At 39.5% G+C, this 72,089-nt stretch overlaps 6 protein-coding genes and 1 long non-coding RNA gene across 7 annotated transcripts; all 7 read right to left on the bottom strand.

Annotated features, from left to right (window-relative positions):
* Positions 1–6,938: 6,938 nt before the first annotated feature.
* LOC115816423 (GTPase IMAP family member 7-like) lies at positions 6,939–7,781 on the bottom strand. Its single transcript, XM_030779377.1, has one exon. It carries the CDS (start codon positions 7,779–7,781, stop codon positions 6,939–6,941), a length of 843 nt encoding a protein of 280 aa, XP_030635237.1.
* A 6,970-nt stretch (positions 7,782–14,751) lies between these two features.
* LOC115816422 (GTPase IMAP family member 7-like) lies at positions 14,752–27,388 on the bottom strand. Its single transcript, XM_030779376.1, has 4 exons — positions 27,303–27,388; positions 26,767–26,894; positions 21,522–22,298; positions 14,752–15,002 (listed from the first exon to the last, which is right to left on the bottom strand). The coding sequence occupies exons 1-4, from the start codon at positions 27,386–27,388 to the stop codon at positions 14,752–14,754; spliced, it is 1,242 nt and encodes a 413-aa protein (XP_030635236.1).
* A 5,003-nt stretch (positions 27,389–32,391) lies between these two features.
* LOC115816421 (myeloid-associated differentiation marker homolog) lies at positions 32,392–33,303 on the bottom strand. The gene has a single exon (XM_030779375.1). The coding sequence runs from the start codon at positions 33,301–33,303 to the stop codon at positions 32,392–32,394; it is 912 nt and encodes a 303-aa protein (XP_030635235.1).
* A 12,643-nt stretch (positions 33,304–45,946) lies between these two features.
* On the bottom strand, positions 45,947–47,501 carry LOC115816420 (GTPase IMAP family member 4-like). Its single transcript, XM_030779374.1, has 2 exons — positions 47,450–47,501; positions 45,947–46,620 (listed from the first exon to the last, which is right to left on the bottom strand). Exons 1-2 carry the CDS (start codon positions 47,499–47,501, stop codon positions 45,947–45,949), a joined length of 726 nt encoding a protein of 241 aa, XP_030635234.1.
* A 533-nt stretch (positions 47,502–48,034) lies between these two features.
* On the bottom strand, positions 48,035–49,918 carry LOC115816419 (GTPase IMAP family member 9). Its single transcript, XM_030779373.1, has 4 exons — positions 49,853–49,918; positions 48,934–49,756; positions 48,264–48,399; positions 48,035–48,043 (listed from the first exon to the last, which is right to left on the bottom strand). Exons 1-4 carry the CDS (start codon positions 49,902–49,904, stop codon positions 48,035–48,037), a joined length of 1,020 nt encoding a protein of 339 aa, XP_030635233.1. The 5' UTR covers positions 49,905–49,918.
* A 436-nt stretch (positions 49,919–50,354) lies between these two features.
* LOC115816849 (uncharacterized) lies at positions 50,355–58,346 on the bottom strand. The gene is made up of 3 exons (XR_004025414.1): positions 58,324–58,346; positions 57,126–57,191; positions 50,355–50,506 (listed from the first exon to the last, which is right to left on the bottom strand). It is a non-coding gene; the product is annotated as an uncharacterized LOC115816849 (long non-coding RNA).
* A 5,700-nt stretch (positions 58,347–64,046) lies between these two features.
* On the bottom strand, positions 64,047–65,666 carry LOC115816418 (GTPase IMAP family member 7-like). The gene is made up of 2 exons (XM_030779371.1): positions 65,642–65,666; positions 64,047–65,107 (listed from the first exon to the last, which is right to left on the bottom strand). The coding sequence occupies exons 1-2, from the start codon at positions 65,664–65,666 to the stop codon at positions 64,047–64,049; spliced, it is 1,086 nt and encodes a 361-aa protein (XP_030635231.1).
* Positions 65,667–72,089: the final 6,423 nt, after the last annotated feature.

The raw sequence follows: 72,089 nt of genomic DNA, 5'->3' as shown, positions 1-72,089 counted from the left end.
AATAAACAAAACAATCTAGCTGTTAGGAGTGGACTCTAACTTACCTACTGTTGAAAAGAAAGCAAAATTAACACACAAACTAACCTCGCTCCCTAACTAACCAAAAAAAAAGACAGGAGAAAACAGTTTCAAACAAAAAGGCACCCAACCTCCCTACAGGGCTTCCCACACTATATACAAAGCTATATACAATACAAAAAAAAGAAACACATAGCGAACAAGACGCAAATGAAGCACCAACAACCAACACAGGCTCAGTAAGGAGAAGGAACAAAAGGTTCTCTATATCCTTGTTTATATCCCCCTTGTTTATATCCCCTGGCCTCTTTCCTCTCAGCCAATGGGAGTGCGGTTTGACAAATAGGCCCTTCCTCGTTTCCATGGTGCTTGACGACCTGTTAAATGGAAAGAGGGAGGAGCAGAGAGAGAGAGAGGACGCAACAGTACAACAGCAATAAATATACAACAGTAAACAAAACACGAAATAAATACATAAATATGTCTTAGGACGCAACAGTATTGAGTGTTTTGGTAATAAACCACTGTTTGCTGAGTAAACTGTCTGGACCGGCATTTCAGTCCTTGCCTGTGCCCTGACAATTCGTTCTTAAATATTCCCTGGGAGTAAGGCCAAAAATGAATTATGTATTTATGGTTTGACTTTTGGTTATAAAACAATAGCTACTAAGAGAATTTTAGACTGGCAGAGCTCTGTCTGTTCTTTTCCAACAGAATCATCTTCCTCTAAAATATGACAATGATTTGGTAGGTTACTTCACCTCAAATACATCAAATAGGATTAAGTGTTAAATGCTGATTCTTGTGGATAAGAGAGGGTCAGTTGAATTCAAAGCAGTATCAGACACTCGGGAGAAAGCTTGTTCTTCTTTTTGTTTGGAATTGACAATGTTTATTTTTACATTTTTTTTGTCTGACGTGAAAAAATACAACCCATTCAGACAAAACTCCAGACAAAAGAGCAAATAAATATGTTTAAAATATCACTTGTTTGTTTCTCTTTCTAATCTGCTTTTTGGGAACTAACTTTGGGAGGGAGGGAGGGGAAGTGAAGGCAAGCTTACACAGCAAATTGAAACGATGTGCTCTTTTTCACTTCATGTTATGACTCATATTGCACTGTTCTCCACCCAAGCTGATACTGTGTACATCACAACTGTCTATGCTGCTGCACATACTGTTGCTGCTGCACATGCACTTTAAGACTGTCCCACTCAGGACTGTTCACCCACTACACACTCCATCACCTACTCCATGTCTCTTATATTTATATTCTCGACTCTGTACATTCTATTTATGCTCATGTATATATATATCCCCTTATAGTACCCATATATTTACCTTACCTTATTGTTCATATTGTTATTTAACTGTTACACTTTGCAAGTTGAGCTGGCCCCAAGCCCAAGAATTTCATTGCTGATAATGATGTCTACATTGCTATCTAGTAAATGACAATACAACTTGAAACTAAGCAAATATATAAACCTGATTATGCAGAAAGGGGAAGTTCACCAGACAGTTTTGTAACCCATTAGATAAATGTCCCATGAGTTCTTTTATTTAAAACAGTGCGTAGTGAAATAGCGTGTCAACATTTCATATTACGCATTTCTTGTAGTGTGTTCTGTTGAACGGTGTCACTTGTAATGTATTGCTGCAGTACTATTGGGCAGCCGTGGTCTAAAGGGTAGAGAACCGGGCTTGTGACTGGAGGGTTGCCGGCTGTGTGCCCTTGAGCAAGGCACTTAGCCCCAATGCTCCCCGGGCGCTCACCAAGGAGGCTGCCCACTGCTCCTGCGTCTGGTGTGTGTTCACTACTGGTGTGTTGGATGGGTTAAATGCAGAGGACAAATTCACTGCTCACTGTTCACAGTGTGTGTGTGCAATCACTGAAACTTAACTTAATTTAACTTATTGGCTAACGTCTGCTGTGACTGTTGAGTCCCACCTTGACCAACAACATAGGTCAGTTATTAAGTTCATTTTCCAGTGGAAAAAGTGAGTAGAAAAAAAGTGGAAAACACAACTTATTACAGATTGATCCACAAAAAAGAATTATTTTGCCTTTGAAATATCCTGGAACAAGGTTTGAAATGATGCAGTGGTGTTGTTAGTGATATTTTCTTGGTGAATTATGTTAATGTAACCCATTAGATAACTGCCATGAATATTTTGTTCACGATATTACTTAGGAACACAACTCCTCATTGCCAAGCTGAATGGTAAGCAGTTTGAGGATATTTTTAAAGAGGAGCTAGCAAGGATTAAAGATTGTCTTGGCGTGTAGGAGCTCCTGCCATGCCACCTTCTGATGACACTGATGAAGTCACATCCAATCATTCTGAACCTGACCCTCATGATTTACACATCTTCATGCTTAGCCTGCAATCATACCTCTACCCCAAACTCTTCAAAGTCGACTACCACGGAATTAACCTGAGAGCACTACTCCAGCACGTGGATGTCCACAAGCTGACACATTCCAGTTCTAAGTTTTAGAGGGAAGGGAAGGGAAGTCAAGCTTCCAAAGCCAACGGAAAGTACATGCTCTTTTTCACTTCTTATTTTCAGCAGATACATAAACCTGATTATCTGGAAAGGGGAGGTTCTCCAGACAGTTTTATAACCCATTAGATAAATGTCTCATGAGTTCTTTTATTTACAACATTATTTAGTGATACATTGTACTGACATTTCATATCACTCATTTAGTTTTTTCTGTTGAACAGTGTCACTTGTAATTAACTGCTGTCGAACTATCGGCTTATCTGTGTGGTGCCTGTTGAGTCTCGCCTTGACTAACAACATCGGTCAGTCATTCAGTTCATGATACAAAGAGTGGAAAATATGGCAACTTACGGATCAATTTATTTTGCCATTGAAATATCCTGGAACAAGGTTTGAAATTATGTGGTAGCAGTGTTGATACTGATATTGTCTTGGTAAATTATCTGCTCTTGACTACAGCTGTTAAATATTGCTTTGATTGACAGAGAAGGTGAGAAGGTGCAACTCAGTTCTGTGGATAGGTAAAAGGGTAGGTAAAAGGGTACTCCATTGTGCCACCCCATTTATAATTTCATCTTCTCTGAATTATGGGAGATTTAAAAGAAGATGTGTGTTTGTCTAGAGGATTTTAAATTCCCTTTATTTTCCCTCAGATTAATGTTATAACATCTGTAGAATGCAATCTAAAATAGGTTTTGGAGCATCTTGGATGTAATCCATTAGAATTGCATTAAAAAACAACAAAAGATGCATTTTTAGCATTCATTGTTAAATATTCCCTGAGGGTAAGGCTAAAGAATGAAATATGAATTCATGCTCTGACTTTTGATTAAAGAAAAAAACAGCTGCCACAGGGGGACACTGTGAGACAAGAATCTCAACAGGGCCTTAAGGCTGGTAGAGCCCTATACATACTTTTCGATTATAATATGAACAGAAAATGATCTTCTTCTAAAATACCACAATGATGATTTGTTCCATTACCTCATTTCAAACACTTTTTTAATAAGATTAAATGTTAAAAGCTTTTTGGAGGACAAAAGAATTGAACATCTGAATCAGAAGTGTTTTTAAACACTTATACTTCTCATACCTTAAATCACCTTTATAAGATACATCTTTATCTCATCTATTTTACATTTCTTTCAATGTCCATTAAAGGAAAAACTCTTAGCTTCCTATGAATTAACAGTCCTCTCTGACTGAGGAGTATATGCTGATATATATCTAGAGTAAGTAGCTTCATAACATTTGGACCTTCCAGCCAAGAAAAGTGGAACCATATCTAAGTTATTACCAATAATACATTTAAATAATGGATTTATCAGACAATTAAGTTCATTTTAGTTAAACTGCTTCAGTTTAACTTTAACTTCAGACATCACAGTATTACAGGACTGCAACTACCATCATAAATGCTTTATTAGACCTACCGCACACTCATTTCCAAAATAACTCAGTATTTATACAGAGATATTCATTCAAAAGGCAAACATTGTTTTAAAAAATGTCCCGTTATGTCAAAGGATTCAGTGGGTTTAGTGAGTTTAGTATGTTCCTTGATGTGAGAGTGTGTGTTTCACTACAATAAATTTGAATGTGATGAAGGGTAAATCTGGCTTATGAAATACACAATACTTCTCACTCATTATCTATGCCACTTATCCTAATCAGGGTCGCGGGGGGTGCTGGAGCCTATGGGAGGTGCTCTACCGGTTGCGACACACACACAAACACACAGAGAGAGAGAGAAAGCCACAATATAGGGGCACTGATTATTTCTAACTTCACTGATGACTTAACTAATGATTTCTAACTTCACTTTTAAGACTTGGGATTCAGTGTTTTCATGCTGATTTTTGGAAGCAAAGGCAAAAAAGCCAGATTGACGTGAAAATATTATTAAATACATAGAATATAAAATTGTTGTCTTGTATCATTCCCTAGTTCAGGTTGTGGCTGCTGCCCTGCTGACTAAGGGAAAAAGAAACAAAGAAAAAGAAAAAGGAAAAAGAAAAGCCACCACAGGGGGACGCTGTGAGACAAATGTAACAGAAGAGCAGGGTGGAGACCTGTCTGCACTTTTCCATTACACCTCGAATGGTAAATCGTTATCTTCTTAAATGCCAAAATAGTGATTTTTTAGCTTATTTCATTTCAAAAAGTTTGGATTTAATGTTTATTACACAGTATAAACTGTCTGTCATTTCATCTTTTATGACTTATGGCAAATGGTTAAACACATTTAAGGAAAGAGGCTACATACATTTGGGCCTTCCAACTAAGAAAAACAGAACAACATCTCAGTTACAACAAGTAACGAACTGAGACACTGATCTCAAGAGAGAAAATATTTTTTTTAAAATCAGACAAAAGTGCTATTATTGAACTCTAAGTTGATGTATCACTGACTTTTGATTTTAAAAATATATATTTTCTATCTTTGTCCACACATATAAAAATGCAGTTAAGTCTTTTCCTGATCATGTACAGTCTAAAATGTTCTATGTGCAGTACAGGGAAATTCTCACAATCAATGGTCTGTAACATGTAATGATGTTTTGACACGAATGTCAAAGCCTCAGACAAAAGAATGAGAGAATGAAATGTTGAACGTGTTACTGTTCGCTCACTCTTTCCTCTCTGCTCTGTGGGCAGTAACATTCAGAGGGGAGGAAGGTGAAAGTCAAGCTTACAAGAGCATTGCTTCGTACACAATGAAAACAAGTTCATTTAAAATACAACCATGATGTGTTTTTTTCAGTTCCGTAGTAAAACAAGACAAATACTTAACTGAACCTAAAACAATCTTTCAGTCCATGAAGAAAAACAGATAGTTTTATTTGTAGCCCTAAACAATATAGCCTGAGAGACAAATAGACAGAGGTGGAAATAACAATATTTGCTTAAGCAACTGTGTAAAAATGTTTTTATTAAAAATGTATTTTAATACTCTGTCACCTGTCTAGTTGAAATGACCTCAATATTGACTACTACTTCCCCATTATCCTCAGTAATCTTCAAAGAACCCAGGGTATACAGACAGGAACAGGTCCAAACTGTTCTCATTCAGCAGAGAAATGCTTCCTTTACACACACAAACACACACTAAGTGAGTACATTAGTATTTGTATTGTAAGGACACAGTTCTTGTATAATTGTGTATGTGTTATGATGTGATGTACTGGTATAATGTCTTAACTATTGTCAGTCAGTGGGGGAAAAATGCTTCCTTTACTTTTGCAAGCACATGACCACACACACACGCACACACAAACACACAGAGAAACACGTACACATGACCACACACACACACACGTTCTCACACACACAGAAACGCATACTGGTATAATGTCTTAGCTGTTGTCAGTCAGTGAGGAAAAAATGCTTCCTTTCCATTTGCAAGCATGCACATCTGCACGTACACATGACCACACACAGAAACACGTACACATGACCACACACATGTACTCACACACACAGCAACACGTACACACAAGGAAGTGCGTGACAGGAGCTCACTTTACTGACTTTGGTGAGCAGTCCACTTGTCTGCCTTGCAATTCACATCTCACTGCTTCAAGTGCTTCCACCAATAGCTCAAGTGTCAATCATAAAATCCTAACACACACATGCACATGCTGTCTGAGGCAATAACATGTTAATGATATGTTAACATGTTTTAATGATATTAGAATATTACTATTAACGTACCTGAGATCAAACTGCAGTGAGAAACTATCTGACTGAATACATCTGCTTCAGCTTGAAGTTTCCTAGCCGGAATTTCAATGTTTATTCAAGGTTGAGTCAACATCAAAACCTATAGAAATCAGGACATAACATCTTTGTTTTATAACATAAATCTACTACATTGGCTGTTACACTATGTTTCTAAAACAATGAGAAACAACTTTTGTACTGCATTGAATAACTGATAGAGAATGGATGAATGAGAGAGTCATGAAGTCATGGAACTCTGAAAGGCAAGTTTATTTGGCACACCAGGAATAGAAAAGCCTGCATACATTAACAACACTAATCTCTGGTCAAATTTCTCAGAAAAGAAAGGTCATCCTTAGCCCACTCCAACAGAATGATAGAGTAAATATACGATTACTGGACATCAGAAAAAAATATATATATATTATATATCATATCATATCATATCATATCATATCATGTAATATCATTTTCTACCATGGAAGCAATCGCTCATTTTAGCTTTTTTTCCTCCCAAATAATACTGCAAAATTAAACATCCAATTCAACCCCACCACTCCCCCTCCTACTGCTCCACCTAAAGCAGCTACCTCAACAATCACACCTGCAGCTATACCTGCCCCTGCTGCAAGTCCAATACCAGTTCCAGCCTCTGCTGCTCCTGCTGCTCCTTGGTTTGTCATTTTTTAAAATTCTGTTGCTACTCCACCAATCAAACTTACAGGTGCACCTATTAAAACTCCAACTGCAAAAAAAGCACCCAGCAATGCCCCAGCTGTTACCTCAGAAATTTTTTTCAAATATTTCTTGGACACTCTCTTTCTGGCCTTTTCTCTGATTTCCTCATCACACAGATATGTTGTGTCTTCTTCTCTTATTCTCATTTCCTCTGCTTGTATGTCTTCCTCAATCTTCTGCAGCAATTCATTGGTGTAGTAATTACCACCATTCTCTCTTACCATTTTTTCTATAGTGTCCAGTAGTTTCTGTATCTGAACACTGTTGTTTCTGTACTCATCTTCCTGCTGATTCCAATACTTATTGTCAATCACATGACAGCGTCCCCCACACTTATCAACAAGCTCCTGTAAAGCTTCAGTTTCCTTAACAAAGTCCTCAATGGTTTGACCATCATCGAGTTCATCACCATGAGTGAAAAGAACCACTGAATGTTTGAATGCATCTTCCCCAAAAGATTCTGTTATTTTTTTTACCACTGTCTCTTGTTCTATGTATGTTCCAAGTCTAAGCCCAATGAGAAAGGCATGAACTCCTGGAGCACAGTGAGTCATACATCTTACAAGTTCATGTTTCAGTATTCCATCTGGACGATCAGTGTCAAAAAGTCCAGGTGTGTCAGTCACGCTTACAGGCCTGCCATGTGTGATCCCTGACACTGTTACACACTGGTGGGTCACAGAATTGAGTGATGATCTGGTATGGAACATTCTGTCATTTAGGATGGTATTCCCAGCACTGCTCTTTCCATCTCCTGTTTTCCCGAGCAACACCATCCTCAGCTCTTCCATCCTAGGCCCTGTAAAGAGAGTTATCTTATAGTGGGGTTATAGTGGTTTTTTTTTATAGTGGGTTTATAGTCTTATAGTGGGGTTTTTTCCCACTTTCTGCTCAGCAATACCACGTCAGACCATAGGTACATAGTATAAACTGTTTATCATTTTGTCTTTTATGACTTATAGCAAATGGTTAAACAAATTTAGGGACAGAGGCTACATTAGTTAGTTAATTACCATTTGGGCATTCTAACCAAGAAAAGCAGAACAATATTTTGTCTACAGCAATTAACACACTAAGACATGGAACTTAGGAGTTAGGAAATACTTTTGAAAAATCTGAAAAACATGGTATTATTTAACTCTGAATTAATGTCTCTCTCTCTCTCTCTCAATATATATATATTTTTTTTATCTTCTTTATCTAAGCATATAAAAATGCAGTGAAGTCTTTCTTCCTGATCATACACACTCTTAAATGTTCTGTGTGCAATACAATGAAATTCAAATTATGAAAAAGACACTGACCATTCATGTCCTGGAACAGGAACTCTTTTGACATGGATTTCAAATGCTTCATGGACAGACAAAGGAATGAGAGAAAAAAAAAATATTTAGAGTATCACTGTTCACTCACTCTTTCCTCTCTGCTCTGTTGGCAATAACATACAGAGGGAAGGAAAGTGAAAGTCAAGCTTATATAGCAGGCCAGCAGGATGTGGTCTTCTTCATTTCCTGTTATGCTCAGCAAATATAGAAACCTCATTATCTCTAAAATGGAAATTTAACTGACAGTCTTGTCTACTCTGTCTTACATGCATAGAACAGGGCTTACTGAAACAGGCCTACTCAATTCCTTTTCCCAGGCCTAGGCCCTGCAATGATTAGGGAGGAGGGGGGAAGGGAGGAGGGGTGGTGTGGGGAGACACCATACATTTGAAGCTTACAGTTGCTTATACCTGGTCTAAAGCTTTTTTTGAAGGGGATGTGTATGGGACTATTGAGGTTAGCCAATCAGCCACTTTCAGTGACTCGCGCAGTACTGCATGGATAGGGCATTGATAAGAACAAATCAAAACATCAAAATGTTAATTCAGAGACTCTTTTAAATAAAAGAAATGCACTTTGGCTTCCAAGAGCATTGCTTCGTACACAATGGAAACAACTTCATTTAAAATACAACCATAAACTTGTACCAGCCATTCTCCATTTGTTCATATATCCAGAGGATCACCATATCTTACTGATCCCCCAGGTCAGAGGCCAAAGCCCCATCCCTGGATGCCACTTACATGCATCAGCCTTCACAAAATGACTTCAGACACCCCTCTCACGAAGACTGAGGGGACATGTTCTGATGTGTTTTTTCTCAGTTCAGTAGTAAATAAAGACAATTACTTAACTCCAGCTAAAACAGTTTTTTCATTTAGTCCATGAACAAAAACAGACAAGAACAGGTCCAAACAGTTCTCATACAGCAGAGAAATGATTCCTTCACACACTCAAACACACATTGAGTGAGTACATCACAATGTGTTTTTAGTTTGTAAGGACACAGTTCTCGTATAATTGTGTATGTGTTATGATGTGATGTACTGGTATAATGTCTTAGCTGTTGTCAGTCAGAGGGGGAAAATGCTTCCTTTACATTTGCAAGCATGCACATCTGTACTTACACATGACCACACACACACACACTCAGCAACACGTACACATGACCACACACACGTACACACAAGGAAGTGCATGACAGGAGCTCACTTTACTGACTTTGGTGAGCAGTCCACTTGTCTGCCTTGCAATTGACATCTTACTGCTTCAAGTTCTTCTACCAATAGCTCAAGTGTGAAAAAAAAATCTTAAAACATACATGCACATGCTGTCTGAGGCAATAACATGTTAATGTTATGTTAACATGTTTTAATGATATTAGAATATTACTATTAACGTACCTGAGATCAAACTGCAGTGAGAAACTATCTGACTGAATACATCTGCTTCAGCTTGAAGTTTGTCAGAATGTCACCATGAATGTCACCAGTGTAGCACAAGGCTTCTGAAGAAAATGTACCTGTGCTCCTTGTTTCACATTCATGTTGCATTTATTACAGACACACAAACACAAACTGTGGAAATGAAAATATAACATCTATGCACTGTTGTAGCAGATGACTGCTATATTGACGGTTACACTATTTTATACTGAATTATTATATTGAAATATTTATATTGGATTATTAATCACAAATGAATGAATGATAGAGTCATGCATTACAACTCTGAAAGACAAGCTTATCTGGCACACTAGAACTGCTTTCACATATGCACTACGGAATATGTCCGCAGAATTAGGTTCACATTTTGTCCAAAGGTGCCCTTTCACACATGTAGCACACAACAAGCGTTCTCACCTATTCAGAATACTCTGTAGTTTAGGTGAGTGGTGGCACCTGGTTAGAGCAGGAGACAGGACATGACGCAAAAAAAAATATGCTGACAACACATTGAATGTTTACAACACATCGAAAATGGGCAAATATTCGAGTCTCAGCATTGTTGTAAACATTCTCATTTTAAGCTAACAGCATTGTCCCTGTGCGACTCTGCAGCTGCCCTACGCGTGAACTGCCTAATTTAAATACCAACGCCTAATTTAAAACCAAATTAAATCTGGGATTAAGGTACGTGAAACTTTCACTATGGCAAATGCTCAGCCTGTTCAGTGTGTCGAGTGCAGGATGTTTAGCCATTCTTCCTCCGTCATTAATAATAGCTCTGTTTGTGCTAAATGTGCATTAGTTAGCTCCCTGACGGAGAAGATTGTAGCATTAGAGATGCGCATCCAGATGCTAGAGAGGCTTAGTGAGAGTGAGAATAGCCTAGTTCCTGTAAAAGAAAATCTGGATGGCTCAGGAAGAGTTAGCAGCTCTCCGACTCCGGCACTAGAGCCCTCACAGCGGGGCGAATGGGTGACGACTCGGCGGCATAAGTGCAAAGCCAAAGCTAACGCTAAGGCTAGCCCACGAGAGACGCACCACTCCCCACTTCACGTGTCAAACAGGTTTGCCCTCCTCAGTGAAACACCCGCTGAGAAACCTGAAAGAGCTCTGGTTATAGGAGATTCCATTCTACGGCACGTGAAATTAGCTAGACCTTTAGGGGCACCAGCAGCCTTAGTTAGCTGTATACCGGGAGCCAGGGCGCCGGACATAGCAAGTAATCTTAAAATGTTAAGTAAGCACAGGTTTTCTAAGATAGTTTTTCACGTGGGAGCTAACGATATACGCCTTCGTCAATCAGAGGTTACTAAAAGTAATATCGTAGAGGTGTGTAAATTAGCGAAGGCAATGTCTGATGCAGTAATATGCTCTGGCCCCATCCCAATCCGGCGAGGCGATGTAGTTTACAGCAGGTTATGGTCGCTGAACTGCTGGATGTCCAGGTGGTGCTCTGACAACAATGTGGGCTTTATAGACAATTGGAATAGTTTTGAGGGCAAGGCTGGCCTCTTAGGGCGAGACGGTGTCCATCCCACTCGGGAAGGTGCTGCTCTCATTTCTTGTAACATAGCGCATGGTCTCAGAACAGTTAATCCGTGACAATCCAGAGCCAAGGCCAGGGAGCAGGCAAAAAGGCTAAACCGACCGTCTGCTAGCTGCACAGAGTCGTCACCCAGGTTAAACTATATTGAGACTGTGTCTGTTCCCCGACCTATACGAAAATGTAGAAATACTCAGAGAATTTGTTCTAGTAATCTAATTAACATAGATTTAAATCATACTGAATGTACCGCCAGCACCTTCGATCTAAAACTAGGACTGTTAAATATTAGATCTCTTACTCCTAAAGCGCTCATTGTCAATGAAATTATTACTGATCAGGAGTTTAATGTACTGTGTTTAACAGAAACGTGGATCAAACCAAATGAGTACGTCGCATTAAATGAAGCTAGTCCTCCCGGATACAGTTATATACACCAGCCTCGTGTAACTAGCAGAGTGGGAGGCGTTGCAGTTATTTATAATGATAACCTAGGCATCATACAAAAACCTCTACATAAATTCAATGCGTTTGAAGTTCTTTATACAAACATAACATATGTAGCCACAAAAAATACCCAGTCTATCACACTAATAATTATCTATAGACCGCCTGGGCCGTACTCTGAATTCCTCTGTGAATTTGCAGATTTTATCTCAAACCTTGTTATTTCTTTAGACAAAGCTCTAATTGTCGGAGACTTTAACATTCATTTTGATAACCCACAGGACCCTCTGAGAACAGCATTCGTGTCCATTCTAGATTCAGTAGGGATTAATCAGACGGTCATAGGGCCCACTCATAATGGTGGCCACACCCTCGATCTTATACTAACACTCGGACTAAATGTAGGAAGTATAGTCACATTTCCACAATCTGAAGCTATCTCAGATCATTATCTTATCTCATTCAAAATGTTTCTTAGTAATAATATATGCAGCTCGCCACGCTATCGTAATAAACGTACGTTTACGCCAGCTACTACGCAGAACTTTATCAATAATCTCCCAGAGTTATCAACTTTGACTGGAACAATGTCACACCCCACAGAACTTGATCATGCAACTGAATCTTTAGAGTTAACATTCCGCAACACCTTAGATAATGTGGCCCCACTTAAAAGGAAAATAATCAGAGAGAAAAAACTAGCTCCCTGGTATAATGAGCACACACGCGCCTTAAAACTTACCACTCGAAAATTAGAACGTAAATGGCGCCAAACTAAATTGGTAGTATTCCAGTTAGCATGGAAGGAGAGCCTCCTGAGCTATGGAAAAGCTCTTAGTGCCGCTAGATCAATGTATCTCTCCACCCTAATAGAAGACAACAAAAATAATCCTAGATTTTTATTTGATATCGTATCAAAACTAACTGGGAATAAAAGCACCTCGGAAACAGGCACACCATCAATGTTCAGTGGCGACGCATTTATGAATTTTTTCAATAGCAAAATTGAAAATATCAGGCAAACAATCCAGGCTATAAATTTTAAACCAGAAAATTTGATCACTAACACTGTAGACAACAATATAACTATATCAGATCAGCGATTAGAATGTTTTACTCCCCTTCAGGTGACCGAATTGACCTCACTAATTTCTTCATCAAAATCACCAACTTGTATACTAGATCCCTTACCTACACGTTTCCTTAAGCAGATACTGCCAGTAGTCATCGAACCGCTTTTAAAAATAATCAATTCCTCCCTTAGTACTGGCTATGTACCTAAATCTTTTAAACTAGCAGTTATCAAACCCCTAATTAAAAAACCTGACCTTGACCCCTGTTCATTGTCCAACTACAGGCCAATATCTAACCTCCCCTTTATTTCCAAGATCCTAGAAAGGGCTGTAGCACAGCAGTTATGCTCATACTTACATAAGAATAACATCCATGAACTGTATCAGTCAGGATTTAGGCCTCATCACAGCACAGAGACAGCACTGGTTAAAGTTGCAAATGACCTCTTACTGGCCTCTGATCAGGGTTGTGTCTCCTTGCTTGTGCTACTTGACCTCAGTGCAGCCTTTGACACCATTGATCATACCATTCTCCTTGATAGACTAGAAAATGTTGTTGGAGTTAAGGGAACGGCCCTCTTATGGCTTAGGTCCTACTTAACTGATCGTTATCAGTTTGTTGATATAAATGGTGAGTCCTCTGCACATACTGAGGTAAAGTTCGGAGTCCCGCAAGGTTCTGTTTTAGGCCCACTGCTTTTCTCTTTATATATGCTACCTCTAGGTAATGTTATTCGTAAACACGGTATTAGCTTCCACTGCTATGCTGATGACACACAGTTGTATGTCTCAGCGAAGCCAGACGAGAGACACCAACTTAACAAAATTGAGGAATGTCTAAAGGATATTAGGCACTGGATGCTTACGAATTTCCTCTCACTCAACACTGAAAAAACAGAAGTACTTGTACTAGGATCACATGCAGCTAGGAGTAAGCTTTCCGACCACATAGTTACTCTGGATGGCCTTTCTCTTTCATTAGGTGCAGCAGTAAAAGATCTTGGTGTAATTATTGACCCCAGTCTTTCATTTGAAGCTCATGTAGATAATATTACCAGGATAGCCTTCTTTCATCTTAGAAATATTAACAAGATAAGAAATGCATTGTCATTTCAAGATGCTGAAAAATTGGTTCATGCTTTCATTACCTCTAGATTAGACTACTGTAATGCCTTACTGTCTGGATGCTCTATTAGGTGTATAAATAAGCTACAGTTAGTTCAGAATGCAGCGGCCAGAGTTCTTACTAGAACCAAAAAATATGATCACATCACCCCTATCTTATCCACACTGCACTGGCTCCCAGTCAAATCTCGTATTGATTATAAAATCTTACTATTAACATATAGAGCATTAAATGGTCTTGCGCCACAGTAACTGCGCGAACTCCTGGTCTTTTATGATCCACCACGCCTACTTAGATCAAAAGGTGCAGGCTATTTGTTGGTACCTCGAGTTATGATGGCTACAGCAGGGGGCAGAGCCTTCTCTTACAGAGCCCCACAGTTATGGAATAGCCTCCCAATTAATGTTCGAAGAGAAGTGATACGGCAACAGCACCAAAGGAAAGGGAGGAAATTGCTGACAGAGTTAGTTGATAAGATTATCAAATTGTGTAAAGTAGTTATGCTTCATTCAATATTTAAAGCAACTTTTGAGAATTTGGATGTAATTTTGCCTGCATTGCACACTATAATACTGAATGCATTTTATTTTTTTGAATCTGATGTAACTCCAGTGGTGTGAAACGCACTTAGCAGCAGGTAAAGTCCATCTACATAAAGTCCATCTGGAGAAGCAAATAAAAAAGGGACCTCCAGAAGGACAACATACAGCTTCCCTCACAGTCAGGTCATCTCGGTTGTCAGGAAGGTGGCAGGGAGGTGCATCATCTTGTCTTACAACTGTAGGAGAACATCTTTCTCCTATACTGTGGCAACATTGTGTAACACCACACTTGCTACAATCATTTCACATGACCTCTCTGGACTGACTCTGAGCCCACGCGGGCACTGGAATCGGACCTTGAGGATGCCGATGGTCATCTCTACCCTGGCTCTTGTCCTGAAGCGGGCCAGGTTGTAGCAGCTCTGTGCTCCCGGGTCAGGGTACAGGGTCATTAGAAAGGGCAAGCAGAAGTGTCCTCTGTTCCCAAGGAGTATACCATCATATTGTCCTATAATCACATGATAAAATAAACATATAATCTAACACTTAACATAAAAAACTGTAAAAGTAAGAATTGAAGCATCCATTAGTATCTGAAAAGTAACTTACCCTGTTCAAACCAGTTGAGGAAAGTGGACTCACAAAATACCCTTGAATCATGGACAGACCTTGGCCATTTGGCTTCCACATTTTTGATGATGTGGGTGACATCACATATTGTCTTAACAATAGAGAATGTGTTGCATTATAATTGGAAATGAATATTTGATTTAGACTTGAACCTTTGTTATTACCTGCACATTAATGCTGTGAAAAACGTTCCTATTCATATAATCTCCTTCGTTCACACTTGGAGCTTTAATAGGAATCTGTGTTTCATCAGCCAATTACATTTGGAAATCCTGAAATGTTGGAAAATGATTATTCATTGTTGAAACTGCTCAGTACTTAAACCAATCACATAGATTTTTACAATATATTGTAGAATTCCTCTAGGATAACCTTTACTGCTTTATGTCTCGGGAAAACAACAAACATGTGCAGAAAGTGACTGAAATTGCTGGTACGTAATGCAGGCGTGGTCGGGTTTAGGTTAACTTAAACAACCTGCCAATTTTCAGGTTAATTTCAGAGTATAAGTTGTCATAGCTACTGAACTGGACTCACCCCTATCTTTCTATCTGGAATCGAAAATTCTGGATTTCCGTTAATTTTGACTTAAAAGATCTGATTAATTCGCAAATCCTGCTTTCTGGAACACAACCCTGGAAACCCCCCCAGAAAATCACTGAAATAATAATAATAATAATAATAATAATAAATGTTTCGCGACTCACCACTGTGGCAAGAACACCATTAAGAGGGCATAACACTTAACCCCTATACACAGTGAAATAGTACCGTGGGGATCCCCCGCCTTACCTGTCCTTCTGCCCATGGTAACCAGACACAAACGAAACCAAGACAAAATCCAGAAAATGAAGTCAGTAAACAATAACACAAAATCAAACACGATATAGGCAAGTTTGTAGATAGCAACACATGAAAAGCACAAAGGGGTCAAAACGAGATTGGAATCTGCATGCTATAAATTGCCTTTTTCGCGCCGCCATATTGGAAAGCAACAAGGGGTAAACTTACTTCCGATCAACAATGGCCACGCCTGCAAAGATGTGGGTGTCTCTCTGATATTCTCCAGATGTTTGGGAAATCTACCAAAATTCCAGCTCTCACAAGTGGATATATATTGCAAAACAAAATGATCCAAACTGAATCGTGGATATAAACTGTTCCATGAACAGTTTAATTTGAATTATGACAGTAATGTCAGCTAGCTATGGAGAGATGGCTAAGGTTAGATCAAGCCACCTAGCAGCTTTTAAATGCACTTCAATAAAGATGTGTAATCAAATTATCCAATTGTTCATTGTCATAACCTATCCCATGATAGTTTAATATTCATTCATGTTTGTTAATTACGTGTTCTTTTTGGTATAGTGTCTAACGTGGTAGACTCTTTCAGTGTTAATGACAAACACACCTTCCTGTGTGGACCAAACAAACAATACATTAAAGCAGCACCAGCAAGGACTCTTAAGCTAATGAACTAGCTACCTAAAAGGCACGCAGAAACCTTAGGGAAACAACAGCCAAGTTGGCATATCGAACTGTAAAAAGTTTTTGTGTATATTTATATATAAATACAAGTCTCAACATTTCCGTAAATGTTCTAGTTTTTTAATTAAGAGCATTTAATGATAACGTGACAATTACAGTTTAGGGGGGAAAAAAAGACTACCGTGGAAACTATCGCTCTTTTAGTTTTTTTTCTTCCCAAATATTACTGCAAAATTAAACATCCAATTCAACAGATTGAGTAAATGGAAAAATTGAGGCACAATAACTCAAATGATTGATCAAGAGCTTGTGAATTGATCAAGTTTTTGTGAAGTATGCACAGAATCAATTATTTGCTAATTTGCTATATCCTGTGGGGTTTCTGAAAAAATGTTTTTCCTGGCCCCAGGCCTAGGCCGTGCAATGATTGGGAAAAAAAAAAAAAAAACTGGTTCGAAGCCTGAAGTTTTTCTTGATGATATGTATGAAAAAATACACTCACACATTTTCAAAATGCAAAATAATGACTTATTAGATAACTTCACTTCAGACTGGTAGGATTAAATGTTTCTTGATTAAATCTGCAAAGAGAGAAGGTTGAATCAAAAGATTAAACACTGAAAGTAAAACATTTTTTTCTGCCAATGCAGTAAAGTTCAATTAGCAAAGCACTCACTCTCACTCACTCATTATCTAAGCCCCTTATGTGTGGGCAATAACATAGAGGGGAGGAAAGTGAAAGTCAAGCTTATATCGCAGGCCAGCAGGGTGTGGTCTTCTTCATTTCCTGTTATGCTCAGCAGATAAAAACACTTCATTATATAAATAATGGAAGTTCCCCTGACAGTCTTGCGCACTATAGTTTACAGACATAGAGCAGGGCTCAGTGAAACAGGCCTACTCAATTCCTGGCCCCAGGCCGAGGCCATGCAATGATTGGGAAAAAAAACTGATTCGAAGCCTACGGTTGCATATACCTGGTCTAATATCATTTTTGGAATAGGGTGTGTATGGGACTATTTATGTTAACTGACCAGCCACTTTCAGTAACTGACCCAGTACTGCATGAGACAGAGCATTGATAAGAATAAATCAAAACATCAAAATGTTTATTCAGAGACTCTGCCACTTTTAAATAAAAGAAATGCATTTTCGCTTCCAAGAGCATTGCTTCATACACAATGGAAACAACTTCATTTAAAATTCAACCTTAAACTTGTATCAGCCATTCTCCATTAGTTCAGATGTCCATAGGACCACCATATCTTATAGATCCCCCAGAGGCCAAAGCCCCATCCCTGGATGCCACTTACATGCATCAGCCTTCACAATATCACTTCAGACACCCTTCTTATGCAGACTGAGGGGACATGTTCTGATGTGTTTTTTCTCTGTTAAGTGGTAAAATACCTAGTTGGAGCCAAAGCAATCATTTAGTCCATGCTGAAAAACAGACTCTCATTTATAACCCTAAATAATATAGTCTGAGAGACCAATAGACAGAGGTGGAAATACCATGATTTGCTTAAGCAGCTGTGTGAAAAACTTGTATTTTGAGACTCTGTCATCTGTCCTGTTGAAATGACCTGAATATTGACAACCAGTTCCCCTTCAGCATCAGTAATCTTCACAGAGCCCAGGGTACACAGACAGGAACAGGTCAAAACTGCTCTCATTAAGTGGAAAACAGCTTCCTTTACACACACAGACATGCACACACACAAATTAGTTCATTAGAATGTGTATTTAATTTGTACAGCTCCTGTAAAATTGTACTCGTGTTATTATGTGAACTATTAGTGTAATGTTGCAACTGTCATCAGTCAGTGGGGAAAAAATGCTTCCTTTACTTTTGCAAGCATGCACATATCTGCATGCACACATTACAATTTACAATTTACAATTTAGCATTTAGCAGACGCTTTTAGCCAAAGCAACTTACAATCAGTGCATCAGTCAGATTCCTAATACCTCATAAGCAGACATTGCTAAAAAGACTGAGCGTCAATTTACTCCTTCATAATGTGCCCTGGAATTCTTAGACAAACATAGATACAATACAAGGTTTTTTTTGCTTTTTTTTTTAAGGAAAGGGAGGTTAGGCATTGGGGGATAGGTGGGTTCTGAAGAGGTGGGTTTTCAGTTTCTTGTGGAAGATGGTGAGGGATTCCGCAGTCCTAACTGTATGAGGGAGGTTGTTCCACCATCGAGGGGCAATGGTGGAGAAGAGGTGAGGTTGTGAGGAGCGGCTGCCGGGTTCCCGGAGTGAGGGGACCGTCAGCTGACCAGAGGTCGTAGAGCGGAGGGTTCTAGTAGGGGTATACGGAGTTATTAGGGACTGAAGGTATGATTGGGTGGAGCCTCTTGTTGCCTGGTAGGCCAGTACCAGTGTCTTGAATTGAATGCAGGCAGCTACCGGAAGGCGGTGGAGCGCAGTAAGCAGTGGAGTGACATGAGAGTGCTTAGGGAGGTTGAAGACCAGCCGTGCAGCAGCGTTCTGTACGAGCTGGAGCGGCCTGATGGCACAGGTTGGCAAGCCAGCCAGTAGAACGTTGCAGTACTCCAGGCGGGAGATGACAAGCGCTTGGACCAGCAGCTGGGTCGACTGTTGTGTGACCCCACACACACACACACACACACACACACACACACACACACAGATACATGTACACTCAAGGAAATGAGTGACACAATCTCACTTTACTGACTTTGGTGTGCAGCCCACTTGTCTGCCTTGCAATCCACATCTGGCTGATTTAAGGGCTTCTACCAATAGCTTTAGCTTAAAACTAAAACCCTAAAACACACATACACTTGATCTCTAGGGCTTATCTAATCAATAACATGTTTCAATGATAATGAATATTAATACTGATCTTACCTGAGATGTTGCTGAGATGATCAGTGAGAATCTGACTAAATACAACTGTTTCAGCTTAAAGTTTGTCAATGTCACCATGACACTACTTGCTGGTCGATGAGTGTAGCATAATACTTCTGAACAAAACACCCTTGTGCCTTTCATATAACAAAGAGACTTTTTTAATATCCATACTATATTTTATGACAGTTAGACAGACAGACAGACAGACAGACAGACACACACACACACACACACACACACACACACACAGTAGAAATCAGAACATGACAGCTTCGCAGGGTGATAAAAGTCTACTACACTGAGTGTTACGTGCGGCGCACTATGTATTTTATTTGTGCGTCTTGTTTCGTGTGTGTGTCTCTCTCTCTCTCTCCCCCTCTCTCTCTCTCCACAGGTACCCAGCGGTGGCGGGCTGGCAATACCATCTGGCCTGATGTTGTGCCCTGCCCCTCTCTCTCCTGTTCGACCAACCAGGGAGGGAGTGCCCCTCGTGGTTCAGCCAACCGGACGCGGAGCGCCAACATTTAAACGCCACTGGTTGCCGTTTGCCTTTCGTGTATTTTCGCTATTGTTACAAACTTGCCATTCTGTGTTCGACCTTGTATTCTCGTTAATTGACTTTGTTTGTGGATTGCGCTCTGGATTTGATGTTTTGGTTATCGCGGGGAGACGGACAGGTAAGAAAGGGGATCCCCGCGTTAGTGTTCATGCTGTCTAGGGATAGGTTAGAGGCAGGTGCCACTTTTGTATTTCGGTTTCTAGTTAGTGTAGTCAGGTTTCCTTTGGCTCTGCCACCTTTTTGTTATGTAGTTCAGTGTGTGTTTTCCGGTGTAGTTCAGGGTGGTTTTTGTTTTACTAGTTTCGTTTCTTTGGCACCGTCTGCGTCCTCTCCCACCTTTGTTTGTGTTTGTAAATACTTTTGTAAATATCACCTTGTAAATATTCTAAATATATCGTGCACTTCCTTTTACAATTCCCCGTGTCCGTGTTTTCCTCCATCACCACACCGTCCCAAAACCAGCACAGGTGGTGGGTCCTTTATGCTACGTTCCCCTACATACCCCTAGACACCACACTCCACCGGGGACGTAACACTGAGTTACACTATGTTTCTACAACATGGAGAACCGCCTTTTAAATTTGCATTGAATTATTAGTAGAGAATGAATGGAGTCATGAGGTCACGGAGCTGTGAAAGGCATGTTTATTTGGCCACACTACCAATAGAAAAACATGCATACATTGATAACAAGAACAGCAACACTGACTATATTCAAACTTCTCAGAAATAAATTCATGGTCATCTTTAGCACACTCCAACAGAATGATAGAAAATTCATTTCATTGCTGAACACCAAAACAGTAATATACAAGTCTCTGCATTAGTGTAAATGTTCTAATTTTAAGCTAAAAATATTTAATCATAGCATGGCAATTACAGTTTAGAAAAAAAGAAAAGACTACAGTAGACATTGGTGCTTGTTTTCTTCTTTTCCCCGTGAAAATGATTGCAACATTAAAGCAACAAATTCAACAAACTGAGCAAATGGAAAACCTGATGCACAATAGCTCAAATGATTGATCAAGTTTTTGTGAATTATGTACAGAATCAATGATTTTACAATTGGTTGTATCCTGTGGGGTTTCTGCATTTAGATGGTAACTTATAAGCCTTGTTAAGAACATCTTTTGCATTTTCCCATTTTTTTTGTGCTGCGATCTTTATGGCTTCACTCACAGTTTCTGCATCTTCTGCTGCTTTATACCCCACCACTCCCCCTCCTACTGCTCCAGCTAAGGCAGCTACCCCAAAAACCACACCTGCAGCTATACCTGCCCCTGCTCCAACTCCAATCTCAGCTCCAGCCTCTACTGCTCCTGCTCCTGCTCCTGCTCCTGCTGCTGCTCCTACTACTGCTGCCCCAACTACATTTCTTACAAAAACTACGTCCCTTTTTCCACTTGAAAGACCTCTGATGAAGCTTACAACTGCACCTACTGAAACTGCAACTCCAAGAAATGCACCCAGCAATACCCCAGTTGCTACCCCTGCCAACATTTTCATGAACTTCTTGAACACACTCTCTTCGGCCATTACTCCTATTTCAACGTCAGAAATGTTTCCTGCTACATGTTCTCTTATTCTATTTCTCTCTGCTTCAATTTCTTCCTGAATCCTCTGCAGCAATTCATTGGTGTAGTAGATACCACCATTCGCTCTTAACATTGCTTCAATAGTGTCCAGTAGATTCTGTACCTGAACACTGTTGTTTCTGTACTCATCTTGTTGTTGATTCAAATACCTATTGTCAATCACATGACAGCGTCCCCCACACTTATCCACAAGCTCCTGTACAGTTTCACTCTCCCAAACAATGTTCTCAATGGTTTGACCATCATTGAGTTGATGACCATGAGTGAAAAGAACCACTGAATATTTGAGTGCAGCTTCCCCAAAGGTTTCTGTTATTTTTTTCACCACCTCTTTCTCTTGATCTGTGTATGTTCCAACTTTAAGTACAATGAGAAAGGCATGAACTCCTGGAGCACACTGAATGAGACATTCTACAATTCTACTTCTCTGCTCATCATCTGGAAGATCAGTGTCAAAAAATCCAGGTGTGTCAACCACTGCTGCAGGCCTCTTGTGTATGGTCCCTGATTTTGATTCACATTTTTGGGTTGTAGAATTGGGTGATAACATGGCAATGAATGCTTTTTCGTTCAGAATGGTGTTGCCGCTGCTCTTTCCATCCCCTGTTTTCCCAAGAAGCACAATATGTAGCTCTTCTTTCTTAGACCCTGTAAAGAGAGTTATCTTGTGTGAGCATATGTTTTTCTGTTTTTCACTTTATGCTCTGTAGGACCACATCAGACCATGAAGTCAAGAGGAATATTACTCCCTTAACCAAGCAACCACTGATATAACTGTCCCAATGGTGCTGTTACTCTCAAATAGTGTGTACTGTAGTATTCTTTGTCAAATTAAATGAGCCTGCTTTTTTTTAACCAGAATGTTCACATCTCAGTCACCTCTTTGTCTCCCTCTACAGGCTGTCTGTTGTCAAATCAGGTTCAGGACCATGACACTGGCCTTCAGAATGACCAGTGGAAATACACCTGTCTACACCCAATCTGAAGTCAAACTGTTTGGCTACGGTGCCTGTTCACATCTGACTGAGCTGTCAGCAGTACTAAACGTGTGTGAGTTAAGGTGTCAAGCTCGTACCTTTTCACATCTAGCTCCAAAATAGCAAAGGGATTTGCCTCAGTTCATCAGATGCTCAGACACACTGGAATATGTCAAAAGAACGCTTTCAAGTCTTTGATTTCTTAATGACTAACTGCACTAACCTCACTTTACATGTTTGTATTTATGCATGTTGTGTGAATTTAAAAGAAAGAAAGAAGAAAGGGGGGGGGGGGGGGGGGGGGAGTAAAAATAAAGGAACTGGGGCTCATTGAAGCTCCTTAACCTAAAATGGTCCTTGGATTGTTTTTTTTTTTTTTTTTTTTGCATTAACTCTTGGATTACTGAGATGTCTTCTTTTGAGCCTATATGCTATGCTCTTTTGTACATTACTTTGGACAAAAGACTAAAGGTAGATGTTAAAGTAAAATCTCTAAATCTCTACTGTAGCTTTTTCAATGCTGCAGATCATCTGTGCCATTGTGCCGCCCCGTTTATAATCTCATCTTCTCTGAATTATGGGAGATTTGAAAAAAGATGTGTGTTTGTCTAGTGGATTTTAAATTGCCTTTATTTTCCCTCAGATTAATGCTATAACATCTGTAGAATACAATCTAAAACAGATTTTAGATCATGTTGGATGTAATCCATTAGGATTGCATAGACCTACCGCACAGTCATTTCCAAAATAACTCACTATTTATACAGAGATATTCAGTCAAAAGGCAAACATTGTTTTTAAAAAATGTCCCGTTATTTCAAAGGATTCAGTGGGTTTAGTGAGTTTAGTATGTTCCTTGATGTGAGAGTGTGTGTTTCACTACAATATATTTGAATGTGTCTGATGAATGAATAAATGCAAATGTGCAGTATGTTCTACACATTCTGCTCTGAGGTGAGGCTGAAACTGAAAATACACCTTATGAAATACACAATATTTCTCACTTATTATCTATGCTGCTTTTCCTAATTAGGGTGGCAGGGGGTGCTGGAGCCTATACCAGCGGTCATGCGGTGAAAGGCAGGGAAACACCCTGAACAGGTTGCCAGTCCATCGCAGGGTGGAAAGACAGACAAACACACTCCCAGCTAGGGGCAATTTAGTGTCTTCGCCTAGCCTGCATATCTATGGACAGTGGGAGGAAACCGGCGCTCCTGGACGAGAAAACACAGGGAGAATATGCAAACACGGAGAGAACATGCAAACTCCACACAGAAAGAACCCTGGCTGGGAATCAAACCTGAGATTCTCTTGCTGTGAGGCAACAGCACTAACCACTCTGCCATTGTGCCACCCCCTTTATAATTTCATCCTCTCTGAATTATGGGAGATTTGAAAAAAGATGTGTGTTTGTCGAGTGGGTTTTAAATTGCCTTTATTTAAATTGCCTGTTATAACATCTGTAGAATATAATCTAAATACAACCCCGCCCAGCCAGGAATTGAACCTGAGACCTTGCTGTGAGGCGACAGCACTACCCACCGCGTCACCATGCCAGCCCCACAGTATTTCTGAAGGAGTTTTTCATCTTGTAAATATTGTTCCCCAGGGCATGCTACTTTGCTAAATTAGAAAAAAGGGGGTACCACCCAGTGGCACTATGACACAGGGAAATGAAAAAAAGGAGGCTTGAGTCTTTCTTCCTGAAGAGGAAATTAGCTTTGTTTAGCCTGATATATTGGAACTCTGTCAGCTGTCCAGTTGAAAACTACCTCATTATTAATGAAAAAGACTAATTCCCCTTCAGCAACAGAATTAGTCAAGTGCACAGAGAGTACATACCGTAAAGAATAGAGGTCCTGGAGATTTTGGCAGTTCAATTCAGGTAGAAATTGTCCAAAAAAATAAGAAATTGTCCAAAGAATTCAAGGATCTTAAGGGTTGAAACAGGTGTACACTGTGTCTTATTAATCACCTAACCAAAGAGGCAAGTTAAAACAAAATTGGTCTTTGAGTATGAACTTTGTCTTATCAATCAGCTATCCTAATTTAAAATAAGACAAGCCTGATACCTCTGGCTACACTTCACCAAAATGGTGACGTCCCAAATTACTGTCTGTACCACAAAATCTTAAAACATAGAGACAGATATCCCGAAAACACCAGTAAACAATCCCGAAACACACATTTACTTCAAACACGTTGTCTAACAACAAACACACAGTGAAACTTGCCCAACAGAGCAAAAGGGGCAGGGCCAACGACCACTCTCCGACGCAACTGGATCAACATAAAACTGTCTGGAATTTACTGTACATGTCATATGTTTTCAATGCAATTGTTATATGTAATACAACTTGCTGTGCATAACTTGCAATACTACTATCCCTATACTATAAACACAAAAATAAACAAATCTAAATAAGTCTATAGTAAAGCTTGATTGTGATCAAATGAGACTCCCTGGAAAAAGATGTTATGGCACTTTCCTGAATAAATATTAGGGAAAGCAGTTGTCACAATTTTCTTTTGCTTGTTGTTGAAGACTTTATGTCAATTCCTACGTACAGATCTTTCAACGTCAAAATTTGGACGTTGATTTGTAAGTACTGTGTTAACATTTTTACAACCATTAGCACTAAACGTTGTTGAAACAACAACTGACATTATTGCAACCACATTTCAACGTTGAAGGTCGGTCATGTGCCTTTTCCTTGAGCTCGATGGAAAACGTCATGAGGTTAAGGAAAGATGGGAAGGAGAATTCATAAGGACTTAGGAAAAGACAACCTGAGTCCTAAGAGCTAAGGGAATCCGACTGCACTTACACTAGGTTACGTAATCATACGACGGCAGATATTATTTCCGTCTGCCGCGGTAAAAGTACAATGTTCCGAAGATGGATTATACTAAAAGTGCATCTTAGATACTTCGCCCTGAGTGCTCTTACCGTGTTTATTCATGCGGGCTAGATAGGCGTGGACAACCTGGTGAAAAATGTTACTTCATTACCAAAGTTGGAACTGAAATAAAAGAGGCCTATAGGCCGATAGGCTACCAATCACAATAGTGAAATGAGTGGTTGCTCACACTCACCCTCCTGTCCACTCATATTTATCAACACAAGTCCCAGTATGATTGTATGAAAATAATTGTTAAATTTATGCAAGATAAGCATAACATGTTAGACCTACAAATCTACTATTCTACATATAATCATTCTTAAGCTTCAAATTTGTTAAATTAAAAACATCATCTGGCTGTAAATATCCCTTTAATTTGTTTTGCAATTACTAAGGCTTGTACTTAGTACCAAGACTTACTTTTAATCAGAAATAGTTGGAAAACTGTTAGTAAATTACTTCAGTTCATATTGTGAATTTTAACTGTTTTCTGTTAAGATTTTAAGTAAGAATTCATGAGCACTACGCAGTTTGTGCGAGAAGCCCTTTTATAGTCAGAAATTGTCAGAAACTGTTATCTTTTGGAGAGCATATACGTCTTGTGACCGACACCATTTTTTGAATTTACATGTATGGGATCAGCAAATCATTAAATGAGAAAACTTCAGTGAGATAATCTTTGTCTCACGTCAAGGATACGCTTTACACTGTCCAACAGTCAGTGTTACATTCACATAATCGTTTGTTTTCGTGAACAGCTGAATGGTGCGTCACTTTAAATGTTACTGCCGCAAAGAATTGTAGGGGCTAATTTATCTCCTTTCCTTTCAAAAAGGATGGTCTAGTGTACCCTCTGCTAAAGGAGATAGGAGAGGAAGCATTGAAGCACCTTTCCTTAACATTTAAAGAATTTGACCAGCTCTTATGGCTGACACCTGGATACTTCCGGGTCATTTCACTCAGTTAGGAACCTTCTTCAGCAAAAAAGACTATTCGGATGCACCCCATGTGTGAAGGATGACCTTGCATCACAGAATAAGAGGCAGGACAGGTGCTGTGCGATGCCAAAGATTGTAGATTTTATTTGTTTCACACGGTGATTCTCCAAGTGATGAGGGTCCCAAACCAGCCAGTAAAAGGTGCCACCAAGCCAAAAAAACAAACAAAAAAACCCTTTTCCTTCAAAAATGAAAATAATAATAATGACAATGGGGAAAAAAAGTATCCCCCACTTACGAGCATCAACAGCTTTCCCAAGTTCTAGATTCACCAGCTCAATGACAAGGCTCCTCCAGCTCTCCTCACATCTCACTCCCCTCTGTGTGAACCGCCCTGGGGTTTTAAGCCGGGGGGAGAAACCATTTCTAATTGAAAAAAAATAAAATAAATAACTTTAGAGACACAAAAAGAAAGAAAGAAAAAGAAACATACAGACACAATCGCTTATGTAATGGGGAGAAGGTTTCCCCCTAATGGCAAGCTCTTTGTCATACTTTTACCTTGGGAACGCCCACTCAATTACCCAATTTTAATTCCATTTTATAAATAGCCACACCTCATCCAGTTGATGAAACGTTTTCTTGGGTTTCCGGTGCTGCGGATGGTGGTTGTTTTTATGAACGGTCGGGTCGCGAGAAGTTTTAAGTAATGTCGTGGCTTTGGTCGAGCAAGTTTTACCATAGGTAAGTGCTGTGCAGCCATTGATTATCTGAATGAGGTTCATTGCGTTAGCTAAACAACCAGTGTTTTGCAGGATCCCTGATTCTGCTCACCTCGTGGTTCGCTGGTAGTCCAGTTCGAGGAGGTATGTTTTAAGGTTAAATGAGTACCTCACGTTCGCCAACTTGTTACTTACCATGGTTTCATTTAAGCTGACCCCGTTTTATAGAGTGGTTGCTCACGGCGGCATAGCATTACCCTGTGGCACCAAGGTAAACTGTATTGAACCATCTATCAGTATATTTTATTGAATGGACTAAGTTTTAATCAGAGTTTCGCTGTCATAGGTTTACATCCACTGCTGTTTTGCCTCATTGTTTTGCCTTATTGCTTTATTTACTGTTTTGCCTTATTGCTTTATTTACTGTTTTGCCTTATTGCTTTATTTACTGTTTTGCCTTATTGTGTTGCTTTACTTACCGTCTTGCCTTTTGTATTTGTGTCGCTGGCTTTACTGCTTTTGTTCGCTTGCTTTATTGTTTCTTGTTTTGCTTGATTGGATTTATTTCTTTGCTTGTTTTACTATTTCATTGTTTTGCCTGCTTTACTGTGTTTGACATGAGTTACTGTTTTTTTGCGTTATTTTGTAAACCAGCTGCTCTCTAGTATTTAGTTCGTTTTTTCTGACTGATGCAAGTGTTCAGCGTCTGGAGGTCGTGCTGAGGGGAATTTTATCGTTGGGTTCCCTACTACTAACCCTTGCCACTGCATGCTTAATTGATGTGCTTTTCTTGCACCTGACCTCTGTTTGCACCTTCTTTGCAGTGTGGGTGTGTGTGTGCGCCGTGTATGTGTGAGTGTGCATGTTCACGATCACGTGTGGCAGTGGTAAGTAGATCCTTCTCCAACCAGGTAACTCCACCATTAGTCCCCTCAGCAGCTGGCTTAGCCTGTTTTCGGTGCCCCTCTTGTATGACATTCTGGTAACCTCAGTGACAGTTGTAGGCAAACACTTTTTTTATTTTTTATTGGTTTATTAAATAGTAAATTAAATTTAGTATTTGAATAAAGTTGCTTCTCCTTGCATGAACTCTCTTGCAGCTCTTTCTCCTATTACAGCAATTTGAAATAAACTTACTCTGATACTTAACCACATCTCTGCTCTTGCTTTCGATAAAGGACCTGTGCAATACTTACTGTTTACCAAAGGATTAGATATAAAACTATTTCTTTGGGCGAAATTCCCAAAGTGGCGTTGTCGGTACATACATTATCCCAGGGGGTGCCCTTTTCCCTACCCATCTACCCTGGCCTCCTCCTCGCCTGGTCACAATCGGATATGATGCTGCCTGTTCATAACATGGTTATCACAATAACAATCTGTTTTATAAGCATCAAATGATTGAATTTAAGAGTATAAATATTATTCATTTCATTATTTGAGTTCTCAATTTACAGCACTTTCTCAGCAAGTGCAGGTATTAAGTTTTTTTTAGACCAGTTGAGACCAATTGTTTCCAGTTGAAATAAATGGCAGACAACACCAGTTACATCCTATTGGTTTAAACTGGGTGGAAAATTTGAAGCAGCCACTGACCATAGCTCAGTTGGTCTAAATGGATTTTAAATGGTTTCAACTGGTATTCTTAACTGGGCAAAAGCAATAGAATCTGAAAACCCAACTTGAACCAGTTGAAACCAGTCCCGATCGTTTGAGACCAGTTCGTTCCAATAGACTAGCTACTGGATTTTCAGCTGGAATTTCCACTAGGGCAGGCTCATCGCTATGGAAGATCCACGATGCTAAAAGACTTTCCCGGCACCGACACACAAAGTCTCGCTCGCCGTCTCCTACTGCCAACCTCGGTATCTCCGGTCTCTCATACCTGAACGTGTCTGGGGCTGCTCTTCCTCATCCGTTTTCTCTCCTTCAGTCACTACACTTTTGTGTGTAAGTAACTCCACCAGAATATCACTCAGTTCTTTTGGTTAAGCATGCCTCTTCATGAGTAATGCCTCATACTGTGTAATGCGTAGCTGTTCATTCATACATACTTTAGGTTACGAGGATATTGTTATTGTCTAATGTTAGTAGTTTGTCCTGTGAGTAGTTTAGATGCTGTTGCATGTGTGTGTGTATAGTGGATGTGTCTTAATTCCACCTGATTTCCAATTTATTCAACATTAGATTCTGTACTGTCTGAATTTGATCGTTGTAATAAACATGTACGTTGGTATTCCTACGCTTTGAGTATGCGGCACATTATTTCCAAGTTACAGAATGTGGTGATCCAGGAACTTAGCTAGAGGTATTGAATTCGAAGAGTATTATTGTATTACAGATACTCCTGGTCAAATATTACTCCGATACAAGTAAAAGTTGTTCAGTTAAATTCTTGAGTAAAAGTACTGGAGTATTTGCTTTTAAAAATGCTTAAGTATTGAAAAGTTACTTTTTTTCTTTTTAATGTCAACGTTGTATTGTAACAATGCATTTACTGAGCCTGATGACTCAAACAACCCACTGAATCCACTCACTTGCTTGTAGAACCTGTAGAACTAAAAGCTTGTGGAATATGCAACAAAGCCTATAGAGACACAGTTGAATCGAATGCTTCCTCTATAAGACAGTGTATAGATTCAGTGAAATAGGCCTTAGGTTAACTCAGAATGATCTTAAAAGGATAAAGACGTCGTTATGTTGTAGGATAGGTTCATTTTACTTGAACTAAATAGCATTGCCTGAAATGTGAAACAATTGGATGAGACCCCCCCCCCCCCCCACCTACATCCCATTGGGACCGAGTCCTACGTGAATTCACTGCCTTCGCATGACCTTACTAATAATACTGTGTTTAACTGACAAGACTAAAACATATATTTCTAAAAGTACTTTTGTCAGTAACGTTAAATCAGCATTTTCGCTAGCTATTAGTATGGGTCAGCAGTGGATTCACACAGGAACCATTGTTATGTCCCAAATGGTTTTACAATGTGTTAACAGAAGCAGTTGTGGTCTGCCTCTGTCACCAGATTCGTCACACATTCACAAATATATTAATCGTGATTTTCAAGTCGCATTTCATATCCACTGCGGCACATATGATTGTAAGTGAGCAGTGAGCACTGCATCACAGCCACCTATGAAAAAAGGTAGGCAAACACAGAGGGCGAATGCGTACGGGAAGCAGTACTGCTTGAAAACCAGTTGATTTCAGAAATCTCAAACATGGACTTATGGTATGGCCATAGGTGCTCTGGTGAGAAACCTTTATCTGTATCATCTTTATCTGCCGTAGTAGCAGGCATCAGTAAAACCGCCAAGTTCAGTTGTTAAAAAAATGCAGCACGCACTTGACTGACAGCACCGGGGTAGTTTACTGTGATTGGTTTTTCTGCTGTGACGCACAAAATGTGGCCTGTCGCATTTTAGAAAAGAAAATTCGTCCGCTGACTTCAAAGCTAAGCTTCAAAGTAATGAGTAACGAGAACCTTCATAGAAATGTAGTTGAGTGAAAAGTAAAGTAGTTGTCTTTCAAATGTAGTGGAGTAAAAGTCATAAGTTTCCAAAAAAAAAAAAAAAAACATTCAAGTACAGATACTCGAAAAATATACTTAAGCACAGTACTCAAGTAAATGTACTTTGTTACTGTCCACCTTTGATTATTGTACTTGCTACTTTAATGCCATTATTTCTTATCTGTACTGCTAATGAAGAGTTATTCTGAATAATTTCTAGGTTCAGTGTTCAGAGCGCTGAGCTCTAAATAGTTTTTCAGAATATTTGTAATTTCACTGGGTTCAGGCTCAGAAATAAGATTATGGTTACAGCTAAGTGATATTAGTATTAAGTCTGATATTCACAGTGAACCATTAACCAGGCTTTCCTCATACCATTGGCACGACAATACATACATACATACAGTTAGCTAATGTTAGCTTAAGAACAAGATGTAAAAAAAAAAAATATGTGGATAAGTGAGAGGCATTCCTTGTAGTTCTTATATGTTAGCGTCGTCTTGAAAAGCCCTCAAACATAGTTAGCTGTTCGAAAAACTAGGCTTCATTCATCATACTGCAGAGCCACAATGACAAAATGTTACTGAAACGCAATCTTTTCAACCTCCTCTCTTCAAATGTCTTGTGGTTAGATGATAGCGTGCTGCAATCAAAAAAGCATACTTAGACAGGAAGTACTTTTCAGTTAAAAACTACCTGATTACATTAGGAGTCACTCAATATTCTCTCTATTTGAAATTACATAAACAGAATGGCCCAGTTATATTGAAAACAGAATGGCCCAATTATATTGAAAATATTTTACCTAATATATTATTTAAAATCTACATGAGCACATAATCATGGTTGCCCCACTCAATAAAATGAAAACTGATGTTTGTATATTTAAAGCAAATAAATCAAGTTGAAATAACTTTTATTTGCTTTAGTTATGCTAATCACAAATTCGTCAAGTTGAAACAACTTATATTCATGAATTTCCATGTATTACTTGAAATCTTATGGTAGAAAGGGCATAAATAAGCCAATAGTTCAACCAACTAAAAAGTCATGTAAAATGCACTAGAGTGAATTATGTTTATCCGAGTCTCATGGGACTTGGTTTTCAATTGTTAGTGCATGCCTATAACTCCAGGATTGTTGTGCTATTTCAGGTGGTTTACCATTTAAATGACAAATAACCTCTCATTTATATTTACATGTTTACTGAATGAGCCACTTAGGCCTTGTGCCACTGTGTACTTGTATCACTTATATGTGTGATGTGCCTCATTCCCAGTCACCTCCAGCACCCCCACCCCCACCCCCACTACCCAAACTAGAACAAGCGGATTTGAAAATGAACTAATGCTGCAAACACTGGTTGTTCGACCAAGTAGGCTGTAAAATGTTTCAGTTAGCTCTTCAGTTTTAGCATTGATGAGTTAAAGCTAGATTAAATTTATCTGTTAAATCCAAATATTCAAACTGGATCACTGACAGCTGTAGCAACTACCTACTCAAATAAATCAAGTTCATCTAACTTGATCACATTAAATGTAAGTTACCACAGTAAATTACATTCATTTCATGTGTCTTAATTTTGTTAGATCAACAAAATTACTTAGCTTTGAAGGAACATGATTTATTTTCGTGGAAAAACTGTCCACAATTAATTTAAGTAGATGTAACATTGCTTTTTTTTCAGGGTTGTACCAGTGGAGCTCTTTCTTCGTCTCCTCCTCCTCCTCCACTTCTTTTCCATGGGCAGGGAGAGTGGGCCAAGTCTGCCACATATATGAGGAAATTGAGAGCGGTGAGCACAGCTATGGCCACTAGTCCAGTCTGGTTGTGTTCATTAGGCTTCAAACTAGAGTGATGGATGTCGAATTTGAACACGGGCCAGATGATGGTGGCCGTGAGGTACATGACGACGGCCAGGAAGGTGTACACGGACAGGAAATGGGGGAAACGCAGGCAGCACGTGCACTCACCCATGCAAAGCACCACGATGGCAGCCGACAACACAAAACAGATGCAGTAGACAGCCATGCACCACTTCAGGGCGGCGTGCTGATTGTATGACACCGGGTTGCTGATGAAGACGAAGATAACAGAGGCCACGAAAGTCTCGCACACCTTCAGGAGCCCTGGGACTGTGGCCATGTAGCCGGCCACCTCTCCCGGCTTAGCCCGGGACAGACTCACCTCTCCCAGGTAGGCGACGGTGGCCAGGCAGGAGAAGACTGTAGCAGCAATGCGGGGATTCCGAATCTCTTCGTGAGAGCTGAGTCCCTTGAGAAAGTTCCAGGGAAACATGATGGAAGCGGAGAGGCAGAGTAAAGAGGCGTAGCAGGCGAAGGTGATTGGAAAGTTGGTCCAGGAGACAGGGATTCGGGTCTGGAGGCCGAAAAGTTCCACCAGCAAAACCAGTGAGGTACCGGCGAAGCTGGAAGCCCAGCAGAAGATACACAAGTCGACCTCAACGCAGCTCAATGCCTCTCCATGTGCTACTACACTGAAGGCCACACAGGTGAAGATCAGAGCTGCCACACGCAACCACAGGAGGCAGGAAGACTGCAAAACCACTCTCAGCAATTCTTGCACTGTTGCCATGATGGGATAAGTTGTCCAACCACAGAAGACAAGAGCAGTCTACAATCTACAACGGCAATGTGACTGTCCGATATCTTCAGCGCCTCAGGAGAGATCTTGAATTAAATCTGCGAAAGAATCAACATAACAAATTCAAATGGAAATTTTTGGTACACTAAGCACACTGAAATAAAGAAACAAATGCCATGCAAAGCTACTGATTACAAGACCTCTGATACATGACAAGGCAACATAAACGTTTTTTTTAAAAAGTCGTGACCCTCTGAATCACTGCACAGCTCCATGTGATCTCTGAACTGTTTTCCCCAGTGCACACATGGGCATAAACCTACACAAACAGATGCATTCACAGCCACAGTCTCAGTTTACTGACAAGTACCTCCAGACCTCTAGAAAACACACACTGCCTGCACAGAACACAATGAGATTGTTCTTGTAAAAAAAGGGTGCCATACAAGGTTAAACCGCCACTGCTGACAAGGGATATGAGACGTTTATAGCTAGATGATGTTTTTAATTCAGCATTTTTGAAACTTAAGAATGATGATATGTACAGTAGTAGATTTGTAGGCCTAACATGTTATGCCTATCTTGCATGAATTTAACAATTATTTTCATGCGGTCATACTAACAGGGGGATGAGCGTTAACAACCGATCACATTTGTGACCGGTAGGCTAGCTTAAATTCCTTTTTTATTTCAATTCCAACCTTGGTAATGAAGTAACATCTTTTTACCGGGTTTTCCCGTTATATAGCCTACATGAAACAACACAGTTAGAGCGCATGGAGCGAAGTATTTAACATGAGCTTGTAGTAGTCCTTCTTCAGAACATTACCAAGTAGTTTTACCACGCCAGACCGACATCAGTAACATGCGCCGTCACAAAATTACGTAGCCTAGTGCACGTGCAGTCAGATTCTCTCAACACTTTAGCCATTTCCCAATACAGAGTATGGCAAGTATGTTCTCCCGTTCTTGGGAGTTCAACTTGGGAGTTCAACTCTGGTCAGCCTCGCCTCTTCTCGCCCCTTCTCCGCCATTGCCCCTCAGTGGTGGAACGACCTCCCTCATACAGTTAGGACTGCGGAATCCCTCACCATCTTCCGCAAGAAACTGAAAACCCACCTCTTCATAACCCATCTATCCTCCAATGCCTAACCTCATTTTCCTCAATAAAAAACAAACCTTGTCTTGTATCTATGTTTGTCTAAGAATTCCAGGGCGCATTACGAAGGAGTAAATTGACGCTCAGTCTTTTTAGCAATGTCTGCTTATGAGGTATTAGGAATCCGACTGATGCACTGATTGTAAGTCACTTTGGCTAAAAGCGTCTGCTAAATGCTAAATTGTAAATTGGACTCCCAATGACATGGGAGGATACAGTACGCTTAAACTGCATTTGAAACAGCAGCGTTCTTGCTGGCTATAGGCTCTGGAGCTAGCTAGCTCGGTTGGCTAGTAGACGTCACATCTCCGAACATTTAGGGCTTTCAAGGAGGCGCTACCGACCCAGATTCGAATTCTGAGATATTAATTTCTCTGCTGAAAAATCTTAAAAACTACATTTGGTGACAGAATAAAAGTCATAATACAAAATTTACAGGTATCTTGTAGCTCGTCTGCTGCCATTATCTCAACTTCTGTGGAATTCGGATGAAAAGCATTCTGGGAAACTTGGCTCACCAAGTCCACACAGGTCACCTCCTGATGCATTCTTGATAAAACCCACAAATCAAGAACACATCCGGGTATTTGATCTGTGCTTAGCTAGATGTGAACTTTGAAATGGAACAGTACTTCGGCCGTGACTGATGATGTTTCACAAGTCCACAAGAACGCAAGTACAGAGAAGAACGCATATTGAGAAACGGCTCGTGGTTGTCTTTTCCTAAGTCCTAACAAATTCTCCTTCCCTTTTTTTGTGACGTTTTCCACCGAGGTCAAGGAGAAGTGGTTAGGACTTTATTTCTCACATAGCTGATTTTATTTCTCACATTTCTGACTTCCCCCCCTCATAATTCTGACTTTATTTCTTGCAATTCCGACTTTATTTCTCGTAATTTTGAGTTCTTTTCGAACAGTCAGCAAGTAGCTTGAGCCACCAACTCTGCTCCTGATTTAATGGTTCAGTGCAACGTGCATGTAGTAGCAGACAGGAATAAAAGCTATGTCTGCTCTGTCCGGGTATTTTACTATCTCCCTCACTAAGCACCGCGGCCACCAAGTTAGCAACTGTGACTAGGCGCTGGAAGCCTGTCAAGATTTAAGAACAAGGGAAAATGCAGAAATGGTGTGCACATGGAACCTGCAAGTCTGACAAAAAGTTTAGAGTAGGGTGTCGTATTTTTTACCTTTCCGAAACCAAGAACGCTAGATGAGAGATTACGGATATGGATTAAACAGTGTGGAAGACTGCTGTGAGTGAGGTCTTCTACACTGTTTAATCCAGGTTTCCACTGTTATGGATTTTTGATATAGGCTACAAGCAGATGTCCTGATGTCACCCTTCTAAATGTTTCTTTTTTCAAGTCACTCAATCCTCACATGCAGTATATATAGTACTACACATTTGTGTATAGTTACATATTGTAGCAGTTGTACCTCTTTTAGTTATACGAGGTACCAGTGTTTTACTCATTCTATGTTTTGACTTACATTAAGTAGGGAAATGTTTAATTTGTTTTTAATTCAATTCACCTATTTTCCAAACCTTTCATTGCTAGTGCTTGCAAGAACTGTACTGGTCACACATTGACATGTTTTTACCTTAATTTGTTTGTATACTTGATTTTATATCATGTTTATGTTTTATTACAGTTTTTAGTTGTATTTATTTCATGTTTATGTATTTCATTTAACTTTTTATTAATGCACTTTATATAATTTTTTACTTTTACTTTTTACTTTTATTTGAGTAGATTTTTGCACAAGTAATTTTACTTTTACTTAAGTACAATTTGACCATTGAGTCATTCCATACCAACTCACCTAAGCCCTCTAGTTCATGACATTGATTTTCTTGATAAAAATTCATGTGAAAACTTCTTTTAAATTGCAAAATCCTATAACTCCTATAAGTTTTTGAAGTTTGGCTCTCTGAGCTAAATGTAATCATTTTTGTGATTCTTTGTAAGCCTCACCAATCGCTTATCTTTTACTGGATTGGGCAGAAATTTGCAACAAACACCCAAGAAATCCCGAGGATCATTTGCAAAATGTATTAATGTAAATAGTTCAAATAAATTACCCCAACCAAGAATCTTAAATTTTCAAAAATTAGCCTAATATCTCCACTAGTCTTCACTTTTTTGCAACCAAATTTCGATTCTGTATGGTATTAATATAGTTCGGTATCACATCTAGAAGTTATTTGGTCCTGCATAAGAAATTGAGTGCCACAGATCTTGCTAAATATAGCTTCAGAGCTGAAAAACCTACCATATAACTATATAACTATATTTATACTATACAATCAAAATTTGGTTGCAAGAAAGCGCACTTACCATCTCCTGTCTTCACAAGGATCATAATACTAAGTTCATTTGACTATAGTGGGAGAGTGAATCTTCATCAGTTTCTAAAAATCCCACAGTCTTTAATGTCTTTAAATGTGTAGTTTCTAGGCCTTTCTTTTCTCTAGAAATCAATCTTTGTTGGCATGTGTTCAGAAAACAACAAAAAAGTTAAAATGAATGGAGTGCTTACAAGGCACAGTTGTCCTTTGGTCATCTGCTCAGAGGTAAGGAAACTTTATGGTTCTTTGTTAACTGAACAAATAAAAAAAAGTGATAAATGTCTCTAACTGATTCCTCCCTGACTCATTAACATTGTGTGGGAGGGGATGTGAAGACCAAGATCAACATCTACTGCTAACGCTGGCTGCTATTTTCCGTACCTAAAATAAATTACCTTATACCTAAAATGAAGTGACTTAATGATTAGCAATGGTACATAGATGGACTTTTCAAACAACTATATGTAAAAAATTATACAAAAGAAGCTCAGAAATGAACAATACTGTAGTACATGGCTGAGTGGAAACCTGCCCAGCCACAGCACCATTTTAAGATATATTTTAAAATATGCTGTACATTTAAGCAATGTTTCACAACATGAATATGTTTAATACATTTAAAAAATACAAATGAAAAAAACACAGATATAATTATCGTGCATTCAGATTATTTCATTTAGATACAGTATATTCTACATTTCGGCAGATACTGGGATTGTAAAGATCATTGCACTGCCTTTCATCTGTAAATATCATTGTTTAGTTCAGTTTGTGGCTGCTGCACTGCTGAGGAATTTAAAAAAAAGAAAAAGAAAAAAACAGCTGCCATAGAAGAACACCGAGAAACAAGGATAGTAAATGGCTTCAGGACTGACAGAGCCCTATATGTGATCTTCCATCATAATGCGAATGGGAAATCATCTTCTTCTAAAATGCCAAAACAATGATTTATTGAGTTACTTCCAGAGGTGGCCAAAGTACGCAGCCCCATTACTTGAGTCATAGTATAGATACTCCTGGTCAGATATTACTCCAATACAAGTAAAAGTTGTTCAGTTAAATTTTGCTTTTGAAAACACTTAAGTATTCAAAAGTACATTTTCTTTTTAATGTCAACGTTGTATTGTTGTCACAATGCATTTACTGAGCCTGATGACTCTGAAAGAACCTACTGAATGCACTGACTTGCTTGTAGAACCTGTAGAATGAAAGCTTGTGGAATATGCAACAAAACCTATAGAAACACAACTGAATCAAATGCTTCCTTTATAAAAGATAACGTAAAGCTTCAGTTAAATAGGCCCTAGGTTAACTCAGATTGGCCTTCAAAGGATAAATACGTTATAATGTTGTAGGCCTGGTTAATTTTACTTCAACTAAATAGCATTGCCTGAAATATGAAACAGCTGGGTGACAACCTCCCACCCCACATCTTATTGGGACCGGGGGTTACGTGAATCCACTGCCTTTGCGTGACCTTACTAATTATACTGTGTTTAACTGACAAGATTAAAACATATATTTCTGAAAGTACTTTTGTCAGTAATGTTAACTCAGCATTTTCGCTAGCTATTAGTATGGGTCAGCAGTGGATTCACACAGGAACCATTGTTATGTCCCAAATGGTTTTACAATGTGTTAACAGAAGCAGTTGTGGTCTGCCTCTGTCACCAGATTCGTCACACATTCACAAATATATTAATCGTGATTTTCAAGTCGCATTTCATATCCACTGCGGCACATATGATTGTAAGTGAGCAGTGAGCACTGCAACACAGCCACCTATGAAAAAAGAGTGCGAATACATATGGGAAGCAGTTAGCTTGAAAACCAGCTGACTCCCTCTTGAGGTGGGAGTGTGTTTCACAACTATAAGTTTGAATGCAATGATATTTGTTGTATTTTTTCTTAACCAATAGTCTGTTAATTGAATCAATGTAAATGTAAATGTGTTTGTTCTACACATTTTGCTCTGAGCTGAAGTTGAAAGCATAAATACAACTTGTGAAATATACAATATTTCTGAAGAAGTTTTCATCTTGTAAATATTGCTCCCCAGTAAGGGCTAGGCATACTATTTAGCGAATTTAGAAGAAAAGGCTACCACCCAGTGGTACTATGACACAGGGAAAGGAAAGGGGCTTGAGAGCCTTCCTGTACTTCTCCATTTCAATTTGAACAGAATGTATGAGAAGAAGAAAATCACAAAATAATTATTTGTTAGATTATATTCTGTCCAATGGTGAGTTTTGTTGAGTCCCATAGATTGAGACTCTGTCACTTGCAGAGTAGAAATTGCCTCATTATTAATGAAATAAACGACTAATTCCCCTACGGCAGCATAATTAGTAAAGTGCACAAAGAGTATCTAAAGTAATTGTCCTCACTTTATGTACTCTCTGAATAGAAAGCCTCATGATTTCGATATTTGAACTTAGGTTAGGTTTAAACAAGGGTTTAAAGAAGGGTTTAAATAGGTGCACACTTAAATATTTTGCAATGCTATGACCACATGGGATGGTGATCGGGCAGAGGACTTTTTAGATAAAGTTTTTGTTTTGTAAATACAAAAACTTCCCTAATTGGGCCCATGGCCGGTGCTCTGCTTGTTAAGACACACACACACACACACACACACACACACACAAACACACGCACACACACACACACACACACACAAACACACACAAAAAAGCCACAACACAGGGACACTGATGATTTCTCATTTCACTGATGAGTTAACTAATGATTTCTAACTTCACTTTTAAGACTTGGGATTCTGTGTTTTCAAGCCAGATTGACGTAAAAATGTTTTTAAATACTTAGAGGATAACATTTTGATCTTGTATCATTCCCTAGTTCATATTGTGGCTGCTGCCCTGCTGATTAAAGTTAAAAGAAACAAAGGGGGAAAAAGGGGGGCGCTGTCAGACAAACAAACGTAGCAGAAGGTCAGGGTGGAGGCCTATCTGTGCTTTTCCATTACACCTCGAACAGAAAACCATCTTCTTAAATACCCTGTTAGCTCACTTCACTTTAAAAAGTTAGGATTAAAAGTTTTATCCTGATTTTGCAAGGTAGAATGAGGGTAGATTAAAATAAAAACATATTAAGCAATGAAAGGACGGCTTTTTTTATTCTTTTTGCACTGAGGTACATAGTATAAACTGTTGATCATTTCATCTTTTATGGCTTATGGCAAATGGTTAAACACATATAAGGAAAGAGGCTACATACAGTGGCTCCATAACATTTGGGCCTTCCAACTAAGAAAAACAGAACAGTATCTCAGTTACAACAAGTAACAAACTGAGACACTGATTTCAAGAGAGAAAATCTGAAAAAGGTGCTATCATTGAACTCTGAATTAATGTATCTATGACTTTTGATTTAAAAAATATATATTTTCTATCTTTTTTCATCCACACATATAAAAATGCAGTTCAGTCTTTTCCTAACTGTGTACAATTTGAATGTTCTATGTGCAGTCCAGGGTAAGTCAAATTATAAAACATATACTCACCATCAATGGTCTAGAACGCGTAATGATGTTTTGACATATACACCAAAGACAAAAGAATGAGAGAATGAAATGCTGAAAGTGTAACTGTCCGCTCACTGTTTCCTCTCTGCTCTGTGGGCGATAACATATAGAGGGGACTTAAAGTGAAAGTCAAGCTTAAATAGCAGGCCAGCAGGATGTGGTCTTCTTCATCTGCTGTTATGCTCTGCAAGCCGAGAAACCTCATTATATAGAAAATGGAAATTCTCCTGACAGTCTTGTGTACTCTACTTTACATACATAGAGCAGGGCTTAATAACACAGGCCTACTCTGTTCCTGGTCTCAGGCCAAGGCCCTACAAAGATTAGAAAAAAATGAAGGAAAAAAAAATTAAGCCTATACCTTGTCAAAAGTAATTTTAGGAACAGGGTGTGTATGGGACTATTTATGTGACCGATCAGCCACTTTCAGTGAGTGACCCAGTACTGCATGAGACAGAGCATTGATGAGAACCAATCAAAACAAAATGTTAAATCAGAGACTCTACCACTTTTAAGCAAAAGAAATGCACTTTGGAATCCAAGAGCTCTGATATGTTATGATGTGCTTTTTTTCTTTCTGTTCAGGAATAAAACAAAACAAATACTCAACTGAAGCTAAACAATGATTAAATCCATGAGGAAAAACAAGACAGTTTCATTTGTAGCCCTAAATAATGTAGCCTGAGATAAACAAATGGAAATAACAATATTTGCTCAAGCGACTGTGTGAAAACCTTGTATTTTATAGACTCTGTCACCTGTCCACTTGAAATGACCTTAATACTGACATCCAATTTCCCTTCAACATCAGTAATCTTCACAGAACCCAGGGTATACAGACAGGAACAGGTCCAAACTGCTCTCATTCAGTGGAGAACTGCTTCCTTTACGCACACAAACACACAGTGAGTACATGAGAATTTGAGAATTTATAAGGACATAGTTCTCGTGAAATTGTGTAAGTGTTATGATGTGATGTACTGGTGTAATGTCTTTACTGTTGTCAGCCAGTGGAAAAAAATGCTTCTTTTACATTTGCAAGAATGCACATCTGCACGTACACATGACGACACACACACAGACATAGACACAGAAACACATACACATGACCACACACACACACACACATAGACACAGAAACACATACACATGACCACACACACACATTCTCACACACACAGAAACACATACACAGACGGAAGTGCATGTCAGGAGCTCATTTTACTGACTTTGGTGAGCAGTCCACTTGTCTGCCTTGCAATTCACATCTTACTGCTTCAAGTGCTTCTACCAATAGCTCAAGTGTGAAAAATAAAATCCTAAAACGCACATGCTGTCTGGGGTATTAACGTTAATAATATGTTAACAATAACACATTTCAGTGATATTAGAATATTAACATTAATCTTATCTGAGGTGCTGCTGACTGATCAATCTTCAGTGAGAAACTATCTGCCTGAACACATCTGCTTCAGCTTAAAGTTTGTCAGAATGTCACCATGACGCCACTCACTGGTAAAAGATTGTAGCACAATGCTTCTGAAGAAAATGTACTTTCCCTCCTTATTTCAAAAATAATCTTGCTTATATTCATGATATATTTACTACAGGTAGACACACACACACACACACACACACACATACACACACAAACTGTAGAAGTAAGAACATAACATCTATGCACTGTTGTTGCAGAAGACCACTATATTGACAGTTACACTATATTTCTACAGCACTGAGAAACAACGTATATTGAATAATTATATTAAATTATTTATACTGAACTATTAGTAGTGAATGAATGAATGACAGACTCGTGAAGTACTGGAACTTTGAAAGACAAGTTTATTTGGCACACTAGGAATAGAAAAGCATGTGTACATTTACAACAAAAACACCAACTATATTCTCATCAAACTTCTCAGAAATCAAATACAGGGTCATCTTTAGCCCACTGCAGTAGAATGATGGAGAATTCATTTCATTGCTGAACACCAAAAAAATAAATAAAAAAACCCAAAACAAATAATAATAATAATAATAATAATAATAATAATAAAGTCTCAACATTACTGCAAATGTTTTGGTTTTAAGATAACAGCGTTTAATGATAGCAAGACAATTACAGTTTAGACAAAAAAAAAAAAAAAGACTACCATGGAAATAAGCATTCATTATCCTTTTTTCCACCCCAAACATGATTGCAATTAAAGTAAATTAAACTAAAGTAAAAAATTCAGAAGACTGAGCAAATGGAAAACCTGATACAATACCTCAGTACCACAGGATAGATCAAAGGCTTCAAGTTTTCGTGAATCATACACAGAATCAATATTACGTCCCCGGTGGAGTGTGGTGTCTAGGGGTATGTAGAGGGGACGCAGCATAAGGGAACCCACCGTCTGTGCTTGTTTGGGACGGTGTGATGGGGGAGGAAAACACGGACATGGGGAATCAATGTGGAAAAAAGTGCACAATATATTTACAAAGTGATATTTACAAAATATTTACAGGTATCTTTACAAGGACACACAAACACACACAGAGGTGGGAGAGGACGACAGACGGTGCCAAAGTAATGAAACCAATAAAACAAAAACCACCCTAAATGTCTTCACCAATATCACTAACTATCTAGTAACAAAAATACAAGAGAGTTACCCGCCTCTAACCTAACCCTATACAACGTGAACACTACTGCGGGGATCCCCGACCTTACCTGTCCTTCTCCCCGCGATAACCAAATCACCAAAGCCAAAGCGCGATCCACAAACGAAGTCAATAAACGAAAATTCAGGGTCGAACACAGAATGGCAAGTTTGTAATTATAGTAGAAAGGCACAAAGGCAAAACAATGAGATCGGAATCTGCAGCAGTTACACTCGGGCATGTTTAAATCTTGGCTCTCTGCCACTGGTTGGCCAAGTCAAAAAGAGGCCCTCCGTTCATGGTTGGCCAGGCTGGCACGGGGAGGCGGGACGTAACATCAGGCCAGATGAAACTGACAGCCTTTCTCACCACAGCTGGGTATCTGGAGAGAGAGAGAGAGAGAGACGCAGACGAAACAAGACACACAACGAAAATGCACAGTGCACCGCACGTAACAATCAATAATTTGCTAATTTGCTGTATCCTTTGGAGTTTGTGCATTCACACGGAAATGTATAAGCCTTGTTAAGAATATCTTTAGCATTTTCAAAACTTTTTTTTCTATTGTCCTGCGATCTTTATGGCATCACTCACACTTTCTGCTCCTTCATACCCAACAGTTCCCCCTCTTGCTCCAGCTAAGGCAGCTGCGCCAACAGTCACACCTGCAGCTATACCTGCCCCCGCTCCAACTCCACTCCCAGCTCCAGCCTCTGCTACTCCTATTGCTCCTGCTCCTGCTCCTACTGCTCCTGCTACTAGATGTGTTACTCTAATGCCACAGTTTATTGCATCTGAAACAGGGTTATTATAGTTAATGAAAACGAAGACTAAAATTAAAACAGTAAAAAAAAAAAAAAAAAAATTCGTTAACTGAAATAAAAATAAAAACGACGGTTTTCAAAAACACGAAAACTAGATAAAAACAGCAGAATGTCCCTCCCCCTGATCCAATATAGCACCAACCATGTTCAAACGAGATTTTCTGAAAATGCCTGAAGTTGCAGGCAGATAGCAGCATAGTGCTATATGGGAATACTTTGACTACAACCCCATAGTACTCAAAAGTAAATGTGTCATGATGAAAAGCTACGGTAACATTTGTGGGATACTGTAACATTTATGGAATACAGTATCAGATATCGGAGCGAATCCGGCGAAGCAAGCGACACTGAGATGGCGAATCTCCAACTTCATGTAAATGAGAACTACCCCAGAACCAACCAGTTCAGCATGTGACGAAAGCATGGACTTTAAAGACTGCCCAGCTACTTATATTCAGTCGAGGGATCAACCTCAATTAATAAGATGGAGGGTAATGTAAAAGGTGATGCATTTAAGTGGATTGTTTCATGAAAGTAAATGTTTTCATTGTAACCTCAGAGTACACCAGATTGACATAAAGAGGTAAAAAAGTCAGGCCTTCGAGTAGGCTGGTAAACAGGGCACTATAAAGTAATCTGTCATGTATATCAAATTCATATCATTTAACATAACAGCATATGCGTTTCATTTCAGTCGTCCAATGTGTGGCCCTAGGGTTACTTCATGAAAGTAAATGGTCTTCTGGGAAAAAAAAATGTTGCACATCCCTGGTTCATGGTGTACAAGAATAAAAATTGTATGATTGTTTATTAAAGGTCCTCTATCACGCGAAGCTATTTAATGGCTTTGCACAATATGGGACCTTTAATAAACAATGGTTTTGTAAATAATATTTGATGTCATACGCTCTTTCTTTCTGCCTTTTTCAGCGTCTATAAATCAAGGCCTTCCGTATACTAAACACTAAAGGCCTTCCTCATCCTCAACACTAAAATTAATTAAAAACTAAACTTAACCTACTCAATTTCTCAAAATAAAAATAAATCTAAAACTACATATGTACTCGTCAAACTAACTAAAACTAAGCTGAAATCAAAAACCAAACTGAAAGACTTAATAAAAATAAAAACTAATGAAAATTTCAAAACTGTAATAACCCTGATCTGAAAGTCCTTTGACTCAATTTAAAACTGCACCTACTAAAACTCCAACTCCAAGAAAAGCACCCAGCAATGCCCCGGTCACTATCCCGGCCAGTTTTATCATGTATTTCTTGGACTCTCTTTCCTGGGCCTCTTCTCTGATTTTCTCCTCAGACAGATTCCCTGTGATGTCTTCTCTTATTCTCTTTACCTCAGTTTGTATGGCTTTTTCATTCAATTTCATTTTCCAATTCAAACATCTCAGAGAAAAATACAAAGTCATAGTTCATCCATTTCGTATCATATAATCCAGAGTTCATGTCATTACTGAGTGTAACAACTGAGTGATTACTGAGTGATTAGAATGTGCTATGAATGTGCACAATGTTCTGGAATTATGAGTTAATGTCACATAAAGTTGAGTAAAAATCAATGTAATAAAAATCATATTTTTTCTGAACAAGTCCAAATTAATTGATTGAACAAAATTGAATATATCTAAACAGAGACAGAGAGAGATGGAGAGAGAGAGAGAGAGAGGGAGAGAGAGAGATAGAGAGAGAGAGAGAGAGAGAGAGAGAGAGAGAGAACGTGTGGGGATGATCACTTTTGGAGTGTATTTTACAATAGTTTTGATGTAACATACTCTGGGGAAATGTCCCTACTGCTATCCCTGCAAATTTTCACCAAATATTTCTTGGACACTCTCTTTCGGGAGCTTTTGTCTAAGTTCCACTTCAGGCAGATTTGCTGTGACATCTTCTCTTATTTTCTTTTTCTCTCTGCTTTTATGTCTTCCTCAGTCTTCTGCAGCAATTGACTGGTGTAGCAGATACCATCATTCTCTTTATGCACTGATTCAATAGTGTCGTTTAGTTTCTGCATCTGAACACTGTTGTTCCTGTACTCATCTTGCTGTACGCAACAATACTTATTGACAACTACATGTCTGCTTTCCTAATGCTTTTAGAACGTGACCATCTCTTGTTCTAGTTTCCTCTGCTTGTATGTCTTCTGCAGCAATTCACTGGTGTAGTAATTACCATCATTCTCTCTTACCATTTCTTCAATAGTCTCCAGTAGTTTCTGTGTCTGAACACTGTTGTTCCTGTACTCATCTTTCTGCTGATTCCAGTACTTATTGTCAATCACATGACAGCGTCCCCCACACTTATCCACAAGCTCCTGTAACTCTTCACTCTCCCTAACAAAGTCCTCAATGGTTTGACCATCATCGAGTTGATCACCATGAGTGAAAAGAACCACTGAATATCTGAATACATTTTCCCCAACAGTTTCATTTATTTTTTGCACCATCTGCCTCTCTTGTTCTGTGTATGTTCCAACCCTAAGTATAATGATGAAGGCATGAACTCCTGGGGCACAGTGAGTGAGACATTCTGCAATTTCACATCTCTGCTGATCATCTGGAAGATCAGTGCCAAAAAATCCAGGTGTGTCGATCACTGTTACAGGCCTCCCATGTATGGTCCCTGATTTTGATTCACATTTTAGGGTTATAGAATTCTTTGATGACATGGCAATGAATGCTTTTTCGTTCAGAATGGTGTTTCCACCGCTACTCTTTCCATCTCCTGTTTTCCCAAGCAACACCATCCTTAGCTGTTCCTTCCTAGGCCCTATAAAGAGATTTATCTTATATGAGCATTTGTATTTCACCTTCTGTTCTGTAGTACCACATAACACCCATTAAACCACCAGTGCCATTAAACCATTGAATAATGTGTTTGGCAGATTTCTTCATTAAAAAAAAAGAACCAGAAGAAGTAGTAGTTCACTTAGTTTATGATACACCAAAATGTTTGTGTCACTCCTCTTTTTGTCTCCCTCTACTGGCTGCTTGTTGCTACATCAGGGTCCAGACTCTGACACTGACCTCCAGAACAGCTAATGGAATCGCACCTGTCTACAACCAATCTGCAGTCAAACCATGCACACTATGATGTTAGCTCAGGTCTGCTTCAGCAAGACACCCTGCAGCACTTACTGGACAGGGGTTAAGGTCTCAATCTCATTATCTTTCCATATCTAGTTTCAAATTTGTGGAACCCCTCTACATGAAATGCTCAGATGCACTTGACACAGCAGCAGCAGGCTTTTGATTAAAAGAGGGACAAAACAGCCACCACATGGGGGCACTGTGAGACAGGGATGGCAAAAGGAGATGAGCACTGACTATATATATATGTGTGTATGTGTGTGTGTGTGTGTGTGTGTGTGTGTGTGTGTGTGTATGCGTGTATGTGTGTTTGTGTGCGGGCGCGCACGTGTGTGTGTGTGTATACTTCACTTCAGACTGTTAGCATCAGTAAGTATTTAATCACTACAGACATATATCACATTCTACCCCACAAGGCCCACACTCTGTTGTCACTTAACTGTGTTACTGATTACAGATCAAATATATCTATTTTAGCATTGAAAGCATATAAATATGTAATATTTTACCTGGCGAGTACATTTTAATCCTCTTCTCCGGTGCACTGATGGTTGTCCTCATCTTTTCAGTTTCACGCTTGAATCTCAGTTCTGTTTCTCTCAGTGCTCTGTCCTTTTCCTGTTTCTCTTTCTCTGAATCCTCTCTTTGTTTCCTTAATTTATCCTCCATTTCCTCTCTTCTTTTCTCCTCCATTTGTTTTTGTACAACCATCTGTTCCTCCATGCTTTTTATTTTCTGTTCTCTCACTCTAATCTCCTCCTGTCCTCTTTTTACCTCCTCTCCTTGTCTCTGTAGTTCTTTCTCCATGGCTTTCTTCATCCTCTCAAATTTTGATGTCATTTCCTGTTTCTCTTTCGTGATCTGCTTTATCTTTTCAGTAGTTTCATTCTCTATCTTCTTTCTTTCTTCCTCTAACTGTCTCCTCTCTCTCTTTTCTATCTCTCTCTCTTCATGCTGTTTTTGTCTTTCTTCTTCCATGGTCTTCTTCATTTTGTGCAATACAGAAATCAGTTCTACTTTCTCCTCCTCAATCTCTTTTATCTTTTCAATACCTTGAGTCTCTATTCTCTTCTTTTCTTCCTCCAAGGTTATTTTCATTTGATCTAATTCTGTCACATGTTTAACTCTCATTGTTTCTTTCTCTTTCTCTGAATTATTTTTTTCAGTCCTTAACCTTTCGTCCATTTCCTCTCTTCTTTTCTCCTCCATTTGTTTTTGTAGCATCATCAGTTCCTGCATGTCTTTAATTCTTTGATCTCTCACTCTAATTTCCCCCTCTGCTCTTTCTCTCTCTTCATGTTGTCTCTTTTTTTCCTCCTCCACAATTCTCTTCATTTTCTCTAGTTCTGTCAGATGTTTGGCCCTCCTTTCCTCTTTCGCTCTCTCGAACTCCTCTTTCTTTTTCTCTGTCTCCTTCACCTGTGTCTCCATTTTATTCTCCAGTGTCTCTACTTTATCTCTCCATCTGTGTTCTGCAATCTCTGCATTTTCTTTTGACAGCCTCTCTTGGTCCTCCCTCATCCTTCTCTCCTCTCGTATTATTCTTTCCCACTCTTCTTGCTGCAGATGTTTCTGCTGTTCTATCTCGTTTACCCTGTCATATGCATGCTTTATTTTCTCCTCAAATTCCCTCTGTTTTCTCTCCTCTTCCTTTCTTCTCTCCTCATCATCGCGTCTTCTTTTCTCTTCTTCTTTTTTAGTCCTTTTCAGTTCCTCTGTCACATGTTCCAGATTCTCTCTTTCTTTCTTCAGTTTCTCATCCCATTCTTTCCTTTCTTTCTCCTCTCTCTCCATCCTTTGTTGGTTCTCCTGTTCTCTCAATAACTGTTCGTCTTGTCTCTGTCTCTCCCACTCTCCTTTCTGTCTCTCCATATCCTTATATACTTTCATCTCCCACTCTTTCATCCTCTCCTCATCCTTTTCTTTTCTTCTTTCATAATCTTCCTCTCTTTTAATGTGAGCTTGTCTTTCTTTTTCCTCTCTTTCTTGCAACTCTTTCTTCATTTTCTGTTCTCTCTCTTTAAATTCCTCCTCCCTTCTTTTCCTTTCTTCATTTTGTCTCTTCCTCGCCTCCTCCATTGTCTCTTTCATTCTCTCCATTTCTGCCTCATATTTGGCCTTTAGTTCTTCTTTCTCTCTCTCTGTCTTCTCCACTCTCTCTCTCAGTATTCTTTCCTTTTCCTCTTGGAGAGTTTCCTCTACCTGTCTGAACATTTCATTAGTGTAATAGCTTCCTCCATTCTCTGACACCATGGTGTCTATCTTATCTAGGAGTTCCACAACCTGAGTTTGGTTACTGTGGTCTGTGTTGTTGAACATATGGTATCTGTTACCACACTGGCCTACGAGATTCCTCAAATCACTACCAAGGTCTCCTATATCCTGTTCAATGGTTTTCTGCTTTAGATGATCTCCTTTAGTGAACAGGACCATGGTGTACATTTGTGATTCATCTCCAAACGTCTTTTGAATGATCTTCATTGCTTCTTTCTCCTCCGGTGTGAGTCGTCTCACCTCTATAACCAACAGAAACACATGCGGTCCTGGTGTTGCCATGGTGATGCATTTACTGATCTCTTTTTTCATCTCCTCATTATCAATCTCTGTATCAAACAGTCCTGGTGTGTCAATCACCGTGATCAGTCTTCCATTGACTTCAGCCGTCTCTTTCTGACATGTTTTAGTCACTGATCCATAACACACATCTTCTTTAAAAACATCTTCTTTTCTCAGGATGGTGTTTCCTGTGGCACTCTTCCCTGCACCAGTCTTCCCCAACAGCACTATTCTCAAAGTGTCTGATCTCTCTCTTAAATCTGTAAAAACACAGAGATGGCAGTATGCAAGACTTAACACAAATTTAAAATCGAAAATATGAATTCAATAACATTTTTATAATTGTCTCATATTACCTGGTTTCTGATTCTTAATCTTTTCCTCCAGTGTTCTGATTTGTATCTTCATCTGTTCAACCTCACTTTGATTGTTCTTTAGCTGCTTAATTTCAGTCTGGTATTTCTTTAGTTGTGTTTCCAGGTACATGACTGTTGTATAACGACTTCCTCTATTCTGTTCCACCAGTTTGTCAACACTCCTCAGTAACTCTGACCTCTGTGAACTGGAACCTAAGAACTGATGTCCTCCCTTGCAGGATCTGATGATTCTCTGAGTTGATTCATCTAATTCTGTCACTTCCTGATTTATCAGGACCACGGTGTAATCATTGACTCCGGAGCTAAATATTGTCTGAATCTTCTCCATTTCTCCTTTGTCTTCATCAGTGAGGAAGCCCTCAGGAATGACCAGGAGGAAACCATGGACTCCAGGATCACAGAGAGACACACAGCGGCGAGTCTCACGCATCACTTCCTCCTCTGAGAGCTGAGTGTTGCACAGAGCTGGCATTTCCACTAGAGTAAGCAGGCGTCCACACACCTTTCCCTCCCTCCTAACACACACTGAGCTGGCCTCTGAACTGGACTCTCTCTGGCCCAGTATGAACTCTGATATGGAGGTCTTCACTGATCCATCACTCCCGTACAACACCAGGTTCAGTCTGTCAGACACTGTAATAAGAGAAGGGCTGTTAGGAAAAGAATGTTTTCATCATGTATATGTTCAGCACTGATCTGAATGTAATTGTTAGAACTTATACCCCTTTTCCACAGAATTGCTGGTCCCAAAAGTTGGAACCGCTGATGTCAGAGGCTATGCAAATAAAAACCACGCGAGAACCAATCAGTTCAGCGTTTGATACGTGACGTTCTTTTTAGAGAGGCGGGAGTAACAAAAAACGTCTGACCAAGTAGCAGTAGGCTAAAGGATATTTGTAGCATGAAAATATGTATATGATTAAAAGATGCATGAGTAACAATTTGTGTCTACATCAATATGGGCTGTTGTTTACATGTTACATGAACGTAGTTGGACCCAGAGTGGTAGAAAAAGACACTCTCTCACTCGGCTCTGGCTGGTGCAATTAAACCACTTCATGCAGACCTTCATTTAAACACTCGTTTTAACTTTTGAGCTAGGTGACTTACTATTTTCATGAATTTTGCCCCCAGAGCGAAAAGTTCTGGGCCAAAATTCGTGAGGTGTTTTGCTGTGTGGAAGCCTAGCGTAAAAGTAAATTTATAAAGAGCAAGCAATGCGTTCTGTCCGACATTATTTTTTCCCCACGGAAATTACCCAAACTTTCGCTATGTAGCGTTCGGTTCCCAAACCAGTGGAAATGCGGGCCGGTTCTCAAAAGGCACCAAGGCAGCACTGGCTCCGCACCGGCACGGGCACGGGCACGGGCACGGGCACCAGCACCGTCGTAGTGGAAAAGAGACATTAGGAATTGTTGGCTAATATTCGGCATGTGGAGTCAGAGGACTGGCCACTCTAACATAACACTATTTCTGTACTGTTTCCAGTCTGCCACAGCACTAATACGTGACTGCTGTGGTACCACAAGTCTGCTCTTATCAACATTGCTTTTTTAAGGCTTTGCTGCTCAAAGGTTAACAGGACATCTGACCAACTTCAGGTATTTCACATTAGGTTACTGGGTAGAGTTTGTTTTGTTTTATTGTATTTAAAATAATTCAGAGAAACTTGGTTGATTAAAATACTTTGTAATGAGGAGAGTCTAAAGAAAATGGCAAATATACTCCTTTTTTAGGAGTTTCCAAAAAAATCAATAGTCTTTATTAAATAGTGGAATAAACGTAGATATGCAGTAATATTGTAAATGATTTTAAAGATGCACATGAGTCACCAGGGATCATCATTCTAATGTCTAACTCCACAGAATCTCTAAACACATCTCTAAACTCACTGCTTTGTCAAGGCATCACCTGGACAGGACACATTTTGTTACACACACACACACACCCCAAAAACTATTTAATATGTAAAACTATTTGTATGTACTGTCGTATAGCTGCAACTATATTTGCAACTTATTTTATCCAGGTTGTCATCAGGCTAAAATAACTATTAAGAATATGAAAAAAAACATGAAATTAAAGAAACAAAGAAAGGTTGTTGGAGTCCCAGTAAAACCAGGCAGGACCAGTAATCTCTATCCAGTAAGACCAGGTGGGACCAGTAATCTCTATCCAGTAAGACCAAGCAGGACCAATAATCTCTATCCCGAAAGATTGGGGGCCTATGTTTCGAAGCAAGTTCAGCATACCCCGGGTATCTTTTCGTTAGCTGGCCTGACAAACCGTAAGAACCGCAGTTACGCATAAGCGATGTCACGGCAGTGGTTATCAACTTTTTAAGTCAACCAAGGTTTTCCCAGTCTAGTCATGAGTGCATTTACATAAAAGGGGCGGTGTTTGCACCAGATAACCTATCACAATCTATGGCATTGATCACTCTGGGGAACCCTATGAAAGGAGTAGGCTGCATATAAGATACAACAGTACACGTCATAGGGTCTACATTATTTATAGATCATGAAGTCAACTTAAGTTATTGTCTACCTGCTACTTCATAAAAGCCCTGTTTTATTGATTGCATGGGCAAGTTGTCTGGGAACACAACAAACACACCAAGTAGCTGTGTTAGACCAGCAGCCACCTTGTGAATTGTGTGGATGACCGTTTTCTTGCTTATGTTCTCCACATCATCCACAGTATACATAAAAGTCTGCAGGACTGTTAGCGTACGACTTTGACGTGTTGCACTGCCAACATACGGCTTATGGAGCCAACAAAGTTCAGCAGTTCCCTCCGCACAGGATCTATAGATGCTCGTCAGGGAAAGCCAAATGGTTTTGTCTGTTACTGAAAACTCTGGCCGTCCTAAGAGACTCTCTCATTATCCGTGCACCAAGTTCCACGGGATCTTCCAGGAATGGTGACACCATTTTTGAAGAGAACTGATTGGTCTGTGGGCGGTGCTTTTATACGTTTTGATCTGTTATCGCAAACATAACCTGCTCCGGAGCAGGTTAGGTGTGCAGCATAAGTTACCATCCCGGTAAAAAGTGAGCCACTGTTGTGACACTGAAAACCCAGGGTTAAACTTGAAGTTACCTCACTGACCCCAAAATCCTGCTTAATAGAGCAGGCCCTTGGTAGGACCAGTATTCTCTACCCAGAAAGGCAAAATAGGACCAGTAATCTTTGACCAGTATTCCAAAGAGATTGCTGTCATTAGCCTGACCAGCATTCCAAACACATTACCACCGTTAGCCTGTCACAAGAGCTTGTTATATGATGATCCCTTATGATATTATCTCACCACTGGTAACAGAATCCTCTCAGATAACAGTGTTTTGGTAATCTAAATCAGTAAAAGACTGATTCACTTTTGGTGCATAATTCCAACACTTAATTCACTGGCAAATAAACAATGTGTACATGAACTTCCCTAAACGCTGCTTTATAAATATTCATTTTTAATATCTAAAAGTACTAACATGCTTCAGACTGTTACTTTGTAACTGAGGTTGATGACCAGTATTTATTTTTCAAGTTCTTGAAAGTGTATTGTTTTAGAATTGCACTGATTCAAATCCATCCAGTTATCTGATTTAGGACCCCAGGCATTATAGAGACATCAGGACCTAAATGAAAGCCCTAAGAGCACTGGTGAGACAGCCCTTAATTCACACTTCATTTATAGTTTGCCAGGGTTCTTATTCTATTTGTGACATCACTGCGGTTGCTCTTTATAGATTCTTGAAGAGAAAGCGAGTGTTTCTTTTACACTTTTACTCCGGTTGCGCTGTCGCAAGATGTCTGCACTGACGAGAGCTCCGAGTCAACTCAGCAAAGTTGTGTGGATTTACTTTTTACTTATTGTTCTTTTCGTTAATTCGGCGCTATTATACATTCAGTATGACCGACAAATACTTTTGGAGTTACGTTCGTCAGCCAGTTCGGATTTTAAGCCGACTTTTGACACCGCCGAGGAAAACAAAGAGAGGGAAGCGCGCCGGGGTTCTGTGGCGAAATCGACAGAGTAACTTCAAACCTCCTCTGCCCAGCATTCTGCCAGCTAATGTACAGTCGCTGGACAACAAGCTAGACGAACTGCGAGCACGTATTAATCACGAAAGGGACATTAAGAACTGCTGCGTTCTGGCATTCACAGAGACGTGGCTGGAGCCCAACGTGCCCGATTGTGCCGTCACCCCGGGGAATTTCTCCATCTACCAACAAGATCGAACGAAAGACTCAGGCAGGACGAGAGGAGGGGGTGTGTGCTTTATGGTTAACTCTTCGTGGGCCAAGGATACCTGTGTTTTAACAACGCACTGTTCCCCGGTTCTGGAGCTGCTGACCATCAAAGTTAGACCCTTCTACCTCCCCAAAGAGTTCAGCTCAGTCCTCCTCACAGCTGTTTACATCCCCCCACAGGCTGATAAACCATCAGCACTGGACGAGCTGTATAGAATCATTAATGGACTGGAAAACTCATACCCAGAGGCTGCGCTCATTGTTTTGGGAGACTTCAACAGAGCCAATATGAAGAAAGTTCTCCCAAAATACTATCAACACATCACTTTTTCCACCAGGGGAGAACAGACCCTGGATCACTGCTATACCCCTTTCAAAGACTGCTACAAACCCCTCCACCGCCCGGCTTTTGGAAAGGCAGACCACTGCTCCATCCTACTGCTGCCTGCATATAGGCAGAAGCTGATACAGGAAAAACCAGTTATCAGGGACATCTACAAATGGGACAGAGTGGCTGAGGGGGTCCTTCAGGACTGCTTTGAGACTACTGACTGGCAGATGTTTGAAGACGCGGCGGACGGCAACATCAATGAATACACAGACTCGGTCATTGGCTATATAAGCAAGTGTATCAGCGATGTTGTCCCAAGAACCACCGTTCAGATCTACCCCAACCAGAAGCCCTGGGTTAACGGGGAGATTCGCGCTAAACTCAAAGCCCGGACCACCGCCTTCAACTCAGGGGACCCTGACGCCTACAAAGCATCCAGATATGACCTCCGGAAGTCCATCAGGGATGCCAAGAAGAAGTATAGGGACAAAGTGGAGTCCAACTACTACAGCTCTGACCCCAGGAGCATGTGGAATGGACTGCGCTGCATCACAGACTACAAGGGGAAAAACAAGGACATTGCCCAGTGCAGAGCATTGCTCCCAGATGAGCTAAACACCTTCTATACACGGTTTGATGCAGATAACACAGCGCCCATCGTGCATCCACATGTGGATGGGAAGGCTGCCACACTGACCCTAGAAACAGCTGAGGTGAGACAGTCCTTCAAAAGCGTCAACCCCCACAAAGCTCCAGGGCCAGATGGCATCCCTGGCCGGGCTCTCAGAGTGTGCGCTGACCAACTGTCGGAGGTGTTCACCAACATCTTTAACCTCTCCCTGAGTCAGTCCGTGGTCCCCACCTCCCTGAAGGCATCCACCATCGTTCCTGTCCCCAAGAAGAAACCGATGGCCTCCTGCCTAAATGACTACCGCCCTGTTGCACTGACATCAGTCATCATGAAGTGCTTCGAGCGACTGGTTAAAACCCACATCTGCTCCTCCCTTCCTGACACCTTGGACCCTCTTCAGTTTGCATACAGACCAAACAGGGCCACAGAGGATGCCATTACACACCACGCTCACCCACCTGGACAAGGGGAATACTTATGTGAGAATGCTCTTCATCGATTACAGCTCAGCATTCAACACCATCATCTCCTCAAAACTCGTTTCAAAGCTCGCTGAACTTGGTCTAGCACCCTCCATCTGCAGCTGGATATTAGACTTCCTGACGGGCAGGCCCCAGGTGGTGAGAGGTGGCAGCCACACCTCATCATCACTGATCCTCAACACAGGCGCACCACAGGGCTGTGTGCTCAGCCCCCTACTGTACTCCCTGTTCACCTACGACTGTACTGCCAAGCACAGTTCAAATGTCATCATCAAGTTTGCTGACGACACGACCATCCTGGGCCTCATCACAGACAACGATGAGACGGCTTACAGAGAGGAAGTGAGGGCACTAACCATCTGGTGCCAAGACAACAACCTCTCTCTCAACGTCAGTAAAACCAAAGAGATGATTGTAGACTTCAGGAGACAGCAGAGGGGTGGGCACCTCCCCATCCACATTGGTGACGCTGAAGTTGAGAGGGCCAGCAGCTTCAAGTTCCTCGGTGTACACATCACTGAGGACCTCTCCTGGTTGCTACATACAGACACCATGGTCAAGAAGGCCCGCCAGCGGCTCTATTTCTTGAGAAGACTGAGGAAGTTTGACATGAACGCCAGCATCCTCACCAACTTCTACAGGTGCACCATCGAGAGCTTGCTGACGGGCTGCATCACGGTCTGGTATGGGAACTGCTCTGCCCACAGCCGCAAATCACTACAGAGGGTGGTGGATGCGGCACAGCACGTGACTGGCAGCAGACTCCCTGCCATTCAGGACATCTTCCACCAGCGGTGTCTGCGGAAGGCCCACAGGATCATTAAGGACCGCAGCCACCCAGCACGCAGACTGTCCTCCTTGCTACCGTCTGGCAGACGATACAGGAGCATGGCTGCACACACCACCAGACTTAAGGACAGTTTTTACCACCAGGCCATCAGGCTTCTCAACTCACACAACTAAACACCCCCCCCCCCCCCCCCCACTGGAGTCTGGACTATCTACTTGTTGCACTGTTCACTGCTCAAGTGCACTGTTGCACTACTAACTTGCACTGCACTGTCTACCTTCACAGGTTACTATGATTCACAATGTTTACATGATACTGCACTGACACTTACACTGGTACATAAAGCTGTACATCCCCCATGTGCAATACCGTTGTTCACACTCGCCACTTTAAACTTTATATTTAAGCGTCCTTTACATGTATATAGTGTATATTTCATATCCTGTTGCATATTCTGTTATATTTATTGCGCACCCTCCGTGTACCTTATTGTTCATTACGCATACCTCTCTTTTTATACTTTTCTTCTTAGTTAACTCCTTTTATATATTTATAACTCTCTTTTATATTTTCTTTCTTAGTATACTCCTTATTCCCCTACTCTTATTTTTTTTTCAAATCCCCTGTTTTGCTCTTCTACTCCTTGTGCTCTTATTGCTGAGTTGACCTGTTTCTCTCTTCTCACACATTTCATTGTACCGTTGACCCTGTGTCAACCTACATATGACAAATAAACTCTTAAACTTAAACTTTTAAACTTAACTTACTGTTTGGGCGATCCTCAGGAGGACTAGACCTCCGTGTTGACCGTGTTAAATTCTCACCACTCCTCTCTTAGGGAAAAACAGACAGAGACAAAAACACATTTCAATGTCATGGGTTAACCATAGACAGTTAACAAATTCCGTGATTAGTCTAAATATGTTGAGAGAGAGAGAGAGAGAGAGAGAGAGAGAGAGAGAGAGAGATAGAGAGAGAGAGAGAGAGAGAGCGAGAGCGAGAGAGAGAGAGAGAGAGAGAGTTGATGTGTGTGTGTTAACTTCAAAGACATGAATGGCTTCCCATGTAGACACGTGTAACTTATGGTGTAGCATATGTGAGCTGGAAGATTATAGTTGTAATTATTTTCCTTTATATAAAGAGGGTCCAAAAATAATGAGATACACCATATTATACATGGTGTGTTAGTCACATCCAAGATTCTTGAGAAATGAGAAATACTTTTATCCATGAAGTTATTAAGGCTTATTCTGACAATAATACCAGTGTAAAGTCAAAGGATCCCAGTCTGTGTGTCATTACTGCTTTTAAAAAGATATTCGGATCCTTTAAAGAATGAAACAGTTGACAGCGCAGAGGAGGAAAGCAAATACTGAGAACTGGGCTTGGGGTGAAAATGCCTCCCTCCAAAACCAACCAAACCAACCAAACAAACATCCAAGATTCTTGAGTGTCCGTTAAAATGAGAAATACTTTTATCCATGAAGTTATTAAGGCTTATTCTGACAATAATACCATTTACCCTGAGATTACAGAAGTTCATACAGACAATAATGATATTATGTTTTATGTTTAATCACTCAAGTGAGGCAATTTCTTTTTACCCTACACGATCTTATGGTTTTATTTTGTACTGTACATTTTTTAGGTGAACAACATGAAGTAAAATGAACTAAAAACAAACAAAAATAGAGCACTGATTCCCAGTAAGACAGCCAGGACCAGTAATCTCTGACCAGAGGGGCCACTCATTGGTTCTCTCAGGCCTGCTGTCCTGTAAAGCTGCTTTGTCATAATGTGAATTGTAATAAGTGCTTTACAAATCAAGCTGAATAGAATAGAATAGAATAGAATAGAATAGAATAGAATAGAATAGAATAGAATAGAATAGAATTAATCACTGACATGACATCAGTGCCCCATTTTTCTCATCTATGAAAATGGATCAGTGGTATTTTTACTCACTGTAAGAAGCTGGAGAACTTCTCCCTTTTCTGACAATGGCCGTATCTGGTTGAGAAAACATGACTGATGAGATATGTGTGCAGAGTATTGTCTGATCCGCATTATTACGTTTGTAAGATAAATTATTACAAGTATGCTCTCCTATTTACTGTTGTTTGATGACTTTGACATGTATAAGGGTTATAGTAATAATGTTAATTATTAATATTTCTTCCACCTGGACCGCCTCTTGTTGCCATATTTCTGAGCTCTCTGTCCTTGTCATCTATCCATGTCCAGTTCTGTCACCATCGGATCTTCACTCTTCTGGTCTCTGTCATTTATCCATGTCCAGTGCTGTTAACTTCTAATCTCTGTGGTTTTCCTCTTTCTCCTTCCATTCAGTGTTCTGAAGTCCAAATCCTGTCATTTACAGTGAAGAGACAAGTATATGGGAAGTTTTAAATTGACTCAGCATACAACAGTGTCAGTGTGTATAATAAGGGACCAAGTCTTCATTAATGTAGTGCCTTGGACATGAAATTGAAACAAATAAAAAGGAAATCGCTGAAATTATTCCTATATGAATAACATTAAAGTGCTCATTTAGTGACGGCTCTGTCAGAGCTGGTTAAATGAACTCCAGTGTAAAGTCAAAGGATGCCCCCCTCCAGAACCAACCAAACAAACAATAAGTTACCCCCGATGCCATTAGAGGTCTAAATGACTAATTATAATTATCCCATATACAGTCGGCCCTATTTATCCGCGGGTTATGCATCCAACAACGGATCGAAAATATTCGGTAAAAAAAATCCAGAAAGTTCCAAGGAGCAAAACTTGAATTTGCCGAGCACAACGCTGAATCCACGCGAATGAAGTGATGTGTAGGCATACTCTGGTGTAGCCTCCCGCAATTTCACAGATCCTCAGTCTCTCTCCAACACTCGTTGTTTGAGCATTGTTCGCCTCGCGTCTCGTTCGTTCGCTACTTGTGTTTTAAAACATTTATATTTTCTCTGTCCACATATTTTCTACATGTACTTGTATTTTAAATATTCTGTCTTTTAGTCTATGTATTTATCTTTCAGGTAATTAAACGAAAGCAATCTGTAAGTGTTGAGAGAAAGAAAATGTTACGCTGTTGTTGACGTGCCTGTACTAATTGTGAATGTGTTTCATCTATGTTGGTGTCATTGTTATTTACCGTCGGCCCTGCGTATCCGCGGGGGATTGGTTCCAGCTATAGATTACTTATAATACCTAATGCAATGTAAATGCTATATTGTTGTATTGTTTGGGTAGTAATGGCATGAAAAAAAAGTCTGTACATGTTCAGTACAGACGCAACCATCATAAGCCTATAGGCTATAGTTAGCTAAACACGGATGAAACACATTCACAGTAGGCCTTATCTGACAAAATAACTTTGCTCTGTGTTTTTGCTCTGAAAGGCGCTGTTAATACCACACCCTGTCTGATATTTGTACCAACCAAATTATTTTAAAGATTCCACAGTGCGTCTCTACACTGACTGTATCCGTCTTTGCAATGCTATAAATTGTGTGTAATACTGGGTTTTGTTACGGGCATGTTAAGACATGGCAGACATTTTTATCTTTCCCTGATATGTAATTTAAGCTGAATTTTGAAAGATTGACAAAAACATAGTCCTAAATTTTCAGAACATAAAATTTCAGAGTAATACCCGAGTCTCGTCGTATTCCTCTACATTGTCCAAACTGAAAGTTTTCAGTCATGAACAAAGTGAAAGTAGTTTTTATAGTCACATGACATGGACACATGATCTGAATGTGTGTTATGACGTCTCCCTCTACAGGTTAGTTTAACTGTTCATTCATACAGACATACGGTAAATACAGTGAAATATGTTCCCAACAGTTTGACTATAGAGTTTCCATTCAGAAGCAGTGCTGATAGTTTGGATGCTGGAGAAATGATCGACACATCTTCACTCACATCATTATAACAAAGCGGGTCTATTGTAGCATAAACTTAAGCTGTAGTGTTATCTTCTGACGAAGTATCTGAAAATCACTGTGTCAGAGTGAAAGTGAAACATGAAGGAGCTGATTATTATTGTGTATTTAAACTGATGGTGGACGGTTTACACAATTAAATGTCGTGGGCTGGTTTTTATTATGATGATTTATTAATTATAATGAGTCATTTTATGAAGGAATCTCATATTTCACCTTTTCCTCAGAGAAGGCAAGATGCGCCCTCTTCTGGCCAAAAGAGACTGTGGAGAATAAGCCCATGCAACAGAAGCCACATGACCTATATTTGTGATGGATATCAAAGCTAAATTCGCAATATAGCAGTTCACATTGTTACAGTTAGTGAAACAACCAGCTAATGATATTTGTTTTAAAGAACCACTTGGCTTCCTTCTTTTTTCACATGTTATATTAGGCTCTTCGGGGGGTTATGTGTCCAAAGAACATCCAGGTGTGGCCGGGTTGGTATACAGAACAGGTGTTCACACTCACCAATGGGTGTGTTCCCCTAATTGTTTTGCGTGCTAATGGCTGTCCGTCGCTGGTAGAACAAAAGGACTGGTAAGCTTCAATTTTATCCCTAACTGCGACTTGTAATACGTAACATTGCTCTACTTTGGCCCATTTTAAGTTAACTATTTTAACTGTAACAGCGATTCTTTTCCGAGCGACCGAATCAGTAGTGGGTTAGTAAAAAATCTCTGACGCAGTGGCATTGGTATGTATTGTCTTTATACAGTTTTATTGTTTGGCGGCTGCCGATGTTGAGAGCGTTTCGTATGGTTTAGACGTGGTGCTTCTCTCACGTCTTATTCTCCAGTGTTAAAATTAAAAACGAATGGTGCTCATTGTGTGGATTCGTTTGTACTGTGTATTAGTGAGTGGACGGCAGGTCCGAGTCATCCAGTTAAAGCGCGCAGCCTCCCGGTGCGCACTCGCGGTCTGGCCACCAGCTCGAAAACATCGGTATGTTTAAGCCAAGGCAAGTTTTCCTCTGCCTCCGCTGTAGTCCTTGCGATGTTTCATTGTCTTTACACCGTCTTAATTACTGCCCTCTCACTGTTTCAGCATTCAAAGCATAAAGGAGATTATTTATTGAACTACACTCTGAGGCAGCGCCGGCTTTATTGCTGTTCTCGTAACTCCTCACTACCTTCTGCCGTAGTGTGATGCGGAGGTTTCCCCGCTCCGCCCTTGTTCTCCTTCACTGCTAGCTTGCAGTTCGTCAGTGCTGACGTAGGCATCCCACAATAGTAAATGGGTTAGTTCTCTTTACTTTTTTTTAAAACTAAATTTAGGGTGTGGCATTTTGCTTTGAATTTGTGCAATACTGTTTTGTTTAACTTGTGTTTTAAAGAGTAATTATTAAAACATTGATATTGTTTTAGTATTTTGTAAGACTTGTACTATGACTGAGGATATGATGGAGTACTAAACTCTTTTTACTGTTGTAAAGTGCAACTGGTGGTTGGTGCAACATACTGACCACTGTTTTTCCCATGATTGTCTATGAGTTGCTATTATTCTCGTCTTGTATTTTTCTTAGTGTGTTTGTATTAGATGTGATTGACTTTTGTTTGTATGTTTGTTTTCCTTGTTGGTTTTTTTGGCACTCTGGTGTGCCCTCTCCCCATGACGTGTGTGGCCTGCTTGTCATACCGTACCATTGTATTAGTAGATTTGAGGCTACAGCCCCCTAGTTTGCAGTGTACACACTTTTTTGCTGGTGTAGGACAGAAAACATCTCCTTTGGTTCACTTTGACCTTGAGGGATTGAGTATTACAATTGCATGCACGTACTATCACTTAGGATTGGTTGGTCAGCTGAAACTTACCTTACACTTGTGGTATTCCAGGTTCCACATTGTACTGGGGGCATAGGCGATTGCCAGTGCCCTTATTACCTTTAGTTATGGTTTGTGTTTTGTTTTTTCATTTTCTTTTCTTTTTGAAGCAGCCCCTGCTATGTTGTAGTGTTACCCTATCTTGAAAACGTCACGAGGTCAAGGAAAGATGGGAAGGAGAATACATAAGGACTTAGGAAAAGACAACCGCGGTGCTAAGAGAATCCGACTGCACTTACACTAGGCTACGTAATTATGCGACGGCGGATATTGTTGACGTGGGTCTGCCGTGGTAAAACTACAATGTTCCGAAGATGGACTATACTAAGCGCATCTGGGATGTGCATTCTTACCGTGTTTGATGCAGACTATATAAACCTGGACAATCCGGTGCAAATTACTTCATGACCAAAGTTGGAATTGAAATAAAAAAGGAATCTAGGTTGTCACAGAGAACTGTGGCTCACGCTCACCCTCCTGTCCAATCATAATTTTCGACATGAATCCCAATTAGTGTGACTGTATGGAAGTAATTGTTAAATTTATGCAAGATAAGCATAACATGTTAGGACTACAAATTTATTACTGTACAAATCGTCCTGCTTAAGTTTCAAACATGTTGAATTAAAAACATCATCTGGCTAAACAAGTCTCGTATCCCTTGTCGGTCACGTTGATCGTTTGTTTTCGTGAGCGGCCGAATGTTGCTACTGCACGGAGTTGCGGGACGGCACTATCTACTTTCCTTTCATAGAGGATGATCCAGTGTACCCTATGCTAAAGGAGAGAAGGAAAGGTGCTTCAGTGATTTCTTTCTTAACAGCTGGTCGAATGGTTTTAGTGTTATCATGGCTGCCACTTATGTACTTCCGGGTCATTCATTCGGTTAGGAACCTTCCTCAGCAAAACGGACTCGCCTATGTAGCGGTCATGTGACAAGTGACCGAGAGACTCAGACCCGGAGAACCGTACTTAAGAGTCATGATCCCACACGAATCATTCACTGAGACGACTTGCACATGCATGTGACACACATGCACATGCTATCTGGGGCTTGTCGAATCAATAACATGTTTTAATGATAGTAAACATTAATATTGATATTACCTTAGATGCTTCTGACTGATCAGTGAGACACTATCTGACTGAATATACCTGCTTGAGCTTAAAGTTTGTCAGAGTGTCATAATGACACTACTTGCTGGTAGATGAGTGAAACACGAGTTCTGAACAAAATGTGCCTGTGCTCCTCATTTTGTGAGTAATTTTGTTCATATTCATGTTTTTTTTTTTTTTATTACAGGTAGACACACACACACACACACACACACACACACACACACACACTGTAGAAATAAGAACAAAACAGCTTTGTGGTGTTGTAGTAAAAGTCTACTACACTATGTTTCTAGAACACTGAGAAACGAGTTTTTAGAATGCATTGAATAATTGATAGAGTCATGAATCATAGAGCAGTGAAAAGCAAGTTTAATTGGCACACTAGGAATAGAAAAGCATGCATACATTAACAACAACAACACTGACTATATTCTGGTCAAACGTCTCAGAAAAAGAAATACAAGGTTATCATTCGCGCACTCCAGAAGAATGATAGAGAATTCAGTTCATTGCTGAACACAACAATAATGTACAATTGTCAACATTACTGTAAATGTCTTAGATGTTAGCTAACAGCATTTAATGATAGCAAGACAGTTATAGTTTACATAAAGACTAACATGGAAATAAGTGCTTGTTTAATGTTTCTTTTCCCATAGATTACTCAATCTCTTGAATTTGTTGCTTTAATTTTGCAAAGGGAAAGCCTGATCCACAATGATTGTGATGCAAATGACTGATTATTTGATCAAATACTTCATTAAGTGTTGCATCCTTTCAGCTTTGTGCATACAGATGCCAGTCCAACAGACTCCTGAAGCATATCTTTTGCAATTCCATAGTTTTCTTTTACTACAGCCTTTATGCCTTCACTCACACTTTCTGTTTGTTCTGTTACGTCACACCCCACCGCTCCCCCCACTGCTGCTCCAATGACAGCAGCTGCCCCAACAGCCGCTTTTGCAACTGGAATTCCCCATACTGCAAGTCCACACTCTGCTAAGCCTGTTGCTTCTACTGCTACAGCTCCAAGAACAGCACCGAGCAGTACTCCAGTAGCTACTCCTGCAAATATTATCACGTATTTCTTGAATACACTCTTTTTGGCCTCCTCTCTAATTTTCTCTTGGGACACTTTCCCTGAAACATCTTTTCTTATTTTCTTTTCCTCTGCTTGTATGTCTTCCTCGATCTTCTGCAGCAATTCATTTGTGTAGTAGTTACCACCATTCTCTCTTAACATTTCATCAATAGTGTCCAGTAGTTTCTTTGTCTGAACACTGTTGTTTCTGTAGTCATCTTGCTGCTGATGCCAATACTTATTGTCAATCACATGACAGCGTCCCCCACACTTATCCACAAGCTCCTGTAAAGCTCCATTCATCTTGACAAAGTCCTCAATGGTTTGACCATGATTGAGTTGATCACCATGAGTGAAAAGAACCACTGAATATCTGAATGCATCTTCCCCAAAAGTTTCTGTTATTTTTTTCACCACCTCCTTCTCTTGATCTGTGTATGTTCCAACTTTAAGTACAATGAGAAAGGCATGGACTCCTGGAGCACACTGAATCAGAAATTCTACAATTCTACTTCTCAGCTCATCATCTGGAAGATCAGTGTCAAAAAATCCAGGTGTGTCAACCACTGCTGCAGGCCTCTTGTGTATGGTCCCTGATTTTGATTCACATTTTTGGGTCGTAGAGCTGGATGATAACGTGGCAGTGAATGCTTCTTTGTTCAGAATGGTGTTTCCACTGCTGCTCTTTCCATCCCCTGTTTTCCCAAGCAGCACAATATTTAGTTCTTCTTTCTTAGACCCTGTAAAGAGAGTTAACTTGTGTGAGCATTTGGTGTTCTGTTTTTCACTTTATGCTCTGTAGCACCACATCAGACCATGAAGTCAAATGAAACATTACTCCCTTAACCAAGCAACTACTGATCTAACTGTCCCAATGGTGCTGTTACTCTCAAATAGTGCGCACTGTAGTATTCTTTGTCAAATGAAATGAGCCTGCTTAGTTTTTAACCAGAATGTTCAGATCTCAGTCCCTTCTTTGTCTCCCTCTACAGGCTGTCTGTTGTCAAATCAGGTTTATGACCATGACACTGGCCTTCAGAGTGACCAGTGGAAATACACCTGTCTACACCCAATCTGAAGTCAAACTAGGTGCCCATTAATATGTGACTGAGCAGTCAGCAGAACTAAATGTGTTTGCATTAAGTTGTTGAGCTCGTATCTTTTCACACCTAGCTCCAAAAATGGTAGAAGGAGTTTCCTCAGTTCACCAGATGCCCAGACATATTCAAGAGAACACTTTAAAACCTCTTATTGACTAACTACACTAAACTCACATTGCATGTCTGTATTCAGGCACATTGTGTGCATTAAAAAAAAGAAAGGACAAAAAAAAAGAAACTGGACTCAGTAAAGCACTAAAAGCCACATATGGTCCTTGGAGCTGTTATTGGCATTGACAGCTTTTGGATTACTGAGATGTCTTCTTTTGAGCCTATTCACTGTGCTCTTTTGTAAATTACTTTGGACAACAGACTAAATGTAAATGTAAAAGTAAAATCTCTAAATTGCTGAAGCTATTTTTACGCTGCAGATCAAATTTCAGATATAGCAGCAGTACAGGACTGTAACTACAGCTGTAGACAGTTACTTGTTGCCATAGATTCACTAAAGCCCCATCTCCAAAATCACTTATTGTTCACACAGTTCATTCCTATAGTTAATTTTGAACGAGATATTTATTTAAAGGGAATTCAAAATAAATAACTAAGAATAAATTTAAAAAGATGGCATGCAACCTTTAAGAAATCACTGGGTTTCACTGAGTTCACAGTGTTTCTTGCAGTTAGTGTGCATTTGCCTGGCATAAATTTGAGAGTGACTGTATTTTTGTATTGTCCCTTGACTTGTTCAGCGTGTTTTCAACTCTGAGCTCATGGTTTAAGAGAGCTCATCTACAGCCAACATAGCAACACTAGATGTGTATGGACTACAGTATAGTAGTGCTGTGATGACCTGAGACAGAGATAGAAAATATCTTTTAAAATGTCAAATTAATGATTTGGTACACTATTTCAATTTGGACAGTTAAGATTAAGCATTTAATGTTGACTTCTGGGTGTGTGGGGGGGTGGGGGGGGGGGGGAGGTTTAACTGAACCTCAAATATTTCTTTCTTTCTTTCTTTCTTTCTTTTTTTTCTTTCTTTCTTACTTTCTGTCTTTCTTTCTTTTTAAAATGAGTATAACTTCATAAACGGTTCATAGCATCATTGTCTATGAATTATGGGAAGTCTGAGAAACTGTGTTTATTTAGTTCTTTCAAATCAGTTTTAGATTTTTAGATGTGTGTTTGTCTGGTGGATCTTAGGTTGCTTTCAGTTTCCCTCAGGTTCATGTTACAACATCTGTAGAATATTTTTTTTATATATAATTTTTTTATTTTTTATTTTGGATACAATCCAAAATTTAATTTATTTTGGATACAATAGAATTGCATTGGAGAACAACAAAAGATGCATTTTAGTATTAGTTCTTCAATATTCCCTGAAGGTACGGCCCAAAACTGAATTATGAATTCATATTCTGACCTCAGACTTTTGATTTTAAGAATAACGACTGTCACAAGGGGGCACTGTGAGACGAGAATTGTAAAAGAGCTTTAGCACTGGTAGAGCACTTTCTGTACTTTTCCATTATGATATGAGCAGAAAATGATCTTCCTCAAAAATATCATAACAATGATTTGTTAGATTACTTCACTTCCAACAATTTAAAATGGATTAGGCTTCAAAAGCTGATTTTTGGACATAAGAGAGCAACAACTGGATAAAAAACATCATTAAACACCCACGAACAGACAACAGTGGTTATAATTTAATTTTTCAATCAAAATTATTGCTAGGGACATAATCGCTGGATATTGCTAGGGACATGTCCCTACCACCCCTACCAAATTCTTCGTCCTTGTATTTATTTATAGCTGTTTTGGTAGTTATGAAAGTGATGAAATATGTATATTTTTTTTAATATCTAAAACGTGCTACTATTGAATGATGAATTAATGTTTTAAAATTGTTTAAAATATACATATTTAACAATTTTATGAACACAAATAATCATGGTATAAAATCTTTGCCTTATCATGAGCAGTATAAAATATTTCATGAGACAGTGAGTGCAGTGAAATTCAAACAGTAAAGTAAATACTCACCCTCCATAGAATGATGTTTAGACACTGACAGCATAGACTCACACCTTCAGACAAGAGGGATAGAGAATGAAAATCTTTAAAATATCACTCTTTATTCACTCTTTCCTTTCTGAACAATAACCAGTCAAGTGAAGGAAAGTTAATCAAGTTTACATAGTGAACATAAAGAATGTGTTTTTTTTAACTTTATATATGTGAAGTATTTATTATTATTTATAATTGATATGCCATTTATTATATATTGTACTTTACTTTTACTGTACCTTTTGATATTGTTTTACAATGTTTAATTTCTTTCATTATAGTGTTCAATTAGAAAATGAAGTGGTTTTTTACTGTTTAGGGTTGGGCACATATAGCGGGGTGGGCTGCACCCACAGACTTATTGCAGCATGTCAGTCACCAAGTCAGAGGGTGTAATTTATAATTAAAGTAATTATCTGAATTCATCTAGGGCAACTGACGCGGGAAAAAAAAAAAACAATTTTAGTAAGTAAGAAAGTGATAATAAACCCAATAAATACAAGCTGTACAGCCAATAATTAGGAGACTCAAGGAAAAAAACAAACATTCATTTATTAATTTATTGAAAGGACAAAAGCCATATTTCCGCCATTAGTCTAAGAGACCAATGGAGAGAGAACAGAGAAAGTTTAACAGTACTTACCAGGTAGCATAAATTACAGGTTAAGATAAATTTGTCAAGACTAATCCATATGAGAAGGCAGAGAGAAATGAGTAAAAAAAACAGAGATAAAGTCTCTACCTTTGTTGCCTCGTAGATTTCTGTCTGTATCTTACTGTTATTCAACTTAATGGATCGTTAGTTGTCTTCTCCCTCTTAAGGAATCTCCTTCTAACTCCTTCCTAGCATAATTCTAGTTTCTCTTTCTCTCTCTGACTCTTTATGTTATGCTGTCATACTGGTTACTGTATGCATGACAAAATGAGGAGTGGAGTTTTGTTACACACACATACACACACATACGCAAAAGCCGAGAACGTCTACAGTGTCTTCATGTCATTTCGGCTCTGCCTTCCAAAGACTGTGCCAATATTGGTATTAAAGAATCCAGTTCCTTATTTAAGGAAACATAGACATTGCTTTTAGCTTTAACACGGGTCCGCTGGCTACAGAGCTATTGCAGTATTTGTAAATCTATTTTTTTTTTACTCTTACTCAAACAGTTTTCAGGAGAGAGAATTATACTCTGGGTGCACTTTGATAGAGAGAACAGTTCTTGAGAGGGATTTTTCAACACCCTTTTGTGAAAATGTAATTCTGACTGGCTGGAGGCTGTGGATATACAATGCCACAAAATTTAGTTTATTAATCAGCTTTCAAATGGTAGATAGATAGTAAAGCATTGATACTTGTGCTTAGGAAACATTTTCAAGTAGTGGTAATAGCATCAATTTCATCTGTGTCTGAATAAGTAAATTTGACAGAACAGATGATTTTATAAACTGAAAGTATGCTAAGATAAATATATACAAATCTTGCCGTGACAGGCTTATAGTCATGTTGATATGGCACTTTCATCCAAGGGGAGGAAAAAAAATAATGAAAAAGTATCTTGGTTTTTCAGCAAGGATGTGAGTTTGCATGCCTATGCATGTGCAGGTATAGGCAACAGACCTGCTTGAAAAGCTCTGGTCATGTCTATCCGAAAAATCATTTATGTTACTTTCCAGTAAAGAAAGATGGTCATAACTACTTCCTAGGGAAACATAGAAATCAGTTCATGCAGTATTAATTACAGAAGTGTATTTTAGTAGTCAAGGTGTTTTTTGCTTTGACGCTAGGTTTAGTACTATTATGACTGAAAGCAAATGAGAAGTCCATATTGTCTTCTTATTATATTCTGGATCATATAACAAGCCCAGTCTTGAGGGATAGTGATCGTCTGATCCTGGCCACATTAAGTCAAATATGGACAATCATAATTTTGCTGTTACAGGCTTATATTCCTGTTGGCACCACATCTACAGTGTCTTGAATATTCATCAAGGCTGTTCCTTTGCATGCCTTTGCGTGCAGTTACAGGTGACAGGTAGGTTTGGCAGTGAAACAAGAACCTGATCATTCGAATTGTTAGGGGTGAGTCAGACTAGGGGAGGCTTGTGTAACACCCAACTCGAAATCAGTCCTACTACGGGCTACACAACGTCAAAAACCAAGAGACCAACCTGTCATCAAATCTTTTATATTTATTTCTATTTGTCAATTGTTAATACACGGCTAATAATGGATGGGCTTGAGTTTATTCTAATAAGTATGAGTCACTTGATACGGTGGATGTTTTTTATGAGTCTTTTTCTCTCTCTTTCCATTAGTGATGTTCTTTTGACAATAGAGTGAAATTTTGTGCTGCTCCACAAATCAACTGACAGAGAGATTTTTTTTTTTATTTGATATAATACTAAGTTAGTGCCACTGACAACTCAATGTCCGTAAAGAAAAAGATAAAGTCTCATGACCAGTTGTTACTATGAAACAAGTGGTTAATACTATGTAACTAATGTAAACTAACTAAGCTTATGTTACTGAGTGAGAGATAATGACCATAAACAAGAATAACTTGAAGGACTATTTTTCTCAGCAGAAGCCACGAAACGGCAATAAAATCAATGAAATGAAATACTGCATGAAGTTTCTTTTATCATTTCGCCAAGTCACCGTATAATAACCGGGACAATGTATAGTCCGCCAGTCATTATCAAAAAATAAATCCCTTCAGGATTATACGAGACCCCTCTGCTGTCGGGATTTATTCTTCAATATTGACCGGTGGACTATACATTATCCCTTACATTATCCCTTAATTGCTTTTCCCTCTGACAAACAGAGGTGGACAAAGCACACAACTCCATTACTTGAGTCAAAGAGCAGATACCCTTGGTCAAATAATACTCTAATACCAGTGAAAGTTGTTCAGTCAAATTTTAACTTCAGTTAAAGTACTGGAGTACTTTTCTTTTAAAAATACTTAAGTATTTAAAAGTACATTGTCTTTTGAATGTCAATATATTGCCACAATGCATTTACAGAACCTAATGATTCTGAAACAACTTACTTAATGTAGTGACCTGCTAGTAGAACCCGTAGGATAAAGAGTTTGTGGAACATGTTGCAAAGCCTATAGAAACACGGTGGAATCCACAAAAGGACAGCCATTGTCGTTTTCTTTTTTTTCTTTAACACCCCCACCCCTCCCACACAAAACAGCATAGCAGTGTTCTGACTCAGCTCTGGCAGTGTGTTTGTGTGTGTGTGTGTGTGTGTGTGTGTGTGTGTGTGTGTGTGTGCATGTTATGACAAGTTTTTGAGGGCATTGATGAAGTTTGTGTGCGGTAAACAGAGCAAACATTAAAAGCGACATGAATCTTTCTTAATTTCAAAAATCTCACACATGGATTTCAGATATGGCCATGGGTGCTCTGCTGCAGAACCTTTATCTTTATCTTTACAATCTTTATCTGCCACAGTAGTAGCCATCACTACAACCGCCAAGTTCAACTGTTCAAAAAATGCAGCATGCACTTTGAACTTGACTGACAGTGTAGGAGTGGCTTACTGTGATTGGTTTTTCTCCTGTGACGAACACAGTATGGCCTATTGCATTTTATATCAGAAAATTCGTCCGCTGACTTTAAAGCTTTGCTTCAAAGTAATGAGTAATGAGAACCGTCAAAGAAATGTGGTGGAGTCAAAAGTACAGTAGTTGTCTTTCAAATGTAGTGGAGTAAAAGTCATAAGTTTCCAGAAAAACTGATACTCAAGTAAAGTACAGATACGCGAAAAATAAACTTAAGTACAGTACTCAAGTAAATGTATTTCGTTACTGTCCACCTCTTCTGACAAAGTAGTGTGACACATTAAAATTTCAAATCTTGTACTACCATTGCAATTTCTGACTTAAGTAGAATCTCTTTGGTCACGTCACACATGTATCTCTAAGGGAATAATGTTGATCACTTGGAATACTTTAAAAAACAAAACATTTCATCCATATAATAATACCCATGCTTGCCTGCCACAAACTGATACCCCTGATTACACCACACCTGCATCAAAGAAAAACACAGAAGTGTCTTGGCTTTTCACCGATGTACCTTGGCATGCAAATATGATATACGCAACACAAATCAGTATAGTAACTGCTAGGCAAAACTTCTTGCTGTTTTTTTTTTGGTATATGTTGCAGTATTTTGTTGCTCATCACCAAGGGCAACAGGCTTTCCAGCAAATGATTTGAGAGACTTAATGACATGAGCTCTGAAAAGTTCTGACCTCAACCTCATCAACATGTTATGGCATGTCTGAGGAAGACACCGAGCTCCGTATAAAGAAAAGAAAAAGAATAAAGAAAGAAAAAAGAAAGAAAGAAAAGTGAAAACTGGAGGAGAAGCATACATACCGATCAGCCTGATGTATGGATTTGACAGATCAGATTGGACCTGTCTCTACTGGGACAAGCAGGATCAGACAAGTCGAAGATGACGTGAACTAACTCCTGCTGTACGCTCTTTGAATGATGATAAGGACACTGAACTGTTGGGTTTTTATCCT

Source organism: Chanos chanos, chromosome 7, assembly GCF_902362185.1.
Source record: "Chanos chanos chromosome 7, fChaCha1.1, whole genome shotgun sequence".
Classification (NCBI taxonomy): domain Eukaryota; kingdom Metazoa; phylum Chordata; class Actinopteri; order Gonorynchiformes; family Chanidae; genus Chanos; species Chanos chanos.
This window is presented reverse-complemented; position numbering and strand designations above follow the sequence as displayed.

Bases quoted from the DNA above. Each gene is read 5' to 3' on its own strand.
- LOC115816423 (XM_030779377.1), bottom strand. From the start codon at position 7,781: ATGGAAGAGCTGAGGATGGTGTTGCTCGGGAAAACAGGAGATGGAAAG.
- LOC115816420 (XM_030779374.1), bottom strand. From the start codon at position 47,501: ATGAGGACAACCATCAGTGCACCGGAGAAGAGGATTAAAATGTACTCG. The intron at 46,621-47,449 runs GTAAAATATTAC...ATCTCTTTATAG, and splicing joins GATTAAAATGTACTCGCCAG to GGCCTAGGAAGGAACAGCTA.
- LOC115816421 (XM_030779375.1), bottom strand. From the start codon at position 33,303: ATGGCAACAGTGCAAGAATTGCTGAGAGTGGTTTTGCAGTCTTCCTGC.
- LOC115816422 (XM_030779376.1), bottom strand. From the start codon at position 27,388: ATGGTAAGTAACAAGTTGGCGAACGTGAGGTACTCATTTAACCTTAAA. The intron at 26,895-27,302 runs GTGAGCAGAATC...TTTTTCAATTAG, and splicing joins GACTACCAGCGAACCACGAG to AAATGGTTTCTCCCCCCGGC. The intron at 22,299-26,766 runs GTAAGTGGGGGA...CTCTCTTTACAG, and splicing joins TGGGAAAGCTGTTGATGCTC to GGTCTAAGAAAGAAGAGCTA.
- LOC115816419 (XM_030779373.1), bottom strand. From the start codon at position 49,904: ATGAAGATACAAATCAGAACACTGGAGGAAAAGATTAAGAATCAGAAA. The intron at 49,757-49,852 runs GTAATATGAGAC...GTGTTTTTACAG, and splicing joins GATTAAGAATCAGAAACCAG to ATTTAAGAGAGAGATCAGAC. The intron at 48,400-48,933 runs GTTGCAAGAAAG...ACACAGATGGAG, and splicing joins GAACAGAAAATGAAGAAAGA to AGATAAAGTAGAGACACTGG.
- LOC115816418 (XM_030779371.1), bottom strand. From the start codon at position 65,666: ATGTGCCTGAATACAGACATGCAAT. The intron at 65,108-65,641 runs GTGAGTTTAGTG...CTCTCTTTACAG, and splicing joins CCTGAATACAGACATGCAAT to GGTCTAAGAAAGAAGAACTA.